Source organism: Panthera onca, chromosome F1 (genome assembly GCF_046562875.1).
Source record: "Panthera onca isolate mPanOnc1 chromosome F1, mPanOnc1 haplotype 2, whole genome shotgun sequence".
Lineage (NCBI taxonomy): Eukaryota > Metazoa > Chordata > Mammalia > Carnivora > Felidae > Panthera > Panthera onca.
In genome coordinates, this window is record NC_138355.1 from 54,555,322 (window position 1) to 54,627,410 (window position 72,089).

Here is a 72,089-nt window from a genome sequence, read left to right on the forward strand (position 1 = left end):
TACCTGTTTCCCAAATACTTGGGGGGCAAGGACATGATAACAGTTATTGATGTTCCTGCTCAAAAACAGGGAAAATAACGGCGGGGGGAGGGGGGGGAGTAGTCCTCAGTCATAATCTCCAACGAGGTAAACGTCATTAGTTTTCAAGCCCTGGAATAGTTTTCTGTGACTTCTAGTTCTTTCAGGTTCACAGCTCCACTCTCTAAGCCATCCTTACTTCTTCATGAAAGGTACCATATATTTGAAGCTGAGTCGTTTTATCAGTCTGTTTCTAATGTTTAGAATTTGGGGAGTCCAACTGTCTTCTTTCATGTCCTACTCTATACCTTTCACTCCTTTTAGAAGTTTTTGTGCTCAAATAAAATTCTCAAGATGCCTGTCTGTCTTCTGGGCATAACATGGGGATTCACTGTGTAGAAAACTGTCTCCTCCACAGATATTTCTTGGATAATCACTGTTACTAACTTCTTCTGTGATGGCTGAGGAGATCCATGAATCATAAACCTAGTATCTTCAAAAAGCTCTCCCTGTGATTGAATACTTTGACCTTTGATTCAAGTTGCTATCCAGTGTCATTTCATTTCAGTATGAAGTACTCCTTTTATTTTTAGTTCATCATGTCTGCTACTGTCACATTCTCCATTTTTTTTTATATGTGACAATGTCTTAGGCTTTCCTTTATTTTTGGAAGAGAATTTTATTAGTTATAGAATTCTTGACTTTAAATATGTCATTCCATGGCTTACTGGCTTTCATAGTTTCTTAAAACAACTGTTAATCCTACTGAGAATCCCTTGTGTGACCAAGTCACTTCTCCCTTGCCTCTTCATGTTTTGCTGTCTTTTGCATTTGATAATTTATCATTGTGTCTAGGAGTGAATTTCTTTGAATTTATTTGACTTGGATTTGGTTGAGATTCTTGAATATACATATTATTTTCTCATCAAATTTTAGAAGTTTTTGGCCACTATTTATTCACAATTTTTCTACCTCTTTCTCTCTCACCTCTCTCAGGCTCCCATTCTCCCTATGCCGGCATGCTTGATGGCATCCCCATATCTCTGAAGTTTTGTTAATTTTACTTCTTTAACTTCATTCTTTTTTCCTTTTGTTTCTCAGACTGGATAATCTCAATTGATCTATCTTAAACTTTGCTGATCTTGTAAACCTTCTGCTGAGCCTAATAAATTTATCATTTCAATTCCAGACTTTCTATTTTATAATATAATTTGTTTATCTTTACTGACATTCTCTCTGGGGAGATACTGTTCTCACATTTTCCTTTAGTTCTTTAGACACTGTTTCCTTTTATTCTTCTGAAAATATTTAAAATCACTGCTTTGACACTTTTGTTTAGAAGGTCTACATCAAGGCCTCCTCCAAGACAATTTCTATGGACTATTTTATTTATATATGTATTTCTGTTTAGAGGCCACAACTTCTGTTTCTTTGCATTCTTCTATGTTTTGGTTAAAAATTAGATATTATATTTTTTATTTTATTTGTATTAAAAAATTTTTTTAATGTTTGTTTTATTTTTGAGAAAGACAGAGCATGAGTGAAGGAGGAGCAGAGAGAGGGAAACAATGTGAAGCAGGCTTCAGGCTCTGAGCTGTCAGCACAGAGCCTGATGTGGGGTTCGAACTCAAGAACTGTGAGATCATGACCTGAGCCAAAGTTGGATGGTTAACCAACCGAGGCACCCAGGCACCCCCAAAATTGTATGTTTTAAGTAACATAATATGGCAACTTAATTAATCACATTCTCTCACCTCCCACGATTTGTTTTGATTTCTGTTTGATGTTTGTTTAGTAACTTTTTAAAAGTAATTATATAAAGTCTGTATTCTGTGGGGTATGTGACCACTAATGTCTGTTAAATTTGCTTAGTGGTCTGTTAAAATGATTGGACAAAAATATTCTTAGATGCTAACAATCAGTTAAATCTCCAGTTCATTGCCAAGGGTCTCTACATATTAAGACTCACCTTCAACACTCACCCAAGCAGTTTACTCCTCTAAGTTAGCTTTTACATCTTGCTTGTGTAGAGCCTCACAGTTAGCCAAAGGTGAGAGTTTAGGGTCTTTGACAGCCTTTTCTAAATATGCCCACCTTGGGCATGCAAACAGCACTACCCATACATGTAGCCTTCTAGATTCTCAGGAATACGTTGAAGGTTTTCAGAGTCCCCTGTAGCCACCTCACTTACCAACTTTTCCTTTAAAACTTTTTAGTTACCCTATTGTTATCACCTCAGGCAGTTGAAATGTTTAACATTTCCCTCTGATTGCTTTTGACAAATGACCTAGGGAAAAGGTGCACTTGGTAGGCTTCAAGTCTGTTCAAATAAAGGCAGCTTTGCAAGTAGAGTCTTCCAGGGAACAACCCAACAGTCTGCCATAATAAAAATTCTCTGTAATGGGGGTCTGAAGGAACTCTGATTCCAATCTGCCCGTACCCCAGTGGTTATCAGATTGCAGTTTCATCATCACGACTTAGGTCTGGGTTATCAAGCATACCAAGAGTTAGAAAGGGAGAGTTGGAAGTGGAGCAAATTAAAATAACCTAAAACCCACTGTTCTTACTGAGATTCCATAATTTTTCTTGAAAAAAAAAAAAAAGCATTCTTGGGACTGCTGTCATTAACAGCATTAATTTTCAGAATTCTAAAAGAGTGGATTCTGTTTATTTCTGTATTTTTCCCCCTTTGGCCAGTTTTCTTGTTCTTTTAATGGGGGACAGATTTGGGAGCTCTTTACTCTGCCATTTTGCCGAAGTCACACCGGCAATACGATTTGAAAAGTTGGGTAAAGTAATCTCATGATTCTGTTAGCTTCTTTTTTTATTGGTTAATCTTGGAATTATCACTTGTATTATTATGCATTGTACTGGACTGCATATTTTCCCAAAAGAATTACCTCTTGTAATTATTACTTACCTTTTAAAAAAATATTTATTTTTGAGAGAGACAGAGAGAGAGAGAGAGCGAGCAAGGTAGGGGCAGAGAGAGGGAGACACAGACTCTGAAGCAGGCTCCAGGCTCTGAGCCGTCAGCACAGAGCCCAACACAGGGCTTGAACTCACGGACCCTAAGATGATGACCTGAGCCAAAGTCGGATGCTTAACCAACTGAGCCATCCAGCCGCCCTGTAATTATTAATTTTCTAATTTTATTTCCTAATTTACTCATTTCCATTTTTTTCTTTTTGAAAATTCATTCCTTGTGTTTTTATTATTCTTAGAAAGAATAACTTACTTAAGTCATGACTGACATACACAAATGCACACAGATAACATTTCCCCTTAAAGTTTCTGAAAGTGAATATTGCAGTTTCAGTTTCAGATATATAATATTTTACTCTCAGTATTATCTATGATTGTTTTTTTTTTTTAATTTGTTTTACTTTTTGGTCAAGATTGTTTTAGGATATTTTAGCTAACTTTGGCAAGGACAGGAATTTTTGTAAACATATTGGGAAGTTCACAAATTCAAGCTTAGAAAATGAGTAGGTGGGAAAAGGGCTATACAAGAGCTTTGTTAGGGCAAAGTCACAAGCCCCGCCACCACTAAACATTCTTTTGTAGTCATTATTTACCACAGTTTCTGTGTTGTTGATGTATGTTTTTACAACACTGTTAGATATTGGAAATACAACTTTTATAAGAAAAAATTGTTTTGCCTTACAATAATATGAACTTGAGGAAATGAACTATTTTCTACACACACACACATATGTATATATATAAATAAATATAAACAATAAAAAGGTATATTGGGAGCTAAATCTGTTCTTGAGATTCATCGATGAATTTCATTGATATCTAAATATCTGGGTATGCAAGAATTATGGGAACTCTATCAAAAGTCCTTGCCTGTCATTTACCAAACCAAGAGCATTCTCATTATCTACTGTTTACCTTCTCCTCTAAACTTTTGCTTTCATCTTGTCAATTGCTTTTTCATTCAGATTGTCTGGAGATTGTGTCTTTATCTCTCTTTGAATGATCTGTATGGCTTTATTATTCTTTTTCTTCTCAAGATGACATCTATTTTTTAACAAATGTTATTTCCCATTTGCCTTTCCACCATATATATGGGGTTTGGTGGGGTTTTATTTTCAATTGCTGAAACTACAACTCTGAACAGATAGCCCCTAGGCTTCTGGAGCTGCTTTGTCTCCATGTACACTAGAGTGGGAGTTTTCATACCTCACTACCACTCCCTTTGACTGGACAGCTTTTGGTTCATGAATAACTAGTGTGCAAATATGACTCAGGCTGGACTTTTATTGAAACTACAAACTTAGTTCCTTCCTCCCCTCCTTGCCTTCCTTCATGCTTATTATGCTTCATTCTAGTTAAATTTCCTGGCCTGTGTCACAGGTATCTAAATCATTCCTTGGCTACTTAAAACCTACTGTTAAATTCATACATTTGTTTATTAAGTTATTTGTAGTTTTAGATACCTTATCTTTCATTTATTTTTTCCAATTCTCTTTTTGAAATAATGTTCATATTTCTTTTCATTAAATATAGTAATGAGATTTCTATTTAGATATTTGAAGATATTCACCTGTGTCTGTTTTCTTATTTATCTGGAACTTAATAGGTTGTATTTTTATTGTTATTTTTAATGACAATTTTTGTTCTCCACTGTATGCCTAATTATGAGTGCCACATTTTGCATAGGAAAATGTGCAGAAATAACTTGAAATCAAAATAATGTTATTTTTCTCAGAGATGCCTTACTTTTCTTCTGTTACCTAGTTAGCACTCTGATGTCTTTAAGCACAATTTTTATATTTTTATATTTATATTTTTATATATTTTTCAACTTTTCTCCAACAAACTGTGGGTTCCTTAGGGCAGTGACTTTTTCTTATCTTATCCACCTTAGATATGAGGTATCATGGACAACTATGCACATTGTAACTGCTCTCATAAGCATTTATTAAATTGTCAATGGAAGGTCAGTGGACTAAGATGGTTGAGAATAAAACAACAGGGATTCTGAGAAATCTGATAAACATCCTAGACAGAGAGCAGCATCCAGGAATTATGACAGGCATCAAAGTTATTACAGCCTGGAAGATTTGGCATCATATCCTGTTGCTGTAATTCACTAGCTCTCAGAGACTGTACAAGTAGTAAAACTCTTCAAACTCATTTTTTAATGTAATATGAACTGAAGTTGTTCCAGTGATAAAATGAGTTAATAGACATAAAGTGCTTAGCAAAATAATGATGTTTGAGTGCTCAAGCACTGAACTTTTTATTATTGTAATTATTATCGCCTGGTATGTGTACCACACTAGAATTCAGTCCGCACTTATCAAGTAGCATGTCAGTAGAAATTTAAGATGGAAGTTTCAGAATAAGCAGGGCTGGCAGAGCTAACACCTCTATAACTTAAAACTACTAAGTTAACCATCATACAGATTTTATATAGATTAAATTTCTTTTAATTCTTTCTCACAGTCTTATTCCCTAATCATTGACTAGTTTTTCTGCTCCTTTCTGGAAATTTTTCAAGAAATTGCTCATCTCTTTTTACTATATTCTAGACAGGAAAGAGAAATCCAGTGAAATGAGAAATGTGTCAGAATTCTTGAATGGCCTTTTCTATTTATATCTCCTCAAAATTATTAGCAGCTACCATTTCACCAGTTGACTGGCAGTGAGGAAGGACATCCAAGGCAAGGGCCTAAATGAAGACTAAACTTGTGTAGCACATACAAGGTTTTGTTGCCCAGCATTCATTCCACATCCGCCATGCTAACTGTTCCTTGAAGACATCTCTTGGGGAATCTCTCTTCTCTTCTTGGAAACAAAGCTGTTCCAGTGACATTCATTCCAATCTCAGATTCAATGCCAAGGTCTCAGTTAAAAACCCAGCCTCAGGGACTGTCATATAACCCAATTCACCCATGCCTAATTTTGAAAGTATTTAGCAGGAGTCTGGGAAAAAAAAAATCTTCACTTTCTTCACTGTAGTTTCAAGAATGAAATATTCTCTTCCCACTGGACCTGAGCAAGAAAGTTTTTGCACAGAAACTTCTGTCAGTCAATTGCTAAAGAAAATGATTTTGAAAGGTAGAGAGGAAAATTGGGGGAAAAATGATTTTTATAACATTTTCAGCCATATCAATTCTTACCTGACTTCAAACTTTTAACTTCCTACTTAATGAAAGCCACTCAATTATCATATTATAAACTGTTTAAATTAAGCTCTTGCAACTTTATTTGCAAGTTTTTAGTAATTTGCCAGTAATTCTCAATGATACACGTTTTCTGTTCCTTTGATCTATAAATATATATCTTCCTTTAATTAGCAGATACATCCTTTTGATTTAGTTAGTAAGCAAAAGCAAAGGTTTAAGAATGACTGGAATACATACAAACCCCTTTGATGAGGGTGCCCATTGTTGAAGATAATTTAAAGGTTTTTACTGTGTACATTTTGCCTACTTTAGTACCTTTACCTTAATTTTTAATGGTGTGTGTTAATAGTGGTTTCAATATTTATTATTTCAATAAAGAACTTTGAATACTATTTTTACCATGCCTTGTTCTTAGCCTTAAGGGTACAGTAGTGAATTCAGAGAAAACCCTGGTACTCGTACCTTATCAGCTTGGATGTGAGGAGGTGGGGAGACACACAAACAACAATTAAAACATGGATGTCAGATGGCAATGCATGCTATAAAAAATAACCTAGGGAAGGAAGAAGGGAGAACTTGTAGCAAGGAGGAGTTAATTATTGTGTTAAGAAGGTCACATTAGTTAAATAGTGTTTGTGTAAAACATGGCATGCCATACTAGCCACGGTGCAGCACTCTCAGATTTTTTTTTCCAAAGTAACACCATGATCTTGCTAAGAAGGATATTATATGTAACACTATTAGTTCTTCTATTTATTTGAATGCTACAAAATGTTCTGGGTATTGACAAGAAATAAATTATGTATTACTCCAAAGACCACTGATAATTTATGAATTTCTATTAAATCCATTTTACTCTATTTTATTAAACTTGAGAGCTGTGACCTATCTAGAGATTCCAGTTAAATTAAGCTAATTACAGCAGAGGAACAGCAAGGGTGAAAATGGTGTACATGTAAATTTCTTAATGCAAATTGAAATTAATGAGTAAAGCCAAATTTAAGAGTGTGCTGTTTTTATGCAGTTAATATAGAGTTGTTTCTTTGCAAATACAGTCAAGTCACAAATTATCACATTCCTTAAAAAGTGAATGTTTTCTGAAACCTAACATGTACATTTTTATATCTAGAGATTCAGGTTAAGTTTAATAGAAATAACTTCTTTAATTTTACTGAGATACTAGTATTTTATCTCAGAGTTATTATTATAAAATTTACTTTGTTAAATAAGTATGTTTTATTTTCAGTGAAATCATTTTATATTGTTGTTTTATTGTTTCCCTTATCTATAGTACATACACATACTTATATACATACATTCATACACATATGTATATTAGTTTATTGTATAAATACATAATTAGTAATACGGAGAACTGCAGAAATAAGAGGGTTGTGATAAAATAAACAAACTTAAGCTGATTAAAAAGAATATTTAAAAATGGAGAGAAGAAAGGGCAAGCTAAGAATTAAAGATATATTGAGACATTGCCTTGGATATTTGTGTCTGTACACAAAGCACACACATGCACACACATGAACATAATTTAAATATATTTCCATGGCCTGGATTTTTCTTAGTAAGGTTTTTTTTTCCAGCTATATTGAGGTATAATTGACCAATAAAAATTGTATATATCTAAGGTATGTAACATGATGATTTAAAACATATACATTGTGAGGGGCACCTGGTTGGCTAGGTCAGTGGAGCATGTAACTCTTGACCTTGGAATTGTGAGTTCAAGACCCAGGTTGAAAGCAGAGATTATTTTCAAAAATGAAATCTTTAAAAATAAAAAAAAAAGGCACCAGTATTACACTGTCTTGATGATGACAGCTTTGTAATACAGCTTGAAGTCTGGAACTGTGATGCCTCCAGCTACGGTTTTCTTTTTCAACACTATGTTGGCTATTCAGGGTCTCTTTTGGTTCCTTACAAATTTTAGGATTGTTTGTTCTAGCTCTTGAAGAATGCTGGTGTTGTTTTAATAGGAATTGCATTGAATGTGTAGTTTGCTTTGGGTAGTATCAACATTTTAATAATATTTGTTCTTCCAATCCATGAGCATGGAATGTTTTTCCATTTCTTTCTGTCTTCAATTACTTTCTTAAGTTTTCTATAGTTTTCAGCATACAGACCTTTTACATGAAAGTTTGATACAGTATGGTAATGGCACAAAAACAGACACATAGATCAGTGGAACGGAAGAGAGAATGCAGAAATGGACCCACAAATGTATGGCCAACTAATCTTTGACAAAGCAGGAAAAGTATCCAATGGTAAAAAGACAGTCTCTTCAGCAATTGGTGCTCAGAAAACTGGACAGTGACATGCAGAAGAATGAAACTGGACATTCTCTTACATCATACACAAACATAAATTCAAAATCATGAAAGACCTAAATGTGAGACAGGAAACCATCAGAATCCTAGAGGAGAACACAGGAAGCAACCTCTTTGAACTAGGCCACAGTAACTTCTTACTAAACAGTTCTCCAGAGACAAGAGAAATAAAAGCAGTCATGAACTACTGGGAACTTGTCAAGTATAAAAGCTTCTGCACAGCAAAGGAAATAATCAGTATAAGCAAAAGGCAACCAACAGAATGGGAGAAGATATTTGCAAATGACATATCAGATAAAGGGTTAAAATCTATAAATAACTTTATTTATTTATTTATTTTTTATAAATAACTTTAAAAATCTGTAAAGAACTTATCAAGCAAACTCAACACTCAAAAAACGAATAATCCAGTGAAGAAATGGGTAGAAGACATGAAGAGACATTTTCCCAAAGGCGTCCAGATGGCTAACAGACACATGGAAAGATACTCAACATCACTCATTATCAGAGAAATACAAATCTAAACCACAATGAGGTACCACCTCACACCTGTCGGAATGGCTAAAATGAACAACCCTGAAACAGTAGATGCTGGCAAGGATGCAGAAAAAGGGCAGCCCTATTGCACTGTTAGTGGGAATGCAAACTGATATTCTAGAGAATAGTAGAGAGGTTCCTCAAAAAATTAAATATAGAGCTACCCTATGACCCAGCAATTATACTAGTAGATATTTATCCAAAGGATGCAAAAATGCTGATTGAAGGGGCACATATACCCCAATGTTTATAGCAGTGCTATCAACAATAGCCAAATTGTGAAAATAGCCCAAATGTCCACTGACTGATAAATTGATAAAGAAGATGTGATGTGTTTACACACACACACACACACACACACACACACACACACACACACACATATATATATATATATATATATGGAACACATCCATCACCTCATATAGTTACTATTCTTTGTGTGTCAGTATACATGTTTGTGTGTGTGTGTGTGTGTGTGTGTGTGTATGTGGTAAGAACACTCAAGATCTACTCTCTCAGCTATTTTTAAGTATACAATCCTGTATTATGAACTATAGTTACCATGCAATAGATACCTACTCATTTTACAAAATAAATGAGTACTTTTTGACAAATATCTCCACATTTTCCCTACCTACCAGTCATCAGTCCCTGGCAACGAGGTTGCTTCAATGAACTTGGCTTTTTCAAATTCCACATACAAGTGAGATCACATACTCTGTCTTTCTGTTTGGCTTATTTCATTAAGCATGATATCCTTCAGGTTCATTCACATTGTTGCAAATAGCAGGATATTCTTCTTTTTCAGGGTTAAATACTATTTCATTGTATATATTTAGCACATTTTCTTTATCCCTCTGCTGATAGACACTTAATTTTTTTCTGTATCTTGGCTATTGAGAATAACAGCAATGAACGTGGGAGTGAGGATTTCAAGATCCAGATTTCATTTCTTTTGGACATATACCTGGAAGAAGGATTATTGGATCATATCATAACTCTATTTTTAATTTTTTGAGGAATATCAATACTGTTTTCACAGTGGATACACCAATTTATATTCCCACCAACTTTGTACAAGGGTACTTTTTCTCTACACCTTCACCAACATTTAACACTTTTATTTTAGATAATATCTCTCCTAACAGTTGTGAGGTAGTATCTAATTATGTTTTGATTTGCATTTCTCTGGTTGTGACCACCCTTTAATATGACTGTTGGCCATTTTTATGTTTTCTTTGTATAAATGTCCTTTGCCTATTTTTAAAATTGGGTTATTTGTGTTTCTGCTATTGAGTTGTATGAGTTCCTTATAAGTTTTAGATATTAACCCTTTATTAGATATACAGTTTGTAAATATTTTCTTGCAATGTGTAGGTTGCCTTTTCATCTTATTGTTTCTTCTGCTGTACAGACACTACTTAACTGATGTAGTTTCACTTGTTTATTTTTGCTGTCTATGCTTTTAGTATCATATCCAAAAATTACTAAGACCAAGAAACTTTTTCTCTGTTTCCCTCTAGAAGTTTTAAGATTACAGGTCTTACAGTTGAGCCCTTAATCCATTTTGAGTTAATTTTTGTGTATGTTCTAAGCTAAAAATCCAATTTCATTATTTTCCCAACACCATTAATTGAATCCAGTTTTCCAAACATCATTTATTGAAGAGACTATCTTTCCCCCATCCTGTGCTCCAAATCAGAATATATATATATATGTTATTTAGCTTATTTTACATATAGAAGAACCTAAAGAGTCTAGAAAACAAACAAAATGTCTATTACAACAAAAAAAGCTATTTGAATAAAATCTATTAGAACTAGCAAGCAAAGTTTCAGGAAAAAATCAACATACAAATTTTTCGCTTCATTTCTATACACTAACAATGAACTATCAAAAAGGATATTAGAAAACAATCTCATTTATAAAACTATTAAAAACAATTGAATTCTTAGGAATAAATTTAACCAAGGAAGTTAAAGATTTGCACATTGGAAACTACAAGGCACTATGAAAAAGCTGAAGAATACACCAATAAATGGAAGGATATCCTGAATTCATGAATCAGAAGAGTTAATGTTGTTAAGATGTCGACACTACTCAAATCACTCTACAGATTTGCAATCTCTATCCAAATTCCCTGGCATTTTCACAGAAATACAACAATTCTAAAATCTGTATGGAACCACAAAATACCTCATATAACCAACGGAATCCTAAGAAAGAAGAACAGAGCTAGAGACATCACATTTCCAGATTTCAAACTACAAGTTGAGGGTTTAGCTAAACTACTCCATGATATTGCTCAGTATCCATTTGGTTTATCAAGTAACCTGCAGTGATCTTCAACTGACATCAGCTCCCTATATAAGTACATGCTGTAGATAATAGCCTGCACAGTCATAAACAAATGTAAGTCCATTTTTTAAAAGATTTTATTTTTAAGCAATTTCTACACACAACACAGGACTTGAACTTGCAACCCCAGATCAAGAGTTGCATGCTCTACTGACTGAACCAGCAAAGCACCCTGCAAATAAAAGTCCTTGATAGGAGTTTATGACTTTCCCAACATCCTTGTGACCAACAGCCTCCCCTGATTCCCACAGTCTTATGTACTCTTTAGATAAAACTCTCATGTAGCTTACCAACATCCTACTCTTTTGGTTTGAATTTCCCAATCTGACATTAGCCCGGCAAACCCAATGCAATCCACCCATGAACCCTAATGAAGACATGTGCTCAGGTCTTGCTTCTCTATCTGCACTCTGGCTTGACTTCCCAGTGTGACCCCTTAAGATATGATGGGTACTTTCTCCAAAACCTGTAAGTAACAGACTTCTCCATTTCAGTTCCTCTTGTGGTCTATTATTGAAGGGGTGAATGAATGTTGGGATCCATTATTAGAAGTTAAGAGCCAGGATGATGATTATAGATCACCACAGAAGACTTCTTTGAATTTAGGGTGGTCTCTACCCCTAACATTTATATAAGAAGCTGACCATGTATATTTGTGCCAAATTATGTTTATCAATAAAATGAAGTACCTCTTCCTTCCTATAAAGAAAAACATATATAAATCCCAAAATCATGTTAATATTTCATTTCTATTTTGTAATTTCTCTGCTAATATTAACCTAACCTGTGTTAATCTTCATTATTCTTATCCAAGAATAAAATATAAGTTTATGTCAAAAGCCATATACCTTTGCCTAAATTATTTTTCCCATAATGACTAAAATATTTGAAGCAGTCAATGACAGAAAGATATGAAAATATTTTGGGGTAAAAATGCTAATAAAGGTCAAACAATTTAGGTTTTTATATGTACAATGCCAATGTACCTGAATAACAAATATTTAGATAATTTCAAAGCAGCTACTCTTTTGGGAATCTCCATGTGTTTGACATCTGAAAACAAAGAAAAACTTATTAAATAGTTCATTTTTTGGCTGCTTTTTGAGATATTATTACTATTGTTCATCTGTAAAATAGTACTGATTTTTATCTTATTTTACTTGTTTTAGTATTTCCTCTATTTTACTTTATTCCTCTTGCTTCTTAAGGCTCTGCTTTTCATGCACTTTGATTTTAAGTTACACTGACACAAGTTTACATGAAGTCAGTAACACTGTAAATTGTTTTTAAAAGGCCAAAGATGTTTTTTGATTCATCAGTATTTAAATATGAAAAAAATGTCATTTGTATTGCTTATTTTATAAATTTTGCATTGCATTTTTTCACACATTGAGGGAAATCACGTCTGAACTTAATGACTTCTTCATTGTGAACTTTACATAAAACTATGAGATAAAAATGTAATCAAACATGTATTACCTTGAGGCATTAAGGAGAAAAAACATTTTGCTAAATATGAAGACATGAATAATCCCATGAATAATGTTTGATGGGATGGCCGTAGTCATTCTATTTCTTCACTACCTGGACATTCTGATCCTTCATTGACATATTATTATAGAATTAATCACTCATTAAATTACTTATAATTGTCTAAATGTTTTGTACATGCTGAATGGCATAAAGGCTTGCAGAGCATTGAAATAAAGTAAAGAAGGCCTAAACTCAGAATTTTACTGACTTAAGCTAGAAAACTGTACTTAGAAAACTGTACTTAGTTACCTTTTTTCACTCTTTCAAAATCCTCAAGAATACTGCAAAATGGCTTTTCTAAATTATAAAGTAGAGGACTAAATAGGAAGAAAGGACCTCTTCCCATTATGGTTGGGAAAGAAGAAGGAGAAGAAAGAGAAAGAGGAGGAGAGGAGGGATGGGAAAGGATAGGAGAGGGGGAGAAGGAGAAAAAACTAAGTAACAAACTAACATAGAAATAGTGCATATACTCTGAAAACTGGGAAAATGAGAAACAAAACCAGACAGAAAATCACTAGTTTCAAACATCCAGTCAAGGATATGATGAGACCCACAAAGCACCAATTACATCACAACCAGAGAGGAGTTTACTTAAGATATGGTTCTTAAAGGTAGAAATATCCATAAAACTATTTAAAATGATTTTATTTTCTGAAAATGGTTTGAGGTAGAGCCCAAGCTAATTACATATACTTGTAAAGATTGCATGTTGGTAAAACATTTATCTCTGACTTCTCTACCTTTCTTTGGTTCACTGAGAGGCCAACGTTAAAAATCAGAGAGATTTTAGCTTACTCAATTACTAAGTGATTATGCATCATTATTCCATTTTCACAAATGAAGTCATAAGCCCTAAGAAAGTAAGTACATTTTAGGTCAACCGACTTTTAGAGTATTAAGCCTGTTGATCTGAACCAAGGCTATGTCACATCAAACTACATGGTAATATCCTATTGAGACCATAGTATCAATTTCCAGAATTCCAACGTAGAATTGAGAATTTGGTCACTGCTAATCATATACCACAATAACATGAACTTTGCTTGACACAACAAGAAAACATCATCAAAGGATTACGGAACACTAATTCTTTATTATCTGAAATATAGTACATTCCTTATTATCTGAAACTATGTTAAATAACAGCACATGGCACCCAAAACATATTATCTGCATTTCAATTAAATGGCATGGGAATAAAAATAGCCACAAAGCTATAAAAGACTCTGCCTGTCTCATAGCACATTAAGAAAGTGTTTTACAACATTTTAATACTTTTGTTCATGTGAGACTATGTTAGAGAACCTATCACTTGATTTCCCAATACAGTAAAACTTTGGTTTGCGAGCATAATTCTTTCAAGAAACATGCTTGTAATCCAAAGCACTTGTATATCAAAGTGAATCTGCCCGTAAGAAATAATGGAAACTCAGATAATTTGTTCCACAACCCAAAAATATTCATATAAAATTACAATACTGTATCATAATACAAAATAATAAAGAAAACACAAAATACAAAGAAAAATAAAACCTTCGTGGCTGGTGTGAGGGAGGCAAGAGAAAGGAGAGTTATTGTGTGGGACAACTTTCACGATCACTAATGGAATCACTGCTACCTATTGGCTCAATGGAATCTTTTCCTTTTTGTACCACTTTAACAGGAACCTATCCAATGACACTTGTTTTTACCCCCTTTTGAGGATTTCACGGAAATGTGACATTGCATTGTTGTGAAACAGATTCACTGCTCACACTGCTAAAACCTTAGCTGTGTAGTGCTTTTCTACAAAATGTTGCACTGTTTCCCACATTTTACACATCTCCCTAATCTCATTTGAAGTGAGGGATTCCTCTGCCGTTTTCTTCTCCTGCTCTGTAGATGAGAGGGATAGACTTTTTATAAAATCTTTCAATTTCAGCCACTCGTATACCTCATTCATACTTCTCAATGATTTACTTCTTAACTTCCACCATGATCATCTTCTTACCACCTTATTGCATGGGGGCCATTGTATACGCTCACACGGATGTTGGCAGTACAGTATTAATAAACTCTTGTCATAAAGTGTATACGTAACTGGCAATAAGGCACCAGAGGAGAAAGGGTCTGTATCTGCAGGCAGCCTGACCTAGAATGAAGCAAAGCATTCCTAAGTTTCCTCTTTTATGCAAAAGCAAAGGACTGTCCGTAGGTGTTTTGAAGTGACAAAAAACACACTAGTGCCAGTTATGGGCACCTTCCAACGTTCTGAAAAGCCACTTATTACTGCCAAACACCGTGGCCTGAGACAATAACTCACAGTCCTGAAGCAAGAGAGAGTAAGAGAAAAGATCCATTCCTCAGTTGCGATCACGTGCCATTTGATGTCATGTGCTACTCGTACTGGAAGACATCGCTCCTTTATCAAGTTAAAATTCATTAGAAATGTTTACTCATCTGCAGAACACTCACAGAACACGTTAGTAACAATCTAAGGTTTTACTATACTTCTAAAAATATATTTTAAATTCAAATCTCAGAACAAAGCTTAAAGACATATTTATGGCAGCAATGTTAGTAATCACATACAAAATCAAAGGAACATTTTTAAATTACCTTTTTTAAAAAAACTTTTTTAATGTTTATTTATTTTTGAGGAAGACACACAGTGTGAGGGGGGGAGGGGAAGAGAGCAGGAGGGAGACACAGAACCTGAAACAGGCTCCAGGGTCTGAGCTGTCAGCATGGAGCCCAATGCAGGCTCCAACTCCCTAACCATGAGATCACGACCTGAGCCGAAGTCAGACACTTAAACGAATGAGCCACCCAGGTGCCCTGATTTTTTAAATTGTCTAAATCACAGTACCCATTAAAACCCACAGTACCCGTTAGTATTCCACTAACATAGGAACTTGTGAATATATTTCCTTCTAATAATTATATTTATACTTATGTTTAGATTTATAGACATACATATAAAACTAACTCTGGTACATATCCCATTTATTACCAAGTTTATTTCTCTTATTTTAATATTTGTCTCATATTTCAAATATTTTCAAAATTATATTACTATACAATAATGATATTTATCCTTACCTCATGTTTACTCATGCAATTTTAGTTAAATATACCTGTTTGTGGGACATTCAGTGTTACATTCATTTCAATTTGCAACTGTACATTCTATATTGAACAATAAACTTGTATATAAATTATCTTTTTTCAAATCATAATGAAAGAGAAGATAAATGAAATCCTACATGTTATTACTGATCTCAAGAACTATTACAACAGAAAAATTTATCAACAACTGGAAAAAAAATAAAGTGGAAAATTTATATTTAAAGCGTATGCATAAAATAAAGCATGGTCAATATGCAAGCATAAATCTTAAATAATCACTTGTCAGGTGAGTACTAAATTTAAAATACTTTACCAGGTAATTAAAATTTCATTTGGCAAGTTTCAAAAGCACCTGAAAAAAGAAGATAAAAATGGAAACCAGGGACATTTTATACTTTCTATCTCACTTTGGTAACGTGCATTTGAGTGAAATGTAGTAATGAAGTAGAATTCTCACACACACATTTGCTATGCAGACAATAAGTAAAAATATAAAAGGCAGAACCTCAGGAAGTACTATGCATTTCAAATTAAATACAGGGTCTTCATATGTGGAAGATGAATAGACCTGACCCACTATTCCTTAAAGCTCATCTTATGTCTTATAAAAAAAGAACTTTATATAGATAAACACTGTATCCAAAAACACATCATCTCAGTATCTCACTTAAGAACATTTGTAAAACTTGTCTACTAGACCAGTAACATCTACAATATTTATAGGTAAATATTTCATTAAAATAAAAAGACTTTAGCCCTCAGGAAGGCAGAAATTTTCTTACTTGTGCTCAACAGCTGCATTTCACAATAGTGAGAAAAGTGCCCGTTGTCCAAATGTATAATGTGAGTTTACTATTATCTGATGCAAATCATAGATGTGTAAAAGAAGACATATCTGAATTAATTTTGTATGAATTTTAGTACTGGAATTTCATATTTTAGTTATGACACTATGGTTTTCAGAAAAGGACAATTATATTTTATCTCACATGATTTACACACAACCTTGTGAAGTAAGCAGTTACTGTTATCCCCTTGGAACAGTTAAAATAATTGTAATAATAATAAAAAAAAGTTTTAAATGACTGAACCAAAGTTCCACAACTTGTAAGCAGAGGAACCAAACACACAAGTGGTTTTATGGCTGCTATTCTTTTGCGAGTCTTTGGAAACACTGGAGTTGAAAAAAAAAAGTTCTATTAAAACTGAAATAATAAAACCAATGAAAATATGAATGGTTTTCTTTTAACTATCATTTTTATATCCTTAGCATACTTTATATGAATGCCTATATGTGGGAGGAAAAAAATGGGAGGGTATAGCTTTAGTTAAAAATTTAAAAATGTGTGTATTAAAAAAAAAACCTAAACATTAGAGATATTAAGTGAGATCATTAGCTTCATAAACAAGTACCTGCATCTGTGACGTATTGATTTGTGGCAATAAACTACATGTCAAAATTAATTTACACATTTTACTTAAATGTTCTGGATATAACACAGGACCCTCAAGAGATTTCATGCAATTTTAAAAGTGCATAACTGAGTAACAAAATGGCATACTTAATATTTGTAAACTAATACATACAAAAATTGGTAAAGCCAGAAAACGATGAGTTATTGACAAATTTATCAGGTAAGAGTTCTTTATAAATAAAACAATATAAACTTCCCGACAGGAGGGGAAAAAATGCATGAGCATCAGCAGGCAAATCAGCTTGCACAGGGGATTGCTGGAAAGGGCCTGATGCCTCAGCAATTCTCTTCTCTGTGGAAAGAGACCTATTCTTGAATTAAAGCTGGCTAAACAGATAAAGGTTGAACTTTTCAACTGCAAAGTAGGTATAGGAATTGCTCCCTTTTTTACTGAGACAAGCAGTAAAATTTTACTACACTTCACCAATTGGGCTTTTCAGCATTAAATACCAGAAAGTCTATTGTGTAGCTGTCTGCAATATAAATGAGGACTGGAGAGGTAAATAGTCCTCTAAAATGGTTCATATGAAGACAGAGAATCAAAAGGTAGTAAAGCACCTGTTTTTCTTCGATGAGGTTTCTTTTTGGTATTTCAACTTACACGTGACAAAAGTGGTCTAAGTTGAAGTGGAAAAGAAGGACTGAATGAAAATAAGAAAAGTAAAAAAACTGGAGTTTGTATGGCTGAGCCAGATGTATAAAATCATTAGTTTTATCCCAGTGACAGGATTTTATGGAAAACAATAAAAGCTACATAAAAGAATGCTGATAGCATCACTTTACTCTCTATTAGCATTAGTTTAGATGTGTATGAGAGCGAATATGCACCAGGGAGAAGAAAGTATGGAGAATTTTTTTTTTGACCATTAAGTTAATGGAGCTGATAAATGGAATTGTAACATTGACACTAAGTGACAGTCTTGTTCCTTTAAAATCTGCTGTTTCATTCTAGTTACTTCAACCTTGAATATCTAATGTGTGCAGCTATTACATTTAATAGTTGTGTTTGGTGATTTTATGTGATTCCAAAGAATAATAAAAGAAATGCCACTTCTGCCTGAGTAAAGAAAGTTAAAACACATTAGTGAAATTTCAGATCTATATCCACATATCTGTTAGAATTTATTTAAAATAAAAGTCATTGATTTTTCAGACTGAAGATCAGAAGAAATAATTCCATGTAGCCAATGGGGGGGGGGAGCTTTTTTCTCCCTGTATTTAAAGAACCAGTGCAGAGAATAAAATTATCTTTTTGTTTTCACATAACTGTTCTGTTCATGTGAGGGCAAATACATTCACATGTACATTCCTGGAAAGAGAAAAATGGTCACTTTCTGTAACTTTTTAAAATTATTACTATTTGAGAGAGACAGCAAGGTAGGGGCAGGGGGAGAGAGATTGAATCCCAAGCAGGCTCCATGCTCAGCACAGAGCTTGATGCAGGGCTTGATCCCATGACCCTGAAATCGTGACCTGAGCCGAAGTCAAGAGTTGGATGTTAAACCGACTGTCACCGGACGCCTTACTTTCTATAACTTTTCACATGCAAATCTGACATCCATAAAAAAGAGTAACACTTGTGGCCTATAATTTTTAACAATTTAACAACATAATTGGGAAAGAGTACACATGAAGTTTCCATGTTAGTATTCTTGGAATAATGTGTTGTTAGAAGTGAAGAATAAGGAGTAAGATTCCTTTTATTAAATTTACTTGAATTCCAGTACACACTTAATTAAGCATATTTATTTTCTAAGAAATCTAAACTATTTGTTTTATTATTTATTTTCTTTTTTTTAAAAAAAAAATTTTTTTAACGTTTATTTATTTTTCAGACAGAGAGAGACACAGCATGAACGGGGGAGGGGCAGAGAGAGAGGGAGACACAGAATCGGAAGCAGGCTCCAGGCTCTGAGCCGTCAGCCCAGAGCCCGACGCGGGGCTCGAACCTGCGGACCGCAAGATCGTGACCTGAGCGGAAGTCGGATGCTTAACCGACTGAGCCACCCAGGCGCCCCTGTTTTATTATTTATTTTCAAGTTAGTTAACATACAGTGTAGTCTTGGCTTCTGGAGTAGAACCCAGTGATTCATCTCTTATATATGACACCCAGTGTTCTCTCAACAAGTGCCCTCATTAATGCCCATCACCTATTTTAACTCATCCTCCCACCTGACACCCCTCCAGCAACCCTCAGTTTGTTTCCTGCATTTAAGAGTCTCTTATGGTTCTCCTCCCTCTCTGTTTTTATCTTGTTTTTCCTTCCCTTCCCCTGTGTCCATCTGTTAAGTTTCTCCAATCCCACATTTGGGTGAAACCATATGACATCTTTCTGTAACTCATTTTGCTTAGCATAATACATTCTAATTCCATCCATGTTGTGGCAAATGGCAAGATTTAATTCTTTTTGATCACTGAGTAATATTCCAGTGTATATATATATGTACCGCTTCTTAATCCATTTATCAGTTGATAGGCATTTGGGCTCTTTCCATATTTTGGCTATCGTGATCGTGCTGCTATAAACATCAGGGTGCTTGTGCCCTTTCAAATCAGCAGTTTTGTATCCTTTGGATAAATTCCTAGTAGTGCAACTGCTGGGTCGTAGGGGGATTCTATTTTTAATTCTTTGAGGGAACTCCACACTGTTTTCCAGGGTGGCTGCACCAGTTTACACTCCAACCAACAGTGCAAGAGGGTTTCCTTTCCTCCACATCCTTGCCAACATCTGTTGTCCCTGAGTTGTTAATTTTAGCCATTCTGACTGGTATGAGTCGGTATCTCAGTGTAGTTTTGATTTGTATTTCCCTGATGATGAGTGATGTTGAGCATCTTTTCATGTGTCTGTTAGCCATTGGATGTCTTCTTTGGAAAGGTGTCTATTCATGTCTTCTGCCCATTTCTTCAGGGGATTATTTGTATTTGGGTGTTGAGTCTGGTAAGTTCAAAACTGAAATTCTTTATCACACTTGTGTATCTCCACAAAATTCTGGAAAATTAGGTTGTAATTTTTAGTAAGATTAATAAAGATTTAGCACCAGATGTTTTTTTACAGGGAAAATTAATCATAATTCCAGAGCATAAAATGTTCATGAATTTTTATACTGGAAAAACAACAACTCTGGCATAAAAAATGGCATCTGTTGAAAGGGAAGAGAGAGAGAGGAAGAGAGAGAGAGAGGGGGGGAGAGAGGGTAGAAGGAAGGGAAAGAAGAAGGAAGAAAGGAGAAAAAAAAGGTGGGCAGACAAAAAAGAAGACAAGTCAGAATAAAGAAAGAAAGATCACTGAAGTTGTCCAATAGCAAGTTATTCATTTTTTATCATAAGATTTTAGAAGATTCAAGTTCTTAAAAATACAAAGTTGACTAATCAAATAAAGGAACAAACAAGCTCATGGAACAGCTGTTTCCAAAAACTACATCTTCCATATAAAAACAAACAAAACCAAGTTAAAAAACAAAACAAACAAAGAAACAAACAAAAACAGACCAAAGGACTGCTTTTGTAAAGTTATCATGTACATAAATGCTTGCTGGAGGGTGAGGGTGAAGTTGATCTAACTGTTGTGACTGAAATTAAATAGGATACATTGACATAAACGTTTTATAAAGCTACATTAAATAAACACTAGCTAATGCTGGCATAGTTGATCAATACGTAGAAGTTCAAGTTGGCTAATGCTAGATTTTTTTTTCCAAAGGACATTTCAATGAATTGTAATCCTTGATTGTAAAGTTAGCTAGCATAAACAGGTGCTTTTACAACTTGGCTATATTTATTGACCATGCGTAACAGTGACTTTGCTTTGAATAGGGCTTCTCTGCTGTGCTTTGGTTTAGAACATCTTTGCTGCCTATTCAAGATATATGAGACACAAGACCTTGTTTGTTCTTACTCTCACTTAGTTGTTCATTTATTTATATATTCACATTTATATCCTTTAACATGAATCTATAAGGGTTTGAGGGGAAGAATATTAACCAATCATTGTATTATATATTGCTGTATAACAACTCCAAAACATAGACGTGTAACACAATTCTTATTATTCTCTTCCATTATTCTTTTTTCTGATTTTATTGAAAATATAGTTTACTTACACTATTACATTAGTTTTGTGTGTACAACAAGCCATTTGACATCTTGTATACATTGCCAAGTGATCACCACAGTATATCCAGTTACCATCCTCACCATACAAAGTTAATATAATATTATTGATAATTTTCCCCATGGTGTACATTATATTCCCATGACTTATTTATTTTATAACTAGAAGCTTGTACCTCCTGATCCCTTTTACTCATTTTGCCCCTTTTCCTCCTCTTACACGATTTTTTAGAGTGAGCTGAGATCAGCTGTGCTTCCCTTAAGGTGTGGCTGCATTTTGATGGAGGGTAGAGATAGAATCACCTGGCTCACTGAGATGACTGGTGTACTGGGTTGAACAGTACTCCCTTCCAAAGTCACATCTACCCATGATTTCAGCATGTGACCTTATTTGTAAACAGGGTCATTGAAGATGTAATTGGTTAAGATAAAGTCATGCCAGATTAGGATGAACCCTAAATATAAAAAATGGTGTCTTTATAAAAGAAAGAAGAGAGAGTCACAAAGGCAGAGAAGACTTACACACAGAAAGAACATCTTGTGAAGAGAGAGGCAGAGATTGAAATGGTGTGTACAATAGCCAAGGAATGCCAACGGCTGCTGGTGACCACTATAATATAGGAGAGAGGCATGGATAGATTCTCCCTCCAATCCTCCAGGAGGAACCCACCTCACTGACATTTGTTTTCAGACTTTTAAGCTCCAGAACTGTGAGGGAGTAAATTTGTTGTTTTAGGTCACACAATTTGTGGTAAGTTGTTAATGCAGCTGTAGGAAACTGTTACAACTAGTCATCTTTCTCTCTTCATGAATTTAGCATCCTTCCCTTTCATGTGGCTTTGTCATCATGGTGTCTCCAGCTGGACAGATGGAGTTTTTTCATGCATGTGCAGGGTTCCAAAGTAGAAGCTGTCAGAATTCTAAAGGCTGAGAACTGCAAGGAGCATAGTGTTATTTCTGCTAAATTTTATTTATTTTTCAAGTTTTAATTTTTTAATGTAATGTCCACACCCAACATTGGGATTTAACTTACAACCCTTAGATCAAGAGTCACAGCTCCACTGACTAAGCCAGTTAGGCACCGCTCTGTTAAGGTTTATTAACTGAAGCCAAACCCAGATTTGTTGAGAGGGGACTGCAGCAGAGAATGAGTACTAGGAGGTATGTATTCCATTGGTGGCCTCCAATATCAACAATGTATTAATAGTCTCCCTCACACAGTTAATGATGACAAATGTCAATCAGTTGGTGTGGATTAAAACACATTGCAAAACTTTAAGATTTTATATCAAAATAACTAAGAAACAGGCATGCTGTGAAACAAAGAAATCAGAATTTAGCAGTTTTTCCTTCTTACTATGTCCATTTTTTTTTGGGTACACACATATGGAATCTCTAATATTTTGACCAGTAGCTACTCAGGACAAGGCAGGTTATACCACATTGTTCTTAATTATTCACATCTGACTTTACAGTAATGTAAAGCTTTACAGTAGAATATATTTGTAACATTCAAAGATATCAAAGATGACTTCTTTGCCTTCATGAAGCTTTCAATCTACTGGATAACATAGGCAACACACAAGGGGAAAATATCAAACAAAATTCCAGGAGCGATAATCACCATGATGAAAAAAATAAAGCAGAACAGTCATGCGATTTTAGTTAGAGTTCACAAAGTTTTTCTGAGAAGATAATTTGAACAAAGACATGTATTTAGCTGAGAGAGTAAACCACCTGAAGATATGGGGCAAGTTGTAGGCATAGAAAATAGTGAGAACAAAGGTCCACAGATAAAAACACAGTTGCAATTTCAAGAATTTGGGCAGCAACATCTCAATCATTTTAGTTTGGTCCAAAGTGTTATTTTTTCAAGTCTTATTTTTTCCTGATGAGCCAAAACCACACTGGCTCAGCTAAAGCTGTGATACAAATCCTTGTCAATTAGCTCACCATTTAAAAGTATCTTGCTAGATTTTATTGATGGCTTTTAAATCTCTGCTGCCAAAAAAGATTTACTTCTTTAGGGAATTCTTGGCAAAAACTGATGCATTATGAAGGTAGACTCACAACTCAAAATCAAGTGAAAGAAATCATGTGTCTCAAAAGCCTATTATTTATCTCAATTCCATATGTAACTTTATAAATAAGGGTTCCTAGAACTTTTTGGAAGCTTGCAAATTACTGAAGTATAAAACTTATTACAAAAGTTGGAATGAAAATTCTAGTTTATTTATTTTTAAAATTTCTTTTAATGTTTATTTACCTTTGAGAGAGAGAGAAAGACAGAGTGGAGCCAGTGAGGGGCAGAGAGCAAGAGGAAGACACAGAATCCAAAGCAGGCTCCAGGCTCTGAGCTGTCAGCACAAGAACCTGAGGTGGAGCTCAAACTCAAGAACCGTGAAATCATGACCCGAGCCAAAGTCAGACACTTAACCACTGAGCCACCCAGGCACCCCTGAAAATTCTAGTTTAAAACCATTACAGCATTCGTGTATGTTGATTATCTTCTTACCTCATTAAATAAAACTACACCTCAAAGAGGCAAGTAAGTTGTAAAAAATAAAAATAAAAAATCACAACAGACATTATTGAGCTTATTTTGCCAACATTAAAATAGTTATGAGAAGCGTATCCAACAAGTACAAATGCATTTTTCTCTCATCTTTGTCAGCTGATGTTTTGAGAAGAAACACATTTTCTTCAACAATTATTTCCTTGATGTGGTAGTCACGTTCCAAGTGCTTTGGTGGTTTGTTTTTTCATTTGATTCCATTCCCCACAGAGTTCCCCTTCATTTTTGCCCTGCCTTTGGTCACTCTGACCACTCAAATCATCTTGTCAAAATATGGCTACCATCTTTGAAACAAACAAACAAACAATGTACAGCAGAGATTTCAAAGGCTATATTCTTGCCTACTAACAGTGTTCTTTTGGAAATGTAATTTTTAATTTTTCCTCACTGAAATTAGAGTAATGAACATACTTGTAAAATTATCACTACTGGGGCACCAGGGTCACTCAGTTGGTTAAGTGTCGGACTCTTGATTTTGGCTCAGGTCATAATCTCATGGTTCATGAGACCAGTCTGTCTCAGGCTCTGCTCTGGCAGTACAGAGTCTGCTTGCAATTCTCTCTCTCCCTCGCCCTCTGCCCCTACCCTAATCTCTCTCATGAACACTCATCTCTTTCTCTCAAAATAAATACATTTTACAAGAAATTATCATTACTATCTTTTACTTTTAACTGGTGTGTTCAGATAATTTATATTTTGCATAATTTTGATGTTTGAGATTAAATCTATGATTTGGACATCTGTTTTTTGTCTAATCTTGGGGTTTTTTTTTTGTTTTTTGTTTTACTTCTTTGGAATAACTTTTTGTGATTTTGTCTCCTTTTTTTGCCTCTTGCCTATTACTTTATGTTATTTTAGTGGTTATATAAGGGTTACATTATAGTACTGTATTTTTATCATATTCTATTTTCAAGTAATATATACTATGTCCCATAAAATTATAAGAATCTCCCAGCAACATACTACCACGTGTCCTTCCTGGCCTTGATGTTCACATTATGACATTTTACTTCTATATGTATTATAAATCCCACAATGTGCTGTTTTATTGTTTGGTTTAATCAGTTCATTATATTGTATAGAAATTTATGATTTAAAATGTATTTTATATTTCCCCACATTATTCTTTTCAGTGGTTTTCATTCTTGTTGGTATGATTTTCCTTCTGTTTGAGGGTTTTCAGTTAATATTTTTTCCGTATAGTCAGCAGGTTTTTATTTCTCTCAGTTTGTTATGTCTTAAAAAAGTCCTTATTTTTCCTTCATTTTTGAAAGATATTTTTACAGGAGTAGATCTCTTAAGTTGTCAGGTTTGTTTGTTTATCCTTTAGTACTTTAAGAAGTTTCTCCTCTGTGTTCTGACTTACACTGTTTCAAAGAGAAGTTTCAATAAGAATAAGATTTATCTTTGTAACTCTGTATATAATGTGTCTGTGTGTTCTTTGGTCCCATGCTGCTGTCCTCTGAGCCTGATGACCACATTTTCCTATATTTTTTTTGGCCAAAATCTTTTCTCCCAAGATAGGGAACACAAAATATTTATCTTGAGCAGGGCTTGAGAGCCTTGGGATCACAGTCCCTCTATACAATGACTTGGTCTGCAGTCAAGAGCAGAGGTGGAAGCATAGATCTCTGAAGGTTGGACACTTTCTGCCCTTCTTCATCATCTGAACCCTCATCCTTGTCTTGCACTTGGGCGTCCTGATCTAGCTGGGATGGACACTACTCTACCTTGTAGTGTTTCTTAACCTTCTCATCAGACTCCGCCTCTATCTTGACCGCCCCACCCTCCCCAAACTTTTCCCAGTGCTCCTGATTGAGTTTTTGGGCCCCCAGATTCTCCAAGGTGGTGAAGGGAGAAAAGTTCAAGTCCATTGTTTCTGCCACTTCCACCACTGACTGATCTGATGATTTGCAAATGTACATTCGCTCCTTCTCCTCTTCTTTTTCTCATCTTGGAACTTGGCTTGCTCCATTCAGTAACATACCTGGTCCAAATCTTCTCTTTTTTGAGATTATTTTATTTTATTTTATTTTATCTTAGGGAGAGAGAGAGAGAGAGAGAGAGAGAGAGAGTGTGTGAGCAGGGAAGAGGGGCAGGGGAAGAGGGGCAGAGGGAGACACACAGAAAGAGAAGATCCCAAGACCTTAGGATCATGACCTGAGCTGAAATCAAGAGTTGGACACTCAATCGAGTCATCAAGGTGCCCTTCTTTTTTGAGCTTTGCAAATAAGCCTTTGGGTGGAATTACGACCTTGGTATAATGTTCCACCAGCATGGTGAAGTAGTGTCAAACTGGTAGCTGTGCTATTCTTTCTGTATCAGCTGTGTCAGAAACAAGTGCCCATTCCTTGCCACAGGCTGAGCCATCAGCTTCATCACATCCAGGTTGAAGGCTGAGATGCAGGCTGATTATGAGATGGAGGGGCATGCTATGATGAAGTCAAACTAGAGGGAAGGCTCTTTGGGCATGATGGTCTCCTGAATTACCTAGTGTTGAGCATTCTAGGGCAGCTGCTGTTGGGTGGCTTGCTTCTAATGCTGCCTAATAACCTTGAGGATGGAAGCTGAGGGCTCCTGAGCCTTCCCCTCCTTGCATTCACTGACCTAGTGATGGTGGTAGGCATTGTAAGGGTCACTGGGGTTTAGGAAGTTGTACTGAGGGCTATCTAATTCTGTTATATTCTAAGCTTCAAATTCAGGTCTGTTTCTGGCCACAAATTTGTCAGTGCTATCAATGATATCCCTGATCTTTATAGAAGAGGGTAAATAATCCCCACCACCGGTTTGGAAGGGTAAGAATTCTCTTTTGAAGATGATTCTTCTGTGTGTACTCTGGGCATGGTGGCTGTTGGTAGTGATGAGGACACTCCTCTGCCTGGGTCTGGTCTTCATGACTAGAACAGTCAGCACTGCCTAGGGGTTCATGAGTGCTGTTGCCTTCTTCAAGACAGGCTCCCTGCACCATCGGAGGATGGCTAGTATATGTTAAGTGTGTGTATGTGTGTGTGTGACTCCCTTTAAGAGTTTCTCTGTGCCATTGGTTTTAGTCTATTTGATTACATTGTGACTTAATGTATTTTATGTTTCTTATTTTTTGTTGTTTTTAGCTTATTTGTAAGTTTATCATTTCATAAAATTTTTATTTTTTAAGACATATTTATTTAAATATCATGTTTACCCCCATTTCTTTCTTCTTCTTAAGAAACTCCAATTTGATTTGGCCTACATGAGATTGCTTTATTTTGTGGCTCAACTCACTGATGCTATGTTTATTTATTTTTCTTCCTATTTCATTTTAGTTTCTATTTCCATGTTTTAAAATTATTTTTCTCCTATGAGCACTGGGTGTTGTATGGAAACCAATTTGATAATAAATTTCATATATTGAAAAAAATAAATAAAAAAAATAAAATAATAAAATTATTTTTCTCCTATAATGTATAATCTGTTGTTAATCCCATGTAGTATATTTTTAAGACTTCAGTATATATCTCTTAAAAATGAGATTTCTTACATAAATTAAAATAATATAATTTGAAAAAAAATTGACAATAGCTTGATGAAATTTTCTAGTATCCAGTCCACACTAAAATTTCACCAGTTCTTTTCAGAACGTCTCCTAAAGTCATCTTTCTTTTGACAAGAATGTAAGTAGGGTTTACATATTACAATTGGTTTGTGTGTGTGTGTGTGTGTGTGTGTGTGTGTGTGTGTGTGTTTTAATTTTAGATATTGTAGCTTTTTTAGGGGATATTTATTTACCTATAATTAAATTTTCATTTTAATTCCAGTATAAACATACAATGTTCTATTACTTTCAGGTATATAATATAGTGATTTAATAATTCTATAGATAATTACTCAGTGCTCATCATAAGTGTACTCGTAATTCCCTTCACCTATTTCACCCATCCCCCCACTAACCTCCCTTCTGATATGCTAGATATTGTAGTTTTTATGTACAGAGTTTTCATATGGGACTTCTTTACTACTCACGTTCCTTCTAACATTCTCAATATTTCCTATATCTTCTTGATATGAAATGCATACTTTAATAAATAATTGAAATATACTTTTAAGAATCATTGTAATATTCTTGCTTACTAATCCTATCATTTAGGTCATTTCTAGGCCAGATTTGACTGATTTGCTTTTCTCCCCATATGGGTCATATCTTTACAGTTCTTGTATATAGATAATAATTACTCCTAAACTCCTATTCCAGAAAAAGGCCACAGGTGCAACACAATTTCAAACACCAGAGGCATAATGACACTTAAAATATTCCAAAATCTTTTTTATGCGGCATGTATAATATTGAAATTTAATGGTTATAATCTTTGAACATAAAATTATAACCTAAACTAACTTAAATAGCCATATATCCTAGGTATATATTCATTAACAGAGTAAAAGCATATAAAATTATGCATCTTCACCAAGTGTCATTAATTCTAGAAACTTAAAGATGATTCAATATTAGGAAGTTAATGAATATGACTACCATAGTGATAAGGCTGAGAGAGAAAATCACATGATTAACCTCATTAATGTTGTAAATAACTCAAAGTTAAACACGCTTTTGTGTTCTTACTTACACGGTTTCCCCCCACTCACTCTCTTTCAAAAACAAATAAATAAACTTTAAAAAAGTCAGTTTTAGGGATTTAATTACATGAAATGCTCTACCTTTATTTAGGAAAATAGATTTAATTTAGTTAAAACAGTAAACAATACTGTTTAATTCTTGATATATTTGTATTTAAAACTTACTTAGCATGATGTGGTATTCTCATCTTTGTTTCTACTTTTCCAAGGTAAGAAAAGTCATATCAGTATTATGAAGGAAACAAATATCTGCTCTATGGTTTGTCATACAAATTTGAATTTTAAACAACAGTAAACAGGAGCACCTGGGTGGCTCAGTCAGTTAAGCATCCGACTTCGGCTCAGGTCATGATCACACAGTTTGTGAGTTCAAGCCCCACATTAGGCTCTGTGCTGACATCTCAGAGCCTGGAGCCTGCTTTGGATTCGATGTGTCCCTTGCTCTCTGCCCCTCCCCGACTTGTGCTCTGTCTCTCTCTCAAAAATAAATAAGCATTAAAAAAAAAATAAACAACAGTAAACAGACTTGATTGTTAATGCATGTCATTTAAAAAAATTTACTACTGCCTATCAAGCAAAACATGAAATAAAAATATAAAGAAAAATTGGGTATCAATCCATCAATTATATGAAATACTAATTATTTCAGATCTTTTTCATTAAGAAGCAAATATTATGGAAAAATTGAAGCCCCAATATTCCATTTGCCAACGTATTTCCTGGAGTGCCTGGGTGGCTCAGTCAGTTAGGTGTCCAACTCTTGTTTCAGCTTAGGTCATAAGCTGGTTTCCTGAGTGCAAGTCCCACATTGGGTTCTGTGGTGGCAGTGCAGAACCTGCTTGGGATTCTGCCTTCTTCTCTCTCTCAGCCCCTTCCCAACTCACGCTGTCTCTCTCTCTCTCACTCAAAATAAATAACTAAGCTTAAAACATAAAAAAATAAATAACATTTCCTTTTATTTTTTTTAATTTTAATTTTATTACTTATTTTAAATTTTTAATTTTTGTTTTAGAGAGTGTGTGTTTGAGTAGTAGAGAGGGGCATAGAGGAAGAGGGAGGGAGCGAATTCTAAGTAGGCTTCATGCTTAGCACAGAGATGAATGAGAGGCTCAATCCCACCATCATGGGATCGTGACCTGAGCTGAAACCAAGAGTCCAACGTTCAACCAACTGAGCCAGCCAGGAGCCCCTCAACATATTTCCTAAACCTTTTCCAAGAGGAAAGAATTCTAAATTTGGGGTTTATGATCCTTATTTATTTAATACTTTAACTACATTTGAATGTCCTCTTAAACCACATTTAATATTGCTTCACACATTTTTGAAATATATGTTAATTGAGAAAACCACTGCCTGTGTGATGCACATGATGATGCAGGGTTTACTGGATATGTACAAAATTGAGAAAACAAGTATTTTTTCCTCAACTATCATGTTTTTATGTTTACATTTTTTTTAATGTTTTTATTTATTTGAGAGAAAGCGGGGCAGAGGAAGAGGAGAGAGAGAATTCTGAGCAGGCTCTGTTCTGTCAACACAAAGCCTTATGAGAGTTCAGACCCATAAACCATGAGATCGTGACCTGAATCAAAATCGACGTGGACATTAAAGCAACTGAGCCACCTAGGCACTCCAGGTGCCTATTATGTTTATATTTTTAACTTTCATATATCTTTACTAAAATCTTCCCTATTTTGTTTAATGTAGCATATAATTTATTAAACTCTTCATTTCCATTACTAATTGATATATTTGTATTATCTTATTCTATTCATTATATAAACCACAGCAATATCCAGAAAATTAGAAATGAAAGTTTTACCCTTTTTGCAAGGTTGCTAGACTTGTCATAAAGTGTGTTAAGTATATAAAACCTTTCTTTGTTGGCGTCACTCATGCACCCATTTTCAAAAGTTAAAAAAAGTCCCACATTCCATCTAATTGAATACTATAGAACACATAATGCCACTGACATAGAAAATAAATTCTTATATAAGTAGTAGCCAAGAGCAATGAAAGAGATAACACACATAAATCAGTATTTTATATTTTTCCTCATATTCTCTATCTGTGCTTCTATGAACTACAGTATTAATCATAGGGCTTATTAGTGTTAAGTCCTAGTTATTTTTAATTTTTTGAATGAACATGTGTGATTATTACAGTAAATGCAACCAAATTAACATTAAAATCATCTATTTAAAGAAAAAAACCCTGCAATTCCAATCATTTCTCTATGAATGTAGTTTCACTCTATTATGGACAAAAAAATACAGTTTGTGCTTGGGTTGTATTGCCTTGGGGCAATTACAGTTACATAGTTTTGATCAGTGGACCAATACAAAAATAATGCAATTCATATGTTTTAGATTTCTCTGATATATTGAGTATTCACACAAATGCTAACAGATGATCAAATAACATGATTAAATATGTAAACATATCTATGTATTCTGAACAGGTTTCAAACAGGAATAGCTTTATATATAGAAGTTTCCTTAATAATTTCCTCATCCTTTTTCATCTACCCAACATTCACTCATGCTTTAATCTCCACTACCATAGTATATCATGAGAGTAATGGTAAAGGTTTCCTGGTGCCAGACATCTAGTCAGAGTCTCCAAAAACAGGTGTTTGGAAATGTGCCAGTTTGTAATGGAGTTAATAATATAAAACAATAAAGTGGGGTTCTCACAAAGCTTAATGACTTCAATTAAAAGGAGGAACTCTTTCTTATAGGTACTGAGCATATGACCTTTGCATTTTTATTATGCTGTTTTTCTTTCAATGTAGTAAATATTAATGGTAATAGATATTTACAATATGCTTTTACTTGAGAAATTTGGAAGAGAATTATTGTATTTTTATTTTACAATGTAGTGTTTTGGGTAAAAGATGAAATGTAATAAAACAGTAACAAAAAAATAATGTTGTTTTAACTGGTAATAAACAGCCTGCGTCACTGAATCATTACAAGGAGACTTAGTCATAGTATCTTCATGTTTCACAGTGCACTTTACCTGAGTGTGAAATATCCACTGTCACAGTAAACCACTGGGAATTATATTTTTACTATTTTGCAACCCAATACATGTTTTCTTTTTTCTTCTTCTTTTTTTTAATGCAGGCATAATTGGCATATAACTTTATATTAGTTTTAGGTGTACAACATAATGATTCAATATTTATATATATTGTGAAATATAGCCACAATAGCCTAGTTAACCACAATAGCCTAGTTAACATCTGTCATACTTGTACATTTTTTTCTTGTGATGATAAATTTTAAGATCTACTTTCTTAATAAATGCTATATATTTTTTCATTTTATATTTTATGGTGCTTCCTGGGCCAACTATTTTTCAAATGAAAGATATTTTAAAAATAACTCAAGCATGTTTTCAAATCAGAGGGGGCATAGTTCTTTTTTTGTGAAAATATGTTTTGTAATATATTCAAAATTTTCCATCAACACACTTAGATTTTCCTTTTATTTCTTTCCACACTGTTTCTCAATATATAGCTGTTGGATCTACCTATTCAGAAATGAAAAGTGACCAAAGGAACCAACTAAGGATTTATGAGTAGATTTACCAAAATATGGATAAAAGAGGATTTTATAAAAAAGCATATGTAAAATAAACCACAGAAAATAACGAATCTAGGAATACACATAGAATTTCAGATATATTTCTTTAAGACCTCAAAGCAATTATACTTTGATATTGAAAAATATACATCTAATAAAATAAATAATAAATTAACAGGAGGAAATAAAATGTGAGTTAACTATTAACAAAATAATATAAGAAAAAGATACTCATAAACTATATTACATGCACTAAAATGCACAAACATCTGAATAGAGAAATAGTATAAGCGAAAGGCATCTAAATAACATGTGAAAATAAATGGAAATAGCAGACACAAATAGCAATAGAAAAGCACTGGTGAAAATGGATAAAGAACAAATAGGATGCCATATAGGTATGTAAAGGAGAAGAAAACAGAACAAGTAAAGTTCTTCATATGAAAATAAATATTTATGTATAAAAAGGAAATCTGAACATCTATATTGAAAGGTAACTTAAAAGGCACCTGAGTGGCTCAGTTGGTTGAATGTCTGACTTTGGCCCAAGTCATCATCTCGTGATCAATGGGTTCCAGCCCCACATGGGGCTCTGTGCTGGCAGCTCCAAGCTTGGAGCCTGCTTCAGATTCTATGTCTCCCTCTCTCTCTGCCCCTTGCCCGTTCATGCTCTCTTTCTCAAAAATAAATGACGTTTAAGAAAAAAAGAAAGGTAACGTAATACCATATGGAAAAATGATGTAAATTGATAAACAAAAAAGCCATATCCTAATAAAAATACCAAACTTCAAGATCCAATTGTTAGGATGTCCTTAGAACCACAGTAGAGGGGACGGCCATCTTGCCAGCACAACCCAAGGAAAAGCCCCCAGTAGCTGCCAGAATGAATTGGAGGTCAACCAATCACCCAGCGACAGCATGACCAGCCGGACGGGAAAAAGGCCCACCCGGACCTAAACCCGGAACCACTGCAGCTTAAAAACCCCACCCCACCACACCTGGATGCAACTTCCCTGACTCCTCTCTCTCTCTCCCTGAGTCATGGAACCTTGCCCAAGACCTTAGTTCCCAAATAAAGCCTTTGACTGCTAAAATTTTTTAGCCTCTGACTCCTACCTTTACCCTGCCTTACGACTGACCCTAACACTAAACATAATGGGTAATTAAGGGAAAAGAGAAATCACATATTACAATACCCTGAAGAAAATAGTAACCCAAGAAATTCGAACTTATTTTTTCTTTAAAATATAAACACAGATGAACAACAGAGAATTTTTGTGGCTGTGAAGTCATTCTGTAGGGTATCATAATGATGGATATATGTCACTATACATTTATCCAAATCCACGGAATGTACATCAAAAGTGAACACTAATGTAAACTATGGACTTAGGTGATTGTGATGTGTCAATGTAGGTTTATCAATTTTGACAAATGTAACATCTACCAGTGTTGATAGATGAGGGTGGCTATGAATGTGACAGTGGGCAGCAGTTTATGGGAGAACTCAGTCTTCCTCTCAATTTGCTGTGAACCTGAAACTGTTTTTTAAAAATAACCTCAGAAACAAATTTAAAAAAAAAATACTGGCCAACACAGCCTGAATATTTTCTTAAGTTTAAGTAAACTTGAGGCAGATCTCTTCCTGCCTCTAGGCACATGACCTCCCTCCTATTCTGGCCTTCACAGAATCCAAATACCTTAACCAAAGAGGTCCCTCCACTCTCCTTTCTTGGAGCATTTGCTTTTAAATCACTTCTAATTGCAAATTCTTCCCCTGCCTCTTTGAGATGTAAATCTTTTTCAAATGTCTCTGAGTACCTTTATAACCCAGGACTGACTTTCTCCCTTTGAAATGTCATCATCAAGGATAGTAGCTAGCTACCCCATCTACTAGTTTATGTGGGGAATTGGAGCCTAGCCTTAGTGAGCATCTTATTCAGAGTCCTAAAGCTACCTCCTGTCATGAAGAGAGGAGAAAGTTTACATTTCCTATGGGTAAGTCCAAAGAGCAAACACAGATGGCCTAGGATTCCCCCAACTCTGCTCTTAAAACTCCCTTGGCCCCTCTTTTTAAAAACAGTTAGACTGTTATGTTCTCTCTTCGCTGTTGCAAGAGCCTCCAATAAAATCTCCGTTACCATTTACTGTATCTGGTGCAATTTTTGCTTTAACAATACTTAGTGTCATTTTTATTTTATGAAATGACAGTTTCAAGAACTGCAGGGTGCAAAATACAAATGAATATTATTGATTAGAAATAAACTGTATTAGAATAGTCATCTCTCATTTTCTTCAAAATACCCTTAAATATGGATCCATACAAGTTTTAATTCTAAAACTAGATATAATAGCTTAAAAAGGTTGGACTAACAAAAATTCATTACTTCACTGTGACTGAAGGATAGCAATTGTGTTCATTTTAATACTTCTGATTTAATGTGCAATCATCAGAATTTGCCCTGCATGTAAAGGAAATTTCTCAGACTAAAAATCAATAATAGCAGTTTTGAAAATCATTTTCTATTGATGAGATTCCGCTTCTAGAATAAGACTTAGCCCACAATTTGAAACTTTATCGTAACATGAAAACAGTTCACAATTACTGTAATTTTGAATTTAACTCACATTCAAATTGAAATGGGTGGAAAAATAAAACCCTGTATGAAACTGTTTTCACTGTATGTGTTTTGAAGCATCTTTTAAAATGTAAAATCAACATTGCTATTCTAGTCACAGCAAAGTACTTTCCCAAATGTCATATTAAACTCATTACTGGGAGAATGACAAGGCTTTCTAATGTGATTGTCATTTTCTCATAATAAAGGCAAAAACTGCAAGTGCTTCTGAACTTAAAATAAGATGTGATTGGAGCTGGATGAATTAGCTCTGATGAATATGTATATCAAATGGTAGTATTTAAAAAAAATATATATATGCTTTGTTTCCATTAAAACCTGTATTTAGCCGACTAAATTTTTACTTAGAATATCCTCATTATCAACTTTCTTGACATCAAAGTTGCTTCAGAGTTACATTTTTAAGAAACAGTTGACACAATATTTGTTACACATTGAACATATTTTGGCTGCTTTTTTTCAAGTCTTTGTTATTTACTTTTATCATATTCATACTCTTCATCACTCCGCTTCGCAGTTCCTTGGCTTGCTTTTAGAACACTATAATGTATTTTTCTCTTTGCTTTAATATTATGGTTGTTAGGAAAAGAACATTGATAGATATTCCATGAAACATTTTAGCTATATAAAACATAATTCTAATTTTTTTAAGTTTATTTGTTTATTGAGAGAGAGAAAGGGTGAGAGAGAGAGAGAGAGAGAGAGAGAGAGAGAGAGAGAACGCAAGCGCATGTGCTCATGAGTGGGAGAGGGGCAGCTCCATCACATCAATACAGAGCCTGGTGAGCTCCGTCTCACCAACCCTGAGATCATGCCCTGAACCAAAATAAAGAATCTGACCCTTACCCAACTGAGCCACCCAGGTGGCCCAGAATTTCAACTGTTTAAAGTCAATTATAATAGACCCTTTATAATAGACATTTGCTATTATCTCTCGGCTAAATCCACAACTATTATGCTTATAATAGAATTACAATTTTCTTAACAGATTATATTATTGACTTGTGTGAATAATTTTAGGCAAATGATACAAACAATTTTGACTAGGGAGAACGTTTTTTAAAAATAGGATAATTTTAGTCTAGAAGATTAGGTTTTGAAAGATACATCTTTGCATGTAATTTTAATTTCTCTTCAACAATTATTGAATGAATACCTAACATTTTTTCTTCTTTATATCTCATTCTTTTTTGAAATTACTCTATTTTTTTCCCTTTTTTCCTACACTTCACTGAAAATGACCTTGCTTAATAAGTGGTTAAATTGAAATGGAATTTTTCATTTTCCATTTTTTATCTTCTTTAGAACATTCCAAATATTTGACCAACCATCCTTGAAATGCTCTTTGAAGTCAATTCCTCACAGTATAGAACACAGTATTTTTTTAACGTTTATTTGTTTTAAAAGAGAGAGAGAGAGAGAAAGAGACTGTGAGTGGGGTAGAGGGGTAGAGAGAGAGAGAGAGAGAGAGAGAGAGAGAGAGAGAATCCCAAGCAGGCTCCATGTTGTCAGTGCAGAGCCAGACGTAGGGCTCAATCTGATGAACTGTGAGATCATGACCTCAGCCAAAATCAAGAGCCAGATGCTTAACCGACTGAGCCATCCAGGTGCCCCAGCACACATTTATTTCTGATACTTTACTAGTTGAAGCTAAACTATATCCTTTGCTGAGCCAAAAATCTTCTACTAGAAATGAATGTCAAAGTTCCTTAGGGTGTGGTGTTAGGGCACTTTCTACTCTTACTCTTCACTGTCTCCCTTGTCCACTTGTTCCCAAGCATATTCAACATCAGAATCACCTAGGACAAATTGAAAACCTGTACATTTTTGAGACACCTCCTCATAAATTTACTACTAAAATAACAAACAATGTAGACTCTTTCCATAGCTCTTGGAGTGGATGTTGAAGATGGGAGTCCCACCAAAGCAATAGAATACCTAGGTTCTAGCTTTTAAACTTGCAGGAATGAATGAGGAAAGAAATCACGCACAGAATTTTACCTGACCCGTGATCAAGACAAATTTGAACTTCAAACTTCTACCAAGTCTTGGTGTCATAATGTTAACTATTAAGAATTTACAGTTTTCTTCACTGAAAAGATACTCTACTGAATCTGGTTATTGTACGCACACACATGTATTGTGCTAGAGAAAGAACTGCAATAGTGTCATTATGCTGAGTTGTATCTATTCTGCATGAAAGGTCATGTTTATATTTGTTGCATTTAGAAAAACATATCATCCTTAATAAGGATTGCTTATATATTTTTCTGAGGTTTGTACTATTTATATTTGCAGATGTTTCTGTCTCTGTATGAGTGCATTGTGATAAGAATCACACACATTTGTGATCAAGTGATTAGAAGGTTTTTGTTCTTTTTTTCATCTCACCTTGGACCAGGGTCTGGTGTGTAATGAACAAGTAAAACATCTGTGTTAGAAAAATCACCTTGAAGAAGATATTCATATTATTGTTAACCATGGAGGGCATTAATGGAAGAGAAATCTGCTTTGATTTAGAGAATGCAAACTCAATTCAACAAATATAAAATATTCCTGTGGTCAGAACATTCTCATTATCACACTACCAGCTACTTGGTATGGGCTCCTTAGTCACTTGATCTATGTGAGCTAAATATCATTTTCTGGTCTCTGTCATCTCATCATCTTAACAAGCAGGGGGAAAGCTTCATCTTTAATATCTTTTCCCAGCACTCCTATTTTTCAGATAATGACACTTGAACCATTTTTCAATTATTGTGGCCATTACTACATCAGTAAATTTCTCAACAATTTAATGAAGGCTATTATGGGACCTCCAGGGATGACATGATTAGGTGGTGGATGGGCAGGCCACTTATAATGACTCTACACCACCATTACTATTTCCTTGATATTTGGATTTTTGATCTATGATATTACAAGGAATTTCTAATTACTCACTTTTAAAATAATGTCCATCATCGGGTCCCAGTGGCTGAAGCTAGCACATTGGGCTAAAACTAATTGGTGTGCACATTCACATTAATAGATTCAGTCTGGTAGAAAATGATGCTGTTTCTTCTTTTTTTGACAATCATACAAATGAGTTTATGCATACGCTTCGGTAAGTCCAGCTTCTGTTTTTTATCAGAGATATTTACAATTAGAAACAAGGACACAAGGGTCAAAGAGAAAGTAAAAGCATAGATGCTACAGAAGTGTCCCATGCTTGAGGAGACAATTTGACAATGAAGCTCTACCAAGACAGTACAGACATGAGGGATCAAATTTAAGGAGAAAAGGGAACTGTAGGGAACTAAGCCTCACAATGTGAGACATTTCTCCCAATGAATTTACTAATCCCTAAGCTTTACAAACAAGAAATCTTGAACCCAAGCAGAACATAGTGGCTAGGGAGCTGCCACTCTGAAGAGCTTTTTATAGTCTCATTGACCGAGGAAACAAACATGAGACTTTAAAAAATATCCACGGAGGTGTGTTCTTGGCAAATATCCTTGATTTCCATTAAAACCCCAGAAAGGCTATACATTAAGATTAAAATTAAATAGTTCAATCCTCTTCAAAACTAAATTCTCACATGAATCAATTCAATTACTGTTTAGATATAAGAAATCTGATCCTATTATAATTACCTGTGGAATATTGTTAATTCCCCTTTGCAGAAAGATACCATCAAGAACTTTTAAATTTTTTACATGCAATTCCAATCATTCTGTAAAAAGAAAATAAGCAGTGTGATAAATAGAACCAGATGACAAAATTCAAGATGTTGTCAAATAACTGATGTCAGGTAAACACAGAAAACCATTTCTTACAATTGCAATATACTTTAGGCTTTATTCTTTTCAAAGAAATTTCTTTCAGTTTTCTGATTTCATCCATACAATAGTCCTGTGAGGTAGATGGGGCAGACAACAGAATAGATCCAGAAGTGATCAATATATGGTAGTTATCATCTATGATCTCTCAAATATTTTGTTATTAATTTCTGAGCAGAATGTTCAATAAGGGGGAAAATTACTCCCTGAAATCTGGAGACTACATTATTCAATACAAATTTTAGAAACGAAAAAGAAAATCATAAGATTTAAGAAATAAACAGATTAATAGTATGCAAGACAGCAGCAGATAGTAATAATGACTAAGAAAAGGGATCTGAAAGAGGTTTCTGGCTCAGTCAGCTGAGCGTCCGACTTTGGGTCATGATCTCGTAGTTTGTGAGTTTGAGCCCCATGTCGGGCTCTGTGCTGGCAGCTTGGAGCCTGGAGCCTGCTTCGGGTTCTGTGTCTCCCTTTCTCTCTGCCCATCCCTCACTAGTACTCCCTCTCTCTCTCTCTCAAAAATAAATAAAAACATCTAAAAAATTTAAAAAGAAAAAAAGAGAAAGGATCAGAAAAAATATCCAGACTGATCATAAAGAGACAAAACTTACATAGAAAGTATGAAGAGATGAGTCATATGACAGACTGTTACACACACACAAAAAGAAGTTCAGCAACCCTCCATGTAATGAGTCCCCAAATGAGAGGAGACTATGACAGAGGTAATTATTTTGAGAAAAACGTGGATTAAATACACTGTGAAAGGATGGTGTACATACAGACTTGGTTCATATTAAGAACAGCATATTGAATAAATAAAAGAAAAATTAGGTGTATCAGAGGAAAAAAAACTCCTTAAAACCCAGAGGAAAAATTATGAGCAAGAGTAGAAAAAATATATTATCATTAAAGGAGCAAAGATAAAACCACAGTCAAATTATCAATAGAAATATGGAAAGCCAGAAAACAATGGATAATATCTTTAAGTACTGAATGCTAGAATTCTATTTTAAAAAAATATTTCAAAAAATGAAATAATTTTCATACTATTTAATTTGAATTTCACATTAACCAGCCGTTGTAAAAATAACTGAAGAGAGACTTCAAGATAAAAAATGGCTCTAAACGGAAAATAGCAAATGAAGAAAGGAATAAAGAATATACAAAATGTTAAATATTGTATGAATCTAAATAAATACAATGTAAGACTGTATTTATTTGGCTTTTGAAGTTTTACATGCTAATTATATTAAGACATGAAAAAGGAAAATTTCATGCATCTATTTAAATTTTGAACCTTTGAAATACAATTATAATTCCTGTTTTAATAACCTCCCCTGCTAATTATAATATATGTCTCATTTCTCATTCAATTTTGATGACATCATTACTTCTATTAACATGTTTCATTTTTCCTCGTTCCTTGGATGCCTCCTCTATTTTTTTTTAACCATTTTATTTAGGAATGGTTGACAAAAAAGATAGCTGTACATATTTAGTTTGCACAACCTAATGAGTCACCATAGCCACTGTGTATTCTCCACACCCCTGATGAAGATCAGTTGATGATATAAGTGTGGGTTTATTTCTGGGCTCTCCATTCTGTTCCCTTGGTTTATCTGTTTGTTTTAATACCAGTACCATACTGTTTTGACTGTTGCTGCTTTGTAATGTATTTGGAAATAGGGAAGTGTGATAACCTCCCATTTTATTTTTCTTGCTCAAAATTACTTTGGCTATTCAGTATCTTTTTTTCCCCCCATAGGTATTTTAGAATTGTTTTCTATTTTTGTAAAAAAAAAAAAGTCACTGGAATTTTGATAGGGATTACATAAAGCCTGTGGGTCACATCAAATAGTATCAACATTTTAACAATATTGTTTCTTCCAATCCATGAACATAAGATGTTTTCCACTTATTTCTGTCTGCTTTATTTCTCCAGTGTTTTATATTTATCAAGGTGCAGATCTTTTGCCTCCTTGGCTAAGTTTATTCTTAAGTACTTTTTTTTTCATGCTATTGTAAATGGGATTGCTTTTCTTAATGTTATTTTCAGATAGTTCATTATGGGTGAATAGAAATGCACTAATTTTTATGTTGATTTTATACCCTGAAACTTTACTGAATTTTTTTATTAGTTCTAAAAGTTTGTGTGTGTGAAGTTATTAGGGTTTTCTACATATAAGAATCTGTCATCTGCAAACAGAAATTTTACTTCTTTTCCATTTTGGATGCCTTTTTTTTCCCTTGCCTAGTTGCTATGGCTAGAACTTCCAGTAATATGTTGAAAAGAAAAAGCAAAGTTGGGCATAAGAACAACCTAAGCCCAAAATTAGCAGAACGGAAATGATAAAGATTCGAACAGAAATTTATGATATACAGAATAGAAAAATTATGGGAAAATTTGAAAAAACTAATTTTTTGAAAAGATAAGCAAAATCTACAACCCCCTAACTATACCAAGAACAAAAAAAGAGAAGACTCAAATAGACAAAATAAAGACAGAGGAATGCCACAGGGGAAAAAAAGTCGTAACAAACTATTACAAAAAAAATTATATGTTAACAAATTGGATATCCTAGAAGAAATGAGCAATTTCTTAGGAACATAGAACCTACCAAAACTGAATCAAGAAGAGGGGTACCTGGGTGGCTAAGCTGGTCATGATATCATGGTTTATGAGATTGAGCCTTGCATTGGCCTCTGCACTGACAGCCCAGAGCCTGCTTTGGATTGTCACTCTCTCCCCCCTCCCCGCCCTCTCTGCCCTTTCAGTTCTCATGCTCTTTCTCTTTCTCAAAATAAATATTTAAAAAATTAAAACAATAAAACTGAATCAAGAAGAAATAGAAAGCTTGAACAGACCAATAATAAAGAGACTGAATCACTAATCACAAACCTTTCACAAAGAAAGCCCGCAACAGGTGAATTTTACCATATTAAAAATAAATAAATAAATAAGTCCTAGCAACACTTCTGAAACTATTCAAAAAAGAGAGCAAAGAACACTTCCAAACACATTTTAGGAGGCCACATCAGCTTGATACCAAATCCATTAAGCTACAAAAAAACATTGAGGATACCTAAATTCATATCATTAAATTAAAGTAGCCAACTGAAAAGGATACATACTCTATTAACCCAACTATACAACATTCTAGAAAAGGCAAAATTATGAGACAATAAGAAAATGTCAGTGATTGCCAGGGATTAGGGTGGGGAGAAGGGATGAAGAGGCAGAGAACAGAGTGTTTTAGGTTAGTGAAAATACTTGGTATGATAAAAAGTACTTTAGGGTGGTGAATATTTTTTGTATGATACTAAAATGATGAGAACATGTCATTATACATTTGTTCAAACCTAAAAAAATGCACAACACAAAGAGTGAACACTAATGTAAACTACTGTCTTTGATTATTGTGATTTATTAATGTAGATTCATCAGTCATAACAAATGTACTACTTGGTGGGGATTGTTGACAATAGGGGATATTATGCATGTGTGAAGGCATGGGGTATATGGGAAATCTCTGTACCTTCCCATCAATTTTTTGTGAACCTAAAGCTGCCTTAAGAAAATAAAGTCTAAAAAAATAAAAAAATAAAATAATACAAACAAAACAAATTAAGTATAGAAGAAAGTAACCTCAGCACATAAAAGGCATTTATGAAAAGCTCATATCTAACACCATACTCAACGGTGAAAACTGAAAGCTTTTAAACTGAGATATGGATGCCTCATAATCTTTGATTGGATACCAGATAATATTAATTGTACTTTGTTGGATGTTGGATATTTTTTTGTATTTCTATAAATAATTATATTTCTTCTGAGCTCTGGTTATTTAGACATAGTGTGATCCTTTTGGGTACTGCAGAGCAATTCTAAGTATTCCTTTCTACTCTAGTAAGACTTTTTTTGGTACTTTGTGAAGTATGAGATTTTCTAGACTGACTGATAAGAAGAGCCCATGTTCCCATCCCTGTGCAGTGCAGGTATTATACTCTATACTCCATAAATCCTGGCACTATTTATATTTTGATCTGGATAATTCTATATTGTGAGACCTGTGACAGTCCTGTGCATTGTAGGATATTAAGCAGCAACACTGCCTGCTATGAGCTAGATGTCAGTAGCACATCCCAGCAGTGAACATCCAAACTGTCTTCAGACATTGACAAATGTTTCCTGCAGAATAAACTATCTTTGGTTAAGAACAACTGCTTTAATTCTCCCTACTCCCTAGCCATACATAGTTTTCTCCCATGTACACAATGACTACCATTCTACTAAACGGTTAGGTGACCACTTGTGCAAATGTCCAGGGTTTTTTCTTCATGTAGCTCTGTCTTATCAGAGATTTTTCATATGCTCTCTAGGTGCCTTGAACTTTTCCTACTCTCAGCTTCATCTCCTTAACTTAGGGATTATGCTGGGCTTTGCCTCAGCTTCCTCTCCCTATCCCACAATCTAATAAGCTGGGACAACTGTAATATTCATCTTATTTTATTTTTTTTTGTTAGTTTTGTTTTTTCCTCAAAATGTCTCAGGAACATTGTCCTTTGTTGCTAGCTAACCAGTGTCTCAAAAAGTTTTGTGTCATGTATTTTGCTTTGTTTGCTGTTCCTGTTGTTTTCATGTAGGGAGGAAAATCTGATAGCCATTTACTCCATGAAGTCAGAAGTGGAAATCCCTCAATGCACAGGACTTGTTTATTTCAATATAATACCAGTGAGTTCAGGGATTCATATACATTTTGAAAAGTTTTAATTTTTAGTAGACTCTATGAAATCATAGATGTATATTAATTCTAGAATAAGTACAGAGAATGCTCAGTAATGGACATCCAAAGATATTAGGTCCTATTAGGTCCTGGAACCTATACATCTTAATTTATAAGGAAAAGATGTTCCTTGCAGATGTTTAGATTAAGTTAGGCATCTTGACATGGCCAGATTAACCTGGACTATCTAAGTAGGCCTTTAATCAGTTACAGGTGTCCTAAAAAACAGGCAAGGGGAGATTTCATATGCAGAAGAGAAGGAAACATGGCCATGGTACAGAATTTGGGGTGATGTGGCCACAAGTCAAGGTATGCCAACAGTCACAACAAGCTGGAAGACCCAAGGAACAAATTCTCTGCAGCCTCCAAAGGGAGCAAAGCCCTACTGACCCCCCGATTTCCACTCAGTGAAACTGATTTCAGACTTCTGGCTTCCAGAGCTGTGAGAGAATAAATTTCTGTTGTGTAAGCCATCAAGTTTGTGATCATTTGTCACAGTACACAAAAGAAACTAATACAGAAACCATCAAACAACAATAAAAAATATGCAGAACAAACACATGGAAGAAGGGATCTGTTGAAAGGAAGGAAAGAAGAGAGAAACAAATGTGAAACAAATAGTAAGAGCAAGGCTTTAAATCCAAATACATAAGCAGCCTGTTTCCTGAACAAAACATGAGATTTCAGTTTTGCCTCATGCTTGGTATAGGCAAGTCCTGGGGAAAAAACACTGAAGATGTCAGCTCTTCATTCAGTGATACACCCCCTTTTTTTTTTAATGCTGGCCCCTCTAATCTTGGTTACGTCAGCAATCCTCTAGCGATTAATATATGAACATATATATGTATGTTGGTGTCACTATTGCATTTTCCATATAAGCAGTCAACACAAAAGTTGTAAATTTTATTATTTAAGAAAAATGCCCTGAAATAAAAGCATTCAAACAGAAGTTGACTCATTATTTATTCTCTTAAGTCATTAATAATCTAAATAAGTTTATAAAATGACCATCAAGACCAACTACTATACAGATAGGAGTTACCAAGATTATTACTTCCATTTACTCCAGAAAAGTAACTCATCTGATTATTTTAAAGACAAAGTTACTTCTCATAGGAATATTCTGAGGTAATGGTGACGAAAGGAATTATTCAACAAGTTAAATAATGAATATCTAGTCATATACTTGAAATAGAAAGAGTGGGTGAGTTTTAAGATTATCCACAGATTTAATCTTTTTTAAAATGAAAACCTAAAAGTACAAAAAAGAAAACGTAAGAAGTTGAGATATGCTATAAAACAAAAGAGAATTTTAATTGCCAATAAATAATTTGTAACATAATAATCATCTAAATGCACTATTGGTTCATAATATATTGAAATTAAGATATGCAAAATGTTTATATTTGCATTATCCTATTATAAAATTTAATCATATGTTTATTTAAATCTGTTAACTTTATAAATTTTAATATTCATTAATATTAATATTCAATAATCCATTTGTAGTGTTATTTATATCTCTGTTTTATGCAGTCATGGCTTATCTTCTAGTACTTTATTAAAGAAATAGTGAGACAAATAATGTTTCTTATTTTATTAGCCCTACCATATGAAGATTCAGAAATGGTACCATTTTTGAGAAAGATAGTTAAGCAATGGGGAAAACTATAATTTAGTTTTTAAGCTAATGTGATTAAAAAATAAATCCTAAATCAACTAAGTTTTTACCTTCCCCATAAAATGTTGTTTCTGTCTTTCAGGGAAATTTATCCACTCTATTTCATAAGTTTTGTGATATTTTATTTGCAAATTTATAACACAAATTATTATTTATATTGTATTTTTATTTCTTTCTGTTTATTTCCCCATATATCATGAGTGGTCAAATCCAGAGACTATGGATTAATAATATTTTTGTTTTCAAAATTAAAAGATTCTTTGAAGTCATCACAAGTGGACAGACACAGAGTGAATTTCTCTTGTTCAACTGAAATAATTTCAACAAAATGGTTAATCTTTTCATCAGATAATTTTAAAATTTAGATAACGTTTTTCATTTTATAAATATATTATTCAATTCACTCTTTTCTCCCTTCTTCAATTATAGAACCACAAAGCTGCATCATAATTATCTATTGTACCTGTTTCTTCATTGAATAAGGGCAGAACTTATCTATTTACCATTTTGTTGCAAGATTCTAGAATTCCATCCAGAATAAAGAGGAAAAAGTAACATTATACACTGAAGCCATTATTTGGTTACTGAATATATATGGTTACTTTATTCTTGATCTCAAGCAAGATGGAAAAATACAAAGCAAATCCTTAAAAAGTGTCCTCTCTTTCTAAAATTCCTTGACCATTCTCTTTTTGAGAGAGAAATATTTTATTTCTCTAGCCATAATGATAAAGCAATTAATTTTTGCATGTGGAATTAAGATAGAATGTCAATTTTAATTCAAAAGTAGAAATATGAATAAGACATAGATAGATATGTATTCAGTTTAAAACACTTAGCATTTACATTTTCTATCAAACAAGTTAATTCTCACTCTATTTCAGGGGCCAAATTGTTAATTTACCAGTTATTTATGCTATTAAAATATGACTTAAGGGTTTTAATTTATAACAAACAAGGTTCTTACATTCAATATTATAATATGTCCTACTATCAAGAATATGAAATGTTAATTATCTTTTTGATAAAACCTTTCTTCATATATGAACACAAACTAAACAAAAACTATTGATAAAACAACTTACATTACTTTTATATACAAACGAGGAACAGCATAATAAGTTTTATGTAATTCTATTCATTCATATATGAAAAAGTTATAGCTATGATTTAGCCATATCAAAAATACTTCTTATTCTAATAAGGTCAGTAAAAATTGGCATTAAGAAAATCTTTCTTCCTAAAGGCAAAATGAATTTGTGGGCCATGAGCTCCTTTCTTGACTTAAAAATATCTAGATATGTTGACCTATTTTCTTTCTTGGTAACATAATTTTGGGAAAATAATTATCTTTATAGATTGTGAACACATGAAATATGTTTAGTGGTGTTTTCTATACTGCAATAGAATAATGGACTAGATATAAAAAAATCACAGAATTAAATATGTAAACATTCAAAGTCATTTTTTTTCAAAAAAAATTTCATCTGTTATGGCCTCATGAAGGTAATGTTTATTCCAATTCCTAGGTTTCAGTAATTTTCTTAAGATTATAATTTTTAGAAATCCAAATCAATTTCAGAGCTGTTCTTTTCCTTTATCTTGAGTGATTCTCTAAATGTATTTAACATAATCATAGGTGAGGGATACTTTAATAATGTCAATCTGTTTATAGTATCAGTGTCTTTACCTCTTTGACATAACCTGTGAAATGTCATTTAAAAATGTCTACCATCTATTATTTATAATACTATACATATACTTCAGATTGTGCTTGCTTAACTATTAGATGTTCAATGAGTAAGAAAACAAGTTAAAAATGGAAAGAATTTTTCATTCAAATTTTTTAGTACTGTCAATACTAGACCAGAAAACATTTCATGTTTAAAATTGTGATATTTGTGCTTTGAACAGATTATTTAAAAATAATCATATTTATGTAAGGATTTTATTTCCAAAGAGAACATATAAGAAGTGATTATTTAAATATGAGTTAATTTTAATTTTCTGAGCCAGGAATTAATTGTTCAAAATTTTGTGAAAGAATTCATGATAGCTATGTAATAATTAACATTAGGAATAATAAAGGACATAATATTAAGATGAAAGCCCAAACACAAGGTAAATCGGCTGATTAGTTTTGAAAGTATCTTATATATCACAGTATGATTTATTTTTCAAATCTCCTGTGGGAAGACTGCTATCATGTTTCCTTTTTTAATAGAGATTTTGACATTTTTAAATGTATTACCCATATTGTGTACCCAATGGAAAAATATCAAATGATAATTATTTAAAATTTTTAAGACTCTTTTTGCAAGGTAAAATTATAAATACTTGATATAGATTGTCCCAATTCATTGTCAATGCTCAGAATGCTATACTGCAGAAATTTTAGGGTATATTACTATATCCACTTCACAGGTAAAGAAGTCAGAGCTTAAAATTGTGACTTGGGCAAAATCACAATGGTGTTTAACTGACAAACTTTAGAACTCAAAATAAGGTCAGTTAATCTCCACAAACTTGAACCTTTCCACTCTGCTAATCTATGTAATAAAAAGATGTTTGTAAATATCTGATAAATGGGAAATAAACCAAAAATCAAAGCAGAGAGAGTAAGAGAACGCATCATTCAATTGATATATGTGATATGTAATGTTGGCAACTTTCTTCTAATTTACATTTCTTACATTTGGTAATCATGATAACAGGAAAAAATTAAAATTTATTATTATTATTTTGAATTATTTAAATATACCTTAGTGTGAGATCATATAAGGTATGATCTTATACATCTTATACATCTCTTGAAGAGATGTATAGTAGAAAAAGGCAAAATAAATATAAAACAAAATTTTGAATCCAGGTAGTTGTATTTAGCATAAGCAAAGTTGAATGAGTGAATGGAGAGCAGGAGGTCTTGTTTTAAAAAATATCTTTACTTGATATTTGAGTGTTTGAGCAGAAACCTCAAATGATCTAAGAAGGCAAGTCTTATGGATACTGGAGACCAGCAGTCTAAGCACAGGCTCCAGCACTGTGAAGGCTGGGGTGGGATATCTGTGTTGTGAGGCTGAAATGATAGGATGGAGGTAAAGTTGGGTCCAAACAGAGAGGAATGAATAGAAGCAGAGGAAAAGGGGGCATAATGAAGGCAAAGAATGTTGATAAGGAAAGCAGACTTTTTACTTATTTTTTTTGAGAGCAATAGGAAGCCTTTGGAAGGATTTGAGTCAGGAGTGACAAGATCTGCTATATTTAAATGAGATCATTTGGGGAATTATCTATTTGGGGCAAGCATAAAAACAGAGGAAGCATTTCCATTTAGAGGATATAGAGATTGTCCAAGTCAGAAATGAGGCTGGTTTGGGCTGAGGTGGTTGGTGCTAAGTATTTAGATTCTGCATATAAATCAAAGATAGAGACAGCTGTAATCAAAGATACATTGGATGGGATGTGTACAAAGAGACCCATAAAGAATGACTTCAAGATCTGGGACTGAGAAACTGGAAGAATTAAATTTAGAGCCAATCCACAAAACCTAGATTAAAAAAAAATAACCTCAGAACCTTTTTGCTCCCTTAGAAGGATTATCTCTGATTACTTTCATTCAGATTTCCAATTTCTCTGGAGTAAAACTAACTGAATAAGTAAACTTAGAGCTCTATAAGTTGAAATTCTACTTAGCTACTAGATGCATGAATTTTAGTCCTCCTTCATTAATGGACAAGCAGTTATGTAAAATCCTTTTTATCCTGTGAAATTTTCTTTTGGGTTAAATATTTAAAACCTCAAAGAAGTTTTTGTAAGTTTGGTTAGTCAGAGGAATAAGTGAAGTGCATTTTAAAAGTGATCATCATGGCCAAAGGAGATAGCTGAAAAAGAGCTTGTGCAAGCTAAAATCCTGTCCTTGGACCGGGTTTGAAATATACTTCTTCCCTGTAGTAAGAATTCTAAAGAGTTTTGCATTTGGTTAAGCTTGCTGTGACGTTTGCAATTTTAGAATTGCCAGTTATGGTACAATTAAAAGCTTTCATTTTCAAGTACATTTATGAGTACTTGAGAGACATTTCTGACCTAAGAATACAACTGCTTTGGTCTGTTTCTTTTCATCAGCTTATATATGGTTGATATCCTAGCAGTGACAACATAGTAGCAATTACTACAAATATTTTCCTAAACATCTGTTAACAGCTATCTTGTTTCAATTTAATATAAGTGAAACAAAAATTGTATGGTGGTATATCTTCTATTATTGCTAGAATTCAAACACTGAAATGACTGCATATTTTGAAAATGTGCAGTTCAAATAAAAAAAATAACTTGGAACCCAAATTCAAAACATAACTATGAAATTGCAGCCCAGGGAAGGCAAAATACAGGAATTTATATGTTGATTATCCTAAATCAATGAAAGATTGTACCTGCACATAAAAGCATAGCAAGGAAGAGGAATAATTGCTCATTTCATGTGTCTTTTAGCTTAATTTATGTTTTATTACATTTAACACTTTTGTGTCTAGTATATTGTAAAAATTCTTCCTTTAATTTAGCTTAATCTTTTATCATGTTTTCTTAATTTTAATATGTTGTTTTTTGTTTACTCTTACTATATATTAAATTTTAATTTCCTTGTTTTGTCAGCTGATTTTGTATACTTACTTCTATTATTTAAGTTTATTTTTCTCATTTTGTATAAGCTAAGAGGAAACAAACCCATTAAGAGAATATTTTTTGTCTTTCATGATTTCCATGAAATTGTTAGCTTCCCAACAATTCTCATATTCTATAAAGTAAACTTCAATTCCCTGTGTCTTGAGTCTAAATCTACTAGAAAAAAAAATCTAATACACTTAAACACTAATATAATCTTCTCCCAACATAGTGGTAATTCTGCTGGGTACTCCAACAGTACCTCTAGAAGTTAGAATCTGGCTTCATTGTGGTCTATCTCTTAATCAAATACACCTGCAGATTAACTGTAAAGAGAAATAGAAGTTTGTTGGGAGGAAAATACTCCTGAAACTTTTACTATGGATTCTAACATTTTAACTGAATGAAAAAGCCTATGGTTAAGCCTCCCAAAAAGAATCGCTGAAATGGGGAATTATAAAATAATTACAAGAATAAAAAATAATAAAATAAAATAAAATAAAGTAAAATATATCAATTAATTATAAAGATAATTCAGAACCAGGGTATGAGAATTCTTTCCCTGTTACTTTCTGATAACCATATTGTGCAATATATTCCCTTTCCATCAAAAGAGAGTTTTGAAATATTCTCTTTGTTTCTTCAATAGGGTTCTTTTTGAAAGTAAAGTTAAGGCAGAAAGTAATAGTACTCTGAACATGATGCATCCAATTTTATTCTATGAGATCAATTGATTTCGCATGACTTAATGATGGCAGTTTCTCTCTAGATCAAGTCTAGTCAAGTAAATACCTCATTTTGACATAAAAGAATAACAGAAAATATGTATTGAAATGTGGGTGCAAAAGTTAAACATGAAATTTATATTCATAGGGTAAGAGGAAGCTCTTTTCTCAGGGAATTTGAAACATAAAATGTCTAAAATTCTCCATCAACTTTAGGCACCATCATTAAAATACACTGTTAGACTTCTGTACAAGTTCATAAATGGTACTATTTTCATTCATTTAAATCCAGTATCATTTGATAAAAGATGAAGGTTTGCTATGGCTTCTGCCATGCCTAGGGATTTCCATGTTTGTGTAAATGGTATGGAGTTTATGAAGTTTCCATTCTCATCATAGGTACCATTCTGACTCTGCTAGTTTTCTTTCATTTTTTAAAAATTAAAATTAAATATAATTACATTTATTTAAATTCTTATACAAGCTAGCATTGCCCTATTGGCACAGATTACAAATGCTACTGAAGTTGAGCTTGCTATTGTACCACATGCCTAAGTTCAATGTTATTCAGTAGTATCAACTAGAACTTGGTGTCAAAGGACCACTTTGACAATGTATAATGTGCATAATTAAAAGTTGCCCAACTCAGTGTACAAAACAGAGTTCCTGACCCTCACTCATCACAAACCTGGTCTTTGTGCAGTTTATGATACAATTATCTAGCTGCTAATTCCAGAAATGTTAGAGTCAACCACATTCTCCTACACCCCCTATCCAATCCATCAGGAAATCCAAATTTTGACTATCTTTGACCATCTCATAGCTGAGGATCGAATTACCACTGGGTCACTTAAGTTTTCAAGGCCTTCTAACAAATTTGAGTAGTTTATTTTTCTTAGCCTAATTGATTATTACAACAATAGAATAGTAACAGTGTTGTTTCACACTCAGCATTCCGATCATGTCACTCCTCTGCTCCAAGACTCTCAACAGCTCTCCATCTTCACACAGAAAAAACATACAAAGCCCTATGTGACCTGCTACCCCTTCTTTGCCTGCATATGGTACCATTACTCCCTTGCCCTCTTTGTTACAATCATGCTGGCTTCCATGCTGTTTTTACAGCATGCCTGGGACAATTCTGCCTCTGGGCACTTATACCTGGTCTTCTCTTCTCTTGAAATGCCCTTTCCCCAGATATCCACAAGCTTGCTTACTGCACTTCTCAGAACTCAGATCAGAAGTCAGATCTCAATGACATTTTTCATGTTTAACTTTTGGAAATGTCTCAACATGTCTTATCTTCATCTTTGATTTAATTTCTTCTTCTGCACATAAGAATTTTGTTGGTTTTATTCATTGCTATAACCCTGGTTCCTAGATCATTACCTGACACATAGTAATAAGCACTCAATATAACTTCACTAAAATACTCAATAAATGAATAAAGCTGTGTCTATTCAAGTAACAAGATCTAGACATTCTCAATAAAATCAGTACTTCTACATCTCAGCTCCAGAAAAAAAAAAAAAAAGGCGGAGTTTGGTGGGGTTTTCAAACCACAGTTACTGCTCATACAGTGACTTCATATCTATGAATTCCTAAACTGAAAAGGTAATGGTTTCATTTACCATATGTAGTTGAATCTGGGAAGGACTTCTCAAATCTTATAATACTTTCCTGGAATACTGCAGATTAAGATTACAAAACAAATGAACTTGATTTGTTACAGATCTTTAAAGTATAATATTTTCTTTTCTTACAAACCTGAATTTAAAAAATAATTTTATTTTTAAAAGAGTTTCCTATGAGTTAATAGCTTATAACAAATTGAGCCTGATCATTTAAGTGGTTCAAATGATTTGGTTATACATATATGTTTGTATATATTAGATTGATAGCTGGATAGACAGATAGAAACAGATAGACAAATCTATGGAAATGGATTTTTCTCCTAATTGTAGAATTACTAGTTTGTTTTTACTACACAACATTATTTTATCTTAATTATGAACCATATAAAGGATTATAACATACTATAAGTTTTATTTCCAATGTGAGTGAAACTTCTCAATAATTCAAAATCAACAGACCAATATTTTCTCTTGGTTGTTCTGGGCGGAGATCAGCCTTCCCTTCATCACTGCAGCTTGTTTGATAGCTTGTTACCTGCAAGCAGCATGGTATGTTTATTTCAGCTTGAACATAGTCAACTTCTGTCAGGCTGAGCCACACTGCTGGGTTAATTTCCTTGGTACTAAGTTCTGCTATGTTATGTCGGTTATGATTTTATATTATATCATATATATAATTTTTTCTTGCTAGAAACCTTGAGGCTGCCCCTCAGTATCTGTACTGTAGAGAGTGCATGTGGATGAAGTTGTCAACTGGAATCGGAATCTAATTTCTTCACCTGGTCCACCATGGTTGGAGGTGCCTGTTATGTTCATCTTGATTTTTTGATTATTTTACTTTCCCCAAAGCAATGCAGACTGATAACTTTCTAAACCATAATAAATGATTTAAAAATAGAATAAAAATACATACAAAATAGAAGCCTTTAAAGATACCAGATTCAATAGACATGAATGTAGTTATCAAGTTATTATAATTTTCCAAATGTTTTTTCAAGTTTTGTATTTATTGCATTACAGACATATAATAACAATTTATGGGCTGGCACTTGTCCATGGAAACTACTTGTCTATGGACCTCACTGCTCTGGTGAAAACTGCACTGAGAATTGTGTTTTCCACCAGAGGAAGAAAATGCCACTTAAAAGAATGAAGTTAGACAGTTTGCCATATTTACATGCCAAAGACATCACAGCCTTTGAAATAATATACTTATTGAAGATACCTGTTATAGTCTAATGATACGTATTTCTGTGCTTAATGTTTTCAGGGGTCAATGTGGCTAAGACTAATACAATGATCAGGAATCAGCAAGGAGGAGTTAGGAATGTAGCTATCTCATAAATTCAATTTAAGAGTGGTATGAAAGAAAAGAAAAAAAACAAAACAAAATAAAACAAAACAGCCACTAGCAATGTTCTCAAGGGAGATGCATAGTTCAGTTAAGAGACGGAAGTTGAAGGAAGTAGAGAGAGGTAGTAGTGGTAAAGATTAAAGATAGAGTGTATTTTAATTATATTGGCAATAAATATTTTGCAGTTGGGACAGGGTGCATGTGGGGGATGGATACGGGAATGTACAGAACTATGCAGCTATGGAAGGGATAGGTGATAAGTGACATCCCAGGACTTGTGGGTTTCTTGAGTGAGTGATGGAACAGACATGACTGTGATGAAGGGTCGTGTCCTGATTGTTTCTTAGGCAGACTGGTGTGGTTGCGGTTGAGAGTGTTTTTCTGTTTGTCATTAGAAACACGCACATCATACTCTGTGTTCTCCATTTCATTCTTGCCTCAGGAAGAGCAATGTAGTAAGGGACACACAGAGTTTGGGAGTCTGGTACTCACTCTTGCTAATAAGGGTGTTTTCCAGACAGAAAAATGTTTCCAGGATCAGAATGAGCTCTGCATTTCCCTCACTCTCACCTTGCAAAGAATCTCTCAAAAAATTAATGCTAATGGAAGGACTAGATTTATGGTTTACTGCATTTCAGTTTCATTCCCTTTGTCTTCCCCTTAGACAACATTGTCTATAGCTGGTGGAGGGTTATAATATTAATTATATTAACATTATATGTTATATATTATATATATAACATATAATGTTAATATAACTAATAACCATTAAGTGTTTGTTATGTGCAGGCACCTTATATGGATAATCCAATTTTATTTAATCACTACATCAACCCAATTTGATTACGAATGCACAGTCAGTAAGTTGATGAGTTGCTACACCCCCTCCCCCCATGTACTCTTACTCCACAAACTGCTTTGCATGTTTCTCCCATTTTTAGATCATCCGGGTCAGAACAAGGACAGTGAGTGTGGCAGACTAGACAGCGTGGGTCCTGATTCAAATTGTGCTTGCTTCTCATTTTACAAGGTTGTCCTACTTTATAAACTTCATATGTTTCAAAATAGGTTAAATGATCTGACCATGGCTTTTTATTAAATATTTCAGCTACATAAACATGCTATAATGCATAAAATGAAAGCTATTCAATGTGAGTTTGTTCAAGATATGTTCTTGAAAGCATGCTGCGTGGGTTTGAGAACTGAAAATGGTTGAACTTATCTGAAACCTAATAATGGTTGAACCACACATTTCAGAATTTCTATAATTCTGGGGTCAAGCATAATGTTCACAATTATATAAAAATACCCTTCATAATTTAAAAAAATCACTGAAGGACCTATATATACTGTGACAATCTCGATCAAAGTAAGCTCACTGGTGATGTGCTTTTAACAAAACACTGAGAGGCCCCTGGAGACACCAAGGACACCAGTCTGAGGAATTCCTAGAACAGACAGACCATCATTAGGTTTGGCCAGGGTGCACAGCATGGCAGTCATTTTCAAACCACAATCAAGTAGAAATAAAGTGAGTAAAGTGGGTTGCATATATTCCACATCAGCTACTACTATTTTAATAGCCTGTGGGAAAAAGGAACTTTTTAAAAGTTAATTCCTTTGGTTAGCTCATTTAAAAAAGCATCTCTCGGGGCGCCTGGGTGGCTTGGTCGGTTAAGCGTCCGACTTCGGCTCAGATCATGATGTCACGGTCCGTGAGTTCGAGCCCCGCGTCAGGCTCTGTGCTGACAGCTCAGAGCCTGAAGCCTGTTTCAGATTCTGTGTCTCCCTCTCTCTCTGCCCCTCCCCTGTTCATGCTCTGTCTCTGTCTCAAAAATAAAAATAAAAACGTTAAAAAATTTTTTTTTTAAAAAAGCATCTCTCATAAATTAACATTATAAGGGGCAAAAAAACCCGTGTACATTGACTGTGTATGGGAGAGAAATTAATCAAAGTCATCTATTAAATAACTACTTGAAATCTATTTTTAACTGCATTTCAGAGTTTGATCTGAATATCAGTGTAGGTGTTTTTTTTAAGGGAAAAGAGTCCACAATCACAAGAAACAACAAATCCCAAGAAAATATCTTTCCATAATTCATACAGTTTTCTCTTTTCTTCAATGACTATACCCTGAGTTTTGCTTTGTTTTTTTTTGCATAGACATCAATAATGCATTTTAAGCAATAATTTAGCCTGTAGTCCTGTAGTCTGTAAGCCACTTGATTAATATTATTTTACAAAGAAACCCAACCTATATCATTTGTTGCATTTTATTTTCTTCAGTGGCACATAAAATATTTCCCCATCATTGGAGTAATAAATTGTTTCTATTCTCAATCAACTTCTAGTCTACTTGGTAAATACAGCATGAACATACAATACCTGTAGCATACTATTGTTAATTACATGTTTGTTGAGTTAAAGAAAGAAGGAATAAACTCTACTAGCATCGATTATCTACTTCCTTTTCTACTTTAAAAGGGTTTATTTTTCTCTGACATATAATATTAATTTTTGCCTTTAGTTCTCATGTAAAGTAGCTTTAATTTTTTTAGTATCATTAGTCTTTAAAAGACTATTGTTAATATAGATTAAGCACATAACATGTGCCACACTCTACTCAAGGGAAATATCTAAGGGTCAACAAGACAGAAGAAGTCTGTCTATATCAAACTTGGAAGTTGTTGAAATTTACAGATATAAAAAAAATGTATCTAAATTAGAGGAGAGAGAATCAGTAAAAGTAAAGAAATGAGGAGGCAAATATAGTACTTGGAATATAATAAGAAGAAGCAGAAGCAGAAGCAGCAGCAGAAGAAGAAGAAGAAGAAGAAGAAGAAGAAGAAGAAGAAGAAGAAGTAGTAATAGTAGCAGCAGCAGCAGCAGCAGCTACAGTGTATTTCCTAACCTGGACATAATGTGATTAATCAGAAATAAAATTGGAGATATTCAATCAAGGAAGACTCTAAAGGAAATTAAGAACAAGCTTAAATCATATATTCCCACTGACAACAGGGAACAGAGAATCTGTCCCCACTGAACAGAGAATTGACATATCAAATAAGTTCTGAGGAAAAATGAACAGCCTATAGAATGAATACAAGGAAAGAAACATAAGAAAGGGCACAGTTAGAACAGTTTGAAGGTACCTGGTAATTAACTCCTACAAATGGTGGTATCTCTGAATACAGAAAGGAAGAATGAAATTTTAAGTCAGAGGGAAGGGGGCACCTGGGTGGCTCAGTTGGTTAAGCACCCGGCTTTTGATCTTGTGGCTCAGGTCACAACCTTGTGGTTTGTGAAATCAAGCCCCATGTCCAGCTCAGGCTGACATTGCACAGAGCCTGCTTGGTGTTTTCTCTGTACCACTCCCTGCGCGCTGTCTCTCTTGCTCTCTCTCAAAATAGATAAATAAATATTTTTAAAAAGATAAACAAGAGGGAGCAAAATAGCATTTATTAATAGCCTAGGATATGTGTGCTTCGTGTGCAAATGTATTTAATCCTCATAAAACATTTTATTGCATTTTAAGCATGAATAAACAACCTGAACAAGAAAAACTTTTTTATAAAAATTTTTTTGAATGTTTATTTTTGAGAGAGAGAGAGACAGAGAGAGAGACACAGAGCATGAGCGGCGGAAGGGCAGAGAGAGAGGGAGACACGGAATCTGAAGCAGGCTCCAAGCTGTCAGCACAGAGCCCGAAGTGGGGCTCTAACTCAAGAGCCCAGCGTGAGATCATGACCTGAGCCAAAGTCGGATGCTCAACTGACTGAGCCACCCAAGTGCCCCAAGAAAAACTTTTCTTAAAGAGACAGAGTAGAGGTTCTAATCTAGGCATTTCTGAATAAAACACTCATGAGTAGGAATAGTAAATAAACGTATGAAAATATGATCAATTAGGGCAATAAAACTAAAATCCCTATGAAATACCACCCAGGAGAATGGCAGAAAGGAAAGACAAAGAAAGAAAAATACAGTGTATATGCTAATTGCTAGGGACATTTGAAGCATTTGGAACTCTTACACAATATTGTTGTCAATGCAAAATAGAGCATTCTCGTTGGAAGTTGCTTTGCCAGTTTCTTATAAAGTTAAGCATGTATCTATCATATGACCCAGCAAACCAATACTCCTAAGTATTTGTCAAAGCAAAGACACAAGTCCATGCAAAAGCCTAACACCAATGGTAATAGCAGGTTTCTTCATAATTGCCAAAAGCTGAAAACTAAATACCCATTAACTTGTGAATGAACCAACTGTAGTGCATTTGTATGATACAATACTACTCAGCAATAAGAAGGAAAGAACTAGTGACACATTAAAAATTAAAAATCTATATGGGGAGAGATCTCAAAAGCACTATGCTAAATTAAAGAAGTCAGATATACAATCATATTCTATGATTACATTTGTATGACATTCTGCAAAAAACACGGAAGTATAGGGACAGAAAACAGATCAGTGGTTGCTAAGGGCTTGGAAAGGGGAAACGGGGTTGGTTATACAGACATGAAGCTATTTTGGGGGATGATGAGAATATTCTCTCCCTTGAATGTGGAGGATGTTTACATGACTCTATACATTTGTCAACATCTTAGATTTGTACACATAAAAGGAACAAAATTTGCTGTACCTAAATTATAACTCAGTTAAAAAAAAAATCATGTGTATGCCATGCAGTGTGGTAGATGACAAATACGGGCTCCTTGGGAAAAGACCTCCAGCTATTAATATCTACAAGTCTTTAAGAGTGAAAAGGATTAGGTGTGCCGTTTCGTTGTTTTGCAGGTTAAAAAATTACTTAATTCCTATGTGCTTTAGTTTCTTCATCCATGAAATGGTAATTCAAGCATCCCTTCATTCATCTAATATTTACTGAGCACTTACTATTGTGACACATATATTTTTCTACTGGAAACAAATTAGTGAGAAAGTGACTAAATCCCCAGCTTTGGCCCTCTTGGAACTCTCACTGTATTGCACGGTAAACGGAAAATAAAATATTAGTAATTCTTCTAATTCATAGAATTGTTAAGATTATCAGTTACTATATATTTAACTTAAAGAAGATATATATGCATGGCACATATTAAGGCAGGTATATATTGCTATTTTTTAAGTAGCTTTATCATTTGCTCAATAACAAATCTCCCAATAATGTGCCAAAGTTGAATGCCGGGCTGTCATCATTTTGTAAGACAAGTGATTTAGAAAGGGCTGGGTAGGGAGAGGAGTGGAGGTGGAGTGGAGGTGGTCTCGCTAAACAGAAGGTGAATTTCTTACTTCTCATGGCTTCAGCTTCCTTTTAATGCCTTTGTTTCTCCATACAAAGTGCTGGACTTGTGTACAAGACTCCCCACAAGTCTTCTTGTAAGCTGAAATGAGATCCTGGTGTGGAAATGGAGGTGAGGGTAGAGTCTAAGGTACTACCGCTTCGTACATAGGCTTTATAATCTGTCCTCCTATTTTCAGTCATACCCACGTAGCCACTTTCACACCAGTTTTTCAAACCTTTAGAAGTTCTGTTATGTGAACTGATATTTTCAGGGATACCCCTTGGCCATCTTGGGTTGTGTTGTGAAATCAGTGGTCGTTTTGCTGGCTTTGTTCCTTTGCTTTCTTTATGGCTTATTTCTTCTCTTTACTGGCACTTACGTGAGAATTTGGGAGGTATACGTTAGCTAGCTAGGGCTGCCCTAGCAGAGAACTACAGGTGAGGTGGCTTAAGTGACATAACTACATTTTCTCATGATTCTGGAGGCTAGAAGTCTGAGATGAAGGGCTGGTTTCCTCCGAGACTCTCTCTTGGGCTTGTGGATCCCTGTCTTCTCCCTGCATCTTCATGTGGTCTTTCCTCTGTGTGCCTATCCTAATCTGTTGTTACAAGGACACGGGTCATGTTAGATTAGGACACACCAGTGTGACCTCATTTCCACATGCTTACCTTGTGGAAGGCCCTATCAACACATACAGTCACATTTTGAGGGACTAGGTGTCAAGACTTCTACATACGACTTTTGAGTGGATACAGTTAAGCCTGAAACAGGAAGTATTCAAAATCAGTTATTTCTATCAGGAAACTGTACTAGGCATTTTACTCGTTTTATGCTATCAAGTGTATGTAAATAAGAAAATAAACACAGGCTATTTCAGCCTGATTGAATCGAGTAATCCAGAGTTGTTTTTTAATTAAGTTGGATTTTCCATCTAGTCTAAAAATAGCTATGTTCCTTATAAGAGATATTTGTAGCAACTTTTAATCCTAATATCTAAATGTGAATGATCTATACCCAAATTAATGTCATTACTTCTATAGATTACACTGAATTATGGAAACTATAAACCTTAAATAAGTATTTTGTAAGTGAATAAATGAATAACCGACCTCGAAAATCTATGCCATTTAGGGCTACAAATTCTGCCTGAATTCTATTCAAACATGCAAATTAACCCTCACATAATTACCTACTTGCCTCCTTTTTGAGTCAGAATCCCTTTAAAACAACAGTAAGGTAATTTTTAAAGAGACAAAGATTTTAGGATAACACAAATCAACAGAAATTATATCAACCAAGTATCTGGACATCAAACAGAGGATGGATTGTGCCAGGGCAGGTTCTTCTTTCTAGAGAAATTAATGTAAGTGAAAACCCTACTGGAAGTGCTACTTGTAAATCTTACAAAAATGTTGCCATGTTTTCTCCATGCCACCCTTAATAAGTGGTTCTCAACTAGAGGTAAGGTTACCCGCAGGTGATATGTAGCTAAATATAAACACACTTTGACTGACACACTGAGGGGGTGCTACTGGCATCCAATGGATACACATCTTACAATGTACAGGACAGCCAGCACAACAAAGAATATCCAGTCCTAAATGTCCACGATATTACTCTTGATAAATCCTGTGCATTATAAATCCCACCACTTCATATGAACTTTTAATTAGCTTTCAGTGCTTCATTCTTAATAACCTGTGGTGCTTGAGGGAAACTATATGAAAGAGATTAAAAAAAAACAAGTGAATTAAAAATAAAATAGTAATCTGGAGAGAAAATAACTCTGGATGTTATTGTCTTAATGTGGGTGGGTAGGATTATCAATATATTCCTACAATATTCCCCTATCAATATCAAACTAATTGAGAAAAAACTCTGAGGGTTGGCAAATAACAGACTAAATGTCATATTTATTACTAACATATAAAGCTATTCCTAAATCTTAGATCAATAAGATCTATAAGTAAACGTGCTTAATATAAGATCCCAAAATTATCCAGACATGGCAGAAACAACTTGTGCCACATCCAGTCCTCTGCACCTCTGCCTCGAAGGGACAAAGCTTGCATGTGGCACACAGCACTGTGTAGCCTAGACAAGCAACTTGATTCCAAGAAACAAAAAAAGGAGAGCACAGAGTTATACATACTTATTTTCTCCTTCATAACTCACCACTGGGGTTTTCAAAATTCACCTCCTCTGGGTTACATTGTTGTAAGGGGATTGAGAAAGATAGGTATGTTATGTTAAAGATTTCCGTCCATACAGAAGTAATCATCAAAGGTGGGAGATCAACACTCTCTCAAACAAAGAAACAAAATTAATAATAATAAGAGAGAAAATATAATAAAGAATTTAGAAGATTTGGGTATTTATAAACAAAATAGCATAACATTAAAAGAAACAACTCTCAGAAAACGTATTACACATTACAAATACAATTCATGAAATAAAAAAAAAAATCTTGGAAGAATTAAAACATAGAGTTAAGGAAATTCCACTTGATAAAAACAGAATTACCATATGATCCAGAATTTCACTACTCAGTATTTACCTAAAGAAAATAAAAACATTAACTCAAAAAGATATACACATCCCTATAGGTGTTGCAAAATTACTGAAAATAGCCAAGATATGGAAGCGACTCAGGTGTCTATCCATATATGAATGGATAAAGAAGATGTGGTGTATATATAAAGGAATACTCCTCAGCCATAAAAAGGAATGAAATCTTGCTATTTTCAACATGAATGGATCTAGAGAGTAAATAAGTAAAAAAAAATAAGTCAGAGAAAAATAAATACCATTCATTTCACTCTTATATGGAATTTAAGAAACAAAAAATACAGAAAGATAAAAATCCCTCTTAAATATAGAAAACACACAGCTGGGAAGATGGATGAAATAGGTGATGGGGATGAAGAATACACTTATCACGATGAGTGCCGAGTAATGTGTAGGACTGCTGAACACTATGTTGCACAGCTGAAGCCAATATGATGCTGTATGTTAATTATATTTAACTATTTTTTTAGTTGAGAAAAGAAATGTCACATGAAGAATAAAACCCAAAATATGGAAAATAAGAGACTTGAGAAAATTGGGAGATAAATTCAGGGAAGTTAGCAATCATTCTCTGCACCAGAAAGAGAATGGAGGAAACTGAAGCATGAAAATAATAAAAGAAATAAGAACTCTATGAATCACATGTATCCAATTAAAAGGTTGTGACCAAGTGAACCCAAAAAATGAATATCAACCCATTCTGAAATTTCAGATTCTTATGAAAAAAAAGGACACATTAGTGCATATCAAAATTGAACAATGTTATTACATATTATTGCGTGTGTGTGTGTGTGTGTGCGCGTGTGTGCGCGCACGCGCGTGCAAGGGCCATGGAGAAGAGCCTAATACTCACCTATCATAATAGTAAGTCAACACACTACATCTAAAATTGAAAATACATAATGGATGCAAAAACCTAGATAAAGAGCTCAAAGAGCTAAAACAGATTCTAAGAATCCAGATTATAGGCTGCAGAAAGTTGAAGAAGACTGCTTGTAAGCCTTCATGCATACACTATCAGAAAAAAACAGCACACATGCGTCATTTCTGAAAATCACAAAATTTACATCTTTGCTTTGTTAATTATATACAGGTTATATAAATTGTTTTGACTCATGAGATGGGAACATCTTGTAAGAGTTGTCTGTAGTGACCGAAACCCCAAACAGTGACCGAAACCCTAAATATAGTGTGTATATATGTATACTAATATATACTAAAATTTCTTATATACTAAAAACATTTATATGCTATTCTTTATTCAAAATTGGGATCATATACCTCAAATGACGCATAGCCTTTTTTTTTCACAACTATAAACTAAAAATTTTCTGTTCCACAAATTATTATTCCACAGTATACATTTTTAAAAATGAACAGTTGTCCAGGTTTTGGATACGCCAGCCCGTCCTTCTATCATTTACTCCTTTGGAAAATGTCTGAGAAATAGCATTATAACTATTCATCATATAATTAATGTATATTTGACCTTTTAATAGCATATTAAAAGATGTTCAGCGTCATACGTCATCAGAAAAATGTAAATTAAAACTACAATGAGAAGTCACTACAACCTAATCACAGTGCTTAAAATCCAAAACACTGGGGCGCCTGGGTGGCTCAGTCGGTTGAGCTCCGACTTTGGCTCAGGTCACGATCTCGCGGTCCGTGAGTTCGAGCCCCGCATCGGGCCCCTGTGCTGACAGCCCGGAGCCTGTTTCAATTCTGTGTCTCCCTCTCTCTGACCCTCCCCCATTCATGCTCTGTCTCTCTCTGTCTCAAAAATAAAATAAACGTTAAAAAAAAAAAAAAAATCCAAAACACTGACAACCCTCAATGCTGAGGAAAACGTGAAGTAACAGGAAGTCTCATTCATTGCTGGTGGGAATGTAAAATGGTACAGCCACTTTGAAAGATGGTCTGGCAGTTTCTTAAAAGGTGGAACATAATCGTAGCATAAAAATTTAAGACTCATCCTCCTAGATATTTATACAAATGAGTTGGAAACAAGAACATACAAAAACCTGCAGCTATGGTTTGTAGAGGTGTATTAATAATCATCAAAACATGGACACAACCAAGATGTTCTTTAACAGATAGATGGATAAAGAAATGGATAAAGAAACTGGGGTAAATCCATATGATTGAATATTATTAAGAGAAATAAGGAAGTGAGCTATAAAACCATGAAAAGCCATGAGGAACCTTAAGTGTATATTGCTAAGCAGCTACATACTATATGATTCCACTTTATGACATTCTGTAAAAGGCAAAACTGTAGAGATGTAAAAGATCAGTGTTTTCTAGGGGTTCAAGATGAGGACAGGAGGGATGAGCATATAGAACAGAGGGGATGTTAGACCAGTGGAACTATTCTAAATGAGACTGCAATGGCGGATACATAACATTACACATTGGTCAAAATCCACAGAACTATAAACACAAAGAGTAAACTCTAATGTAAACCACAGAATTTGGCTAATATTGATGGATCAATATTGGCACATCAGTTGTGCCAAATACATTACAAGAATGCAATATTTTAATAATAGAAGAAATCGTGTGTGAGGGAAGTAGAGGTAAATGGGAATTTTCTGGCAAATTTTTCTGTAGACCTAAACCTCTCTAAAAATAAAGTCCATTGTTTAAAATGGATTTTAAAACATTTAAATAAAGTAATTGTTTATTGTTTAATTTCTATATATGTATGATTTTTCTTATATGTATTATTTCTATGAGAAAATACCTAAGTTGCTTACTGAAAACAAACTATTATAAAATATTGAAGAAAATCATCACAATTGTTTTGTTTTTAAATGTTCTTTATATATATTTTAAGATATTTTTCTTCATGTCTTATGCCATTAAAGCTCTACCAATAGTAAGAAATTTACTCTAATGCCTCCTTGGAACTTTCCTTGTGTGTGTGTGTGTGTGTGTGTGTGTGTGTGTGTGTACACTTGTATTCTTCTGATTTAAATAAACCTGACACCTATTAAGCATTGCTCATCTCAAGTAGAACTGTATGCTTTTTCAAAGTAGGTGACAATCTTTCATTTAGTCGATGAGTTGGTACAAAATACTGCACACTAATTTAATCATGGTAAGCACTCACAATTTCTATGGTTCTTAAATATATGAAGTGTTAATTATGTAAGAGAAACCATAGTTGATCACAGGCAGTTCACATGTGAAAACAAAATATGTGGTTATTACCTTTGCCACAGAGATATCTGACATGCAGACTTGCTGTTATCAGATGACACAATGTTAATATATAAGCAACAAATATCCACAGACCTTCAAGTAAACTTTATGATAAAACTATTGTGATGGTTGGTCGGTTGTGTCCGACTTCAGCTCAGGTCATGATCTCATGTCAGGCTCTGCACTGAGCCTGCTTGGGATTCTCTCTCCTCCTCTCTCTCCACCCCTTCCCCACTTGCTCTCTCACTCTCTCAAAATAAATAATAAACTTAAAAAATAAAACCATTTTGATGGTAAAAATCTACTACTACTGCCAAAATTATAAGCCTTTCAAAGAGCAAATAATCATTCTTTTTCTAATGTGAATTTAGTGATTTAAAAAAAATCTGTACTCACTCCTTCCATTTTGCAATATTGTAGCACATGACATTGTATTTCCTGGATTTTCTCTTTTCCTAAAAATCATGGAGAAAGTTGGCTAAAATATAACCCTCTCCTATAATGACTATAAATACTATAATGCCAGTCCTCCATTTAACCATCATCTAAATAGAAGTATCCATGGCAACAACAAAGGTTTTTAATACATTTGCAGCTTAATTTAGTTTTCAAGTCAGTTTTCTTTGAACGAACTAGCCTCGAGGGAACATTATATAAACTTCTTGGTGGCTGTGAACTCTATACCATGTCCTCATTATGATACACTAGGTATGCTTGAGAAATGAGTGTGGTTCCACAGAAAAGAGGCAATTTCACAAATTATTCATAAAAATGCTGAGTTTAGGTTTGTATCATTATGGATGGAGCATTTTGAGACATACCTGATAAGTTATCTGCATTGATTTCTGAGATATTTGGTCTTGGTAATTTAGGTTTAACTCAGGTTAGGTACTTCTTCCTCTCACTCATAAACACCTTAAGTACAGTACTGGTGTCACTGACAGAAGGAACCATGTTTTAATGACAAATTCATCATCTGGATGGGCTCAGATTGTTCAGAGGGAAGCTAAGCTCAATGCCAACTTCTGTTTTTCAATAGCAACATTTTTGATAATATTTGATAGTTCTTGTTTGGTGATTCATTAAATTGAACATTCAGAGAACAGCTGTTCATAAAGTAACTTCCTTTTTGGTAGAGACTACAGGTTCCATTTTTTTTTAGTTTTTTTTTTTTCTTTTTTCCCTCTTGAGCAAATTGACAGTTTTGAGATTGCTTATTGGATGAGTCAGCAAATCAGGAATAAGGCATCTGGAGCTAGTGGGTAGAAAGTTTATCCACTATCTCTCAAAAAGTCACTTTAAGACTGAATATAAAAAAAATCTGTCATGGACAAAATTCAAGATGAGAGGAAATTTTTTTTTTTTTTTAATTTTTTTTTTTTCAACGTTTATTTTATTTTTGGGACAGAGAGAGACAGAGCATGAACGGGGGAGGGACAGAGAGAGAGGGAGACACAGAATCGGAAACAGGCTCCAGGCTCCGAGCCATCAGCCCAGAGCCCGACGCGGGGCTCGAACTCACGGACCGTGAGATCGTGACCTGGCTGAAGTCGGACGCTTAACCGACTGCGCCACCCAGGTGCCCCAAGATGAGAGGAAATTTTAATAAGGCAGATTTGTTTATATTAAAGGCTACTGGACAGTGTGGTCTTCACTATTTTTTTTTCTGAAAGAATTAATTAATTACAGTTGACCCTTGAACAACATAGGTTTAAACTGTGTGGGCCAATTTATACAGTTTTATTTTTTCTCTTTCAAAAGCACAGTACTATACTTTTAGAGTATAGTACTCTTTCTTTAGTATAGTACTATAAACATATTTTCTCCTCCTTATGATTATTTTTAACATTTCCTTTTCTCTAGCATACCTTATTGTAAGAATACAGTACATAATACATATAACAGACAAAATAGGTGTTAATCAATTATGTACTGGTCAACAGTAGACTATAGTTAACTCTTGGGAGACTCAGATATTACATGTGAATTTTTGACTTTGTGGGATGTCAGCACCCATGACACTTGCATTGTTCAAGGGTGAACTGTAAAGGTTCTTTTTAAGTTTTTATTTAAATTCCAGTTAGTTAGCATATAACGTAATACTTATTTGCCATAATCAACACTCTGCAAGATGGAACTATGTCCTTTCATGTTAATTCTAGTTAAGATTTTATGATAAATTTCTCTATTGCTTAACTAAAGAAAAATGAATTAACCAGTTCTATTACTCACTTGGACAGATTATCAGTTTATGTCTACTCTTTTTAAAAAAAAAACAATCTTATTTTCTCTTGACTAATGTTATTATATGACTAGAGCAACACTGCAAAGATCTTTAATTTCTTCCCATAAATACATAAATATAGATACAGGATGTAGCAAGTTTATTTCATTAAATTATCTTAAACTGTGTCCGTTGGCCATCTGTCTTCTTTGGAAAAATGTCTACAATATAATGTGTCAACTAATACTCAATTTAAAAAATATATAAAAAATAAACAATTTTAAACCTGTCATTCGATCTAATTCCTTTCCTTGTGTCTTTCAATATTTACAGAAATATAGCTGTCATAAAGAATATATTAATCATAGCAAAGTAATTTATCACAGGATTTTTGCGATAACTCAGTATTTACATGAAACTTGTATCTAGAATAATGTATGTAATAAAAAGCAGGAAGACTAACTCAATTGTCTGAACACTAATTTGTGATGAGCACATTTTATATATTATTTATTTCTCAAAATTCCATATTATTTTCCTTATATTACAGACAAAAAAGAACTTACCCATGGCATTTAAGTAATTGCTCTAAGTTAATAAATTTGCAAAACCAAGATTCAGGTCTGCTGTGCCTTGCCCAAAGGCGTGTCTGTAACTACTACATGACACTATGTTCCAGAAACTTCATTTGTACAATAAAGCTAAAAAAAAAAATTAACAATATCTTTCTAAAGTGTTCTGGATGACGATTAGATATTTGCATTAGTGTTTTGATCATTAATAGCTTTCATTTATAACAAAGTAAATACCTGTTATTTAGTTATTCCGTATCTCTCTGCAATACTGTTTCAGGAATTTGTACTACCCAGTATCAGCCTGTGAAGCAGAATAACTTATGAAAGTTTGATATAACTCTTTGGTAAGTCTTCTGGTCTCAGGAGGATACAGATTGATGATATTCAGTGCTAAGTTCTGAGCTCAGCACTTACAAGGTATTTCTTAAATCTTTCTTACACTTTCTGTTCAGTCAATTGCCAAAAAAATTCTGTCCTTAGAGTAATTGAAAACTGCTCCAGATTGTCATTGAATGATATACAGCAATACACTTTGATTATAGTAACAGACATTTTTATCTTTTTACTACCACACTGAACCATGAAAATAAATGATTTGTCAACTGTCGACAAGCAGATAATTGGTGTCATTTGTTCAACTAAAATTATGTCTAGTTTTTAGATCTTCTGCAAGGTTCAAAATATTAATGCCATAAGTCACGTTTCAGGAAATTTGATAGCCCTACATAGTCTTCTACAGTTTAGTCAAATATTTGTTTTGCTTTACTGCTATATATTGTACCTTAATAGCAAAAATCCAAATCCTAGAAGTATCTCCTGGATAACATATAACTTATTCAATCAATGGTTTATCATTTGATCAAAGCACTGTGTATTTAAATATTCCAGCTTCAAAGATTTAGATGGCAATCTGAAAGTATAATTTAAATAAAACCCACTGTATTACCTAAATGCTCATATCCAAGAAAGCTTTCACTGTTTCAAGCAAACACATTTGGGTTTTTCAAAACATCAGTAGAAAGTATCCTAGTGAAACCAGGCTCCAAAGCTAATATAATACTGTAAAAAAATTTTAGCAATATAAGATTAAGTTTTGAATCCTGAGAGCTATTGCAAATCCCAAAACTTCTACAGGGTACTCCAAAGGACTATCTTGTCCATAGGACAACCTTATATAGCCAGGAGAAATTTAGACATTAGATAATTTTAGTTGTTGCAAAATCTGACAGCCAATTACAAATCAGATTTCAACAAATGTATTTTTTTCTTTGTACTACATGTGATAAAAGCATATAGTGTACATATATAGCACATGTATGTGTATGTATATATATGTGTATAGATATAAAATATCTATTATATACACATAAACACCCATATATACTCATATTTTACATTGGACCAAAATACATGAGAGAATATCTATATGTTTCACTAGTATTTTAAGTCTTTCAAAATCAAAACTTGATCTTTCAAAATGATATGAAGTAGAAAATATCAACTTCCATATATCAAAGGAGTTTAAAGAAAACATACTTTGTACTAATATACTTTTCTTCAGTCACAAGAATTGCAAATCTTATTTTAAAAAACTACTCAAAGCTGAGAAAACTAAAAACAGAAAAGAATATTAAAATATTGAAAAATATGTATATATAGTATACCAAGATTATTGGTAGTGCAGTAGAGATTGCCAGTTTGCATTTACTCCCAATATGGGCATATAAGACATTAGTAGACATAGCTAGCTTCATATGCAGTACTCACATTTATTGGTAACATGTAATTATACTTATACAAAAATAACTTGAATGCATTTAGGAATTACTATATGACTAAACAGGTGAAAATGAGCATAGGAAAATTAAATGATTTACTGAAAATAAGATTGTCAATCTATATTAATAAGTTACTGAATTCAAACAAATAATAAAAAGTTTAGTTAAATCATTGTTTAATTGTAAATTTTTGTTAAACACAAATTATTGCTGTTTACAATAAATGCCCACACATCTGTGTTGTCTGACGTATATTTTGTATTTTTTGAATAAAAGTAGTTCTCTTGTTTGTATTCTGGTTATGTAAATAAAAATTCTAATTGATAAAGTCATTAGAATTCATTTTTGTCTAATTGAAGATTTTTGAGACAGGTTATCTAAAATATAACTAACTGCTAGGGCCAAGGAATTCTTAATTTGTTGTAGGCATTATATTCTTAAAATTCCAGGTTATCATGGGGGCACCAGTCAGTGCTTAGTGGGTTAAGCGTCCAACTCTTGGTTTCCACTCAGGTGATGATCTCTCAGTTCATGAGTTTGAGCCCTGCATTGGACTCTGTGTTGACAGCTCAGAGCCCGGAGCCTGCTTTAGATTCTGTGTCTCCCTTTCTCTCTGCCCTTCCCCCACTCACACGTCCTCCCTCCCTCCCCCCCCCCTTTCTCTCAAATAAACATTAATTTTTTTTTTTTAAAAATCCAGGTTATCATCAAAAAGTAAATGGCATACTAGAAAAGCATTTATTCATTTATCAGGATTTATCTGGCTAAGATTTAAAAAGATGTAGGTCTAAATGCTGGTATGGACTCACTCTTTATAAGCTGTACTATTTTATAAAATACAGCATTCTCTCACAGGCGCCTGGGTGGCTCAGTTGGATAAGCGTCCAACTTGGCTCAGGTCATGATCTCATGGTCATGAGTTCAAGCCCCATGTCAGGCTCTATGCAGACAGCTCAGAGCCTGGAATTTCCTTTGGATTCTGTGTGTGTGTCTCTCTCTGTGCCCTCCCCCACGCATGATCTCTCTCTCTCTCTCTCTCTCTCTCAAATATAAATAAACATTAAAAATTTTAAAAAATAAAATAAAATACAGCATTTCCTTAACCAAAATTCTAGAATTTGCCACCTATTTATGTAAATCTGTTTTTATTTTGTTATTAAATTGTACTATCTAAAACTATATTGGGAGTGTTAACTGTGTGTCAGAAATACCAAGCATTAAAAAAAATTAAATTTATATATGAAAATCTGTGAACAGAAAGACAGTATCTAAACCACAAAAATTACAGTGCAAAGCGATATTAAAAATGGGCACTTGCTGGGATGAGTGGGTGTTATATGGAAACCAATTGGACAATAGATTATATTTAAAAAAATCAATGTGAAAATGATAATACTTCTGTGACACTTATTTTCTTGTTAAAGCATTAAAAATTCTGTTGGTCAAATATGAATAAAGAAATTTAAAAAACTAGTACAACTAATATTTAGGGCACTGTAATGGTAAACATCAGACACACTGAGAATTATAGTGTTACTTTCTTCTGTTTAAAAAACAGCAACAACAAAAAAACAAATTTGAATAATGCTCTCCTTCTTTTCTTACCATATGATTTATGATACACAGTGAACATCTTTCTATGCCTTGATGAATTATAATTACTTTCTCATTTTGGATAAGCTTCCATTTATCCTTCGAAGTTTTAATGTCATAAAATATCTCTCAGGGTCTTTAACGGAAAGTTTTTGTGGATGTTATTTCCTCTGGGACATCTCCATCCTTTTTGTCACAATTACTTCTCTCATTTATGTTGATAAGTTTGTGTAGAGTAAGTTTCTCTGTCTACATACCCAGAATCTCTAGATAGGCAACCATATTAACATGCCTGTGGTCAGCTATGATTTACTATATATTCAATTTAAATTTTCCTTTCAGATTTATCATGTTTATTTGTTTGTTGCGGTTTCATCTTTGTTGGACAATTATAAATACACACTTTGCTGTTTGTGCAAGAGCTAAGTAGCATAGTGAGCAAATACTGACCAACTTTGATAGAACGGATGTGACTGGTCACTGACCATAACGTGTGTCTGTTATTTACATAGTATTTATGGACTGAAGAGGTAGCAGCCAAGTTTACAACATGAAATTACACATGGCTGATCTATTATGGTAACTAAAACCTGTGTCATGTCAGAGGGGGAATAAGACATTTAACTAAGCTATGGTAAAAATTTGTGCGTAGAGGAACTGGGTATAATGAAAACCGCCTTTATTTGTATGGCAATGTATAACTTGAAATGGATTTGCCATATGATGGAGGTAATAAAAAATAAACTAATTATTTCATTCAAGACGTCAGAAATAGTTCAACAATGCAGTCAGGGAAAAAAATCACAAATACAAGGATTTGTACGCAATGATATGTATCAGCTTGCTTCATAAAAGAAAAAAGAAAAAAACAAACAAGCAAAAGTTAACCGTCCAGAATGTCTACTGTTAGCAAAACCACTGTATTTATTGGGCATACTACTATGTCAATGCTTTGAAGCCATTTACAAAAGTAAAAATTTATTTTGTATGATGATGGTAAAGCGATACATATTAAACAAAAACAAATAGTAAATTGTTAATAAAACAAGATTGAGCATAATGTCTATACTATAAGCTTGTTTTTGTGAAAAGTGAAATAGGGATTTCTATCTAACATCCTCTATCTCTTTTTCTTTCCTGCTAGTCTAATTTTTCCATAACC

At 33.9% G+C, this 72,089-nt stretch overlaps 1 pseudogene; it reads right to left on the reverse strand.

Moving 5' to 3' along the window:
• Positions 1-25,740: 25,740 nt before the first annotated feature.
• On the reverse strand, positions 25,741-54,126 carry LOC132685830 (splicing factor 3A subunit 1 pseudogene; annotated as a pseudogene).
• Between the last annotated feature and the right edge of the window lie 17,963 nt (positions 54,127-72,089).